The 62,230-nt window shown below is 39.3% G+C and overlaps 1 protein-coding gene and 1 long non-coding RNA gene across 2 annotated transcripts; one reads left to right on the top strand and one right to left on the bottom strand.

The window, feature by feature from the left end:
• Positions 1-12,192: 12,192 nt before the first annotated feature.
• LOC121985390 lies at positions 12,193-51,431 on the bottom strand. Its single transcript, XR_006113153.1, has 5 exons — positions 51,299-51,431; positions 50,624-51,223; positions 49,687-49,749; positions 25,647-25,828; positions 12,193-12,380 (listed from the first exon to the last, which is right to left on the bottom strand). It is a non-coding gene; the product is annotated as an uncharacterized LOC121985390 (long non-coding RNA).
• Positions 51,432-52,812: 1,381 nt separating this feature from the next.
• On the top strand, positions 52,813-56,859 carry LOC121985389 (probable LRR receptor-like serine/threonine-protein kinase IRK). Its single transcript, XM_042538816.1, has 2 exons — positions 52,813-54,594; positions 55,109-56,859. The coding sequence occupies exons 1-2, from the start codon at positions 53,216-53,218 to the stop codon at positions 56,568-56,570; spliced, it is 2,841 nt and encodes a 946-aa protein (XP_042394750.1). The 5' UTR covers positions 52,813-53,215; the 3' UTR covers positions 56,571-56,859.
• Positions 56,860-62,230: the final 5,371 nt, after the last annotated feature.

The following is a 62,230-nucleotide window of genomic DNA, read 5'->3' as shown; positions in this document are numbered from 1 at the left end:
AATATTACATTACATTTACAAACAATAATAGATCATATCAATCTCAATTATTTATCTAGATCAAATCAAGTAGTTTCTAGATGTTATATCAGCTACTGTCTAAATAATTAGAAGCAGATACATGTTATAACAACTATTATTGCACGTTGTAGCAGCTAGTCCTATAACATGTAGTAGCTTCTCAAGTGTAGCTACTACAATGTATAGCAACTACTGCCAATTAACTGTTACACATTGTTGCAGCTACTCCAGAGAAGTGAGCTGACAATGTGTAGCAGCTAACAAGCCCTAATCTCTATTAATAATTCAATGATCACTTATATAATTTGAAATTAATGAATTTATTGAGGCTCATCAATTAATTAATGGCGACCTACTAAATCTGGTTCATTGATTTGTGACGTCCATAGAATGACCACTCATAGTTGTCATAAACCATATGACTAGTCATACATATCATAAATCATAACCCATGAATACTTTTAAAATCCTGCTTTGTCAAAAGGACAACTGTGAGTTCGTGAATATCACTATTCCTAGATTGAATAGTATAACGTTTCTATTTTCCTATATAATAGAGAGAGGCTCCTTTCATAACATCCAAAGGTAAACGAGTAACTTATTAATGGATTGGTGTCATTTTTTCGACACTACCTTCGCCATTTCTTTCATGTCATCCACTATAAATCTTGAAGTGTTTCTTGCTCCCAAAGCGGGAATGATAAAGCGATCATGTTGCCTTCCACGGTCTAGTGTAAGCTTCCATATTCATAAAGAAATATCTTTAATGTGAACACCAGTGTCTAGCCCCGATCAATGTATGTTAATATGGTTAGGCCGCTCATGGAGTAGTCTAACTTTGCCCAAACATCATTTGGCTGAAACAAAAATGTTAGTACCCCGTGGTAGTTTTGATGTGATCAATCAAGTCAAGTTAGGTTCTATTATGTTTTGATATCCTTGTGTCTAAGTGTGCAGGAACTTAGGAGCCCAAGAGGTCGAGCAAAAAATGCACCTAGTGAGAAGGACATCACGGGAGAGAGTCGACGGGCTCGGTGCGTCCGAGGGACAAGGGTCTGCAGAAGAGTACGCTGGCAGACGAGAAGGAAGGGCATGACCATTCCAAGGGACAGGAAGCCAGAGAGTAAGGACACTCATGAAAGCAAAATAATGGGTTCGGGTGAGTCCTATTTCGGATGGCCGAAATCACCCAATCGAGTGGAGCTGGAGCGGAAGACCTAGAGGAAAAGTCAATCGGAGGTTGACTGTGATTTGGGCACTCGAAGCTATTTCAGGCACCGGACCGCTCAGACCCAGGGCGACCCAGGGCACCGCAGGCTCACGCCCTGGTCGAGCCGGTTCAGCCCAGTCTAGGCACCCAGACCAGAAACTTTATCGAAATGCCAGCTGTTGCGATCCGTTCGGATGGAGATAAAATTTTATCCCCCTCCAGGTGCCTAGAACCCTTGTAGGTGCGCCGATCAGGGCTATAAATACAGTCATGATCCCAAAAGCCAAAAACAACATCGGTAAACGATTTCATTTGAGTTTAACTTTGTAATTGTGAGCTTTGACTGCTGTAAGAGGCTTCTCTGCCTAAAGGATACTTTAGTGGGCTTTTTAACGTCATGAATTAGCAATCCCCTAATTGCAAATCAAGTACAATCTCTGTGCCTCTTTATTTTTTTAATTAGTTTCTTAATTCATTTTATACAAGTATTTATTTTAATCTAGCTGTAAAGTTCGAGAAATGTTTTGTTTGTTTTATTTTGTATAGGACAATTCATCTCCCTCTTATCGGCTGCAAGGGATCAATAATTAGTATCAAAGCCAAGATACTTTAAGATGACTAACCGTCGATCGAAGCACAAGAGATGACCAAACCGAGCATCTACCCACCGAAGTTTGAGGGGGAATTTGCGAACTGGAAGAAAAAGATGGAGGTATTCTTTAAGATAGATTTTTATTTATTACTAATTATGAAATTTGATTTTATAGCACCAGAGGATAAAGAAGAATACTAATGACGAAAAAGGAGCAAGCTGATTTCGTGGTAAACGACAAAGCAGAATTTCATCTGCTTAGCATTTTACCACCTCAAGAAGTCAACCAGATCGGAGCCGATAAGTCAGCTAAGGAGCTCTAGGAGAAATTCCTGAAACTACATGAAAAGACCTCGGAGGTAAAACTAGTGAGACGAGATCTGCTCCGGAACCAGATCGGCAACCTCTGATTAAAAGAAGATGAAACCGTTGCACACCTTGACTCAAGGATCAAGGAACTCATCACCAAACTCACGAATCTCGAAGAAAAGGTAACCAACCGAGATTCGCTAAGGTACACACTTAACGCATTTCCTAGGATTTTTGAATGGGTATCCTTAGTAGATTTTTATTACATCTTTAAGGATCTAGAGGTAAGTACTTTAGAAGAGTTATTTTCTACATTTGAAGTTCATGAAACTATATGTGCAAATCTAAAGAAGAATCCCAAACATAACATTGTCTTAAAGGCAAAAAATGAATGAACCAGAATTTGAAACGCCCTCGACGATGACGAAACTACATTAATGGTAAGAAAATTTAAAAAGTTATTTAAAACTAATAAGTTTAATCAAGTGCAGGGTAAAAGAAGGAAAAGAAGAGTAAAATGCTACCACTGCAGTGAAGAAGGGCACGTGAAAGACAACTACCCAAAACTAAAGAACAAAGACACAAGCCAAGACAAGAGATCAATCCAGAAAACCACAAGAATCTAAAGGCGACATGGGATGAAACTTCATCAGAATAAGAAATCAAAGCCTACACCGAACTTGCACTGATGGCAAGCCACCAAGAAGAAGAAGAAGAGAAAGTAAGCTCTTCCGCGATGAGCATCGAGAGCATCGATGAACAAGGAGCAACGTCAGAACTAAGGGGGAGTCTCAGATGATGAGATCGACAAGGTAAGTCAAGTAAGATCTCTGCCTCCTGATAAGTTATTTAAGTTTATAAAAATTTTGTCTAAAACTTCCTGTAAATTAGAAATTGAGAATAAAAAAATATTAAAAGAAAATGATAATTTGAAAGGAACCCTAGAAACATCTTGTCGATTAGAAGATTTCAACAAACTGAAAATAGAAAATAAAAATTTAAAAGAATAAATATAAAAATTAAAAAATTCTGCATGCTTGAATTCTACTTTTTCAAATTTTAAAAATTTTCAAGGGCTAAATTGGCGTTTTAGATACCATAAGGAAAAAATTAGAAAATTAGAAAATTAGAAAATTATTATGTAAATATGTTCCTAGAAAATTTTTTGATCAATCTGATAGGTAGGAACATGTATTGGGCTCCAAAATTATACTTAGATTAAATGCATGTCTTATTTTTAAATTGAATTAATTTTTTTGTCAAATATTTTCAAATAAACGGCTTTGCATTATTTCTATTAGAAATTAATTAGAATTTAATTTTTTTGAGAAATAGGATTTCATTACTCATATGTAGAATTTTTTTTTTATAATTTTCTGAACACTATAGTATTTTTTATGATTTTTCTAACAAAAATTACATTCTTCAATTTAAAATCCCTTTGTAGAGTTATTTTTTACAAAATTTATTTTTCTGAAAACTTTTATTATGTTATCGATTAAAGGAGAAATTTTTAAATTTTTTTGGCCATTGCATTATTTTTCTATGATTTTTCTTACAAAAATCATATTTTAAATATTAAAAATTCTATTTTTATTCGATTTTTAAAAATATTCCCCAAATTTTGAGCCTGAAAAGTATTTTTAAACATTTTTAAAAATGTAGTTTTTTAGGAAATAATTTATTCCTAATTAAACCAATTTCATAATTTTGTGAAGGTTTTTTACTGCTTTTGATATTTCTACTTCACTGTTGTAAAAACTTTTCAAAATTTTTTGAACAATTAAACATAATTCTAATTTTTTTATGAAAATTGTCTATAAATTTTCAGATTTTTAAAATTTATACTTGATGATTTTTCTAGATAATAGTCACTAACTTTTTAACTCAGACTTTGTTTTCAAATTTATTTCTAAGTCATTTTATGCTTATCCCTATTTTTAATATGATCAAAGGAAGAGAATTAGAGATTAAGTCTAGGGGGAGGGTACAACTTGCTTTTTGCATATTTTTTTTCTGTACTTGCTAGTTTTTCTACTATTTATTTTGGTTTATCCTAACTTAACTTGGGGTTGCTTACATCAAAAAGGGTGAGATTATTAGTACCCCATGGTAGTTTTGATGTGATCAACCAAGTCAAGTTAGAACTTGTTATGTTTTAATATCCTCGTGTCTAAGTGTGCAGGAACTTAGGAGCATAGTAGGTCGAACAAAAGACGTAACTAGCGAGAAGGACGACACGGAAGAGTACCGATGGACTCGATGTGTCCGAGGGATGAGGCGTTGCGGAAGAGTACGCTGGACGAGAAGTCAGAGCGGAAGGATGGTTGAGAAGTCAGGAAAATGGGTTTAGGTGAGTCCTATTCCGGATGGCTGAAATCACCCAATCGAGCAGAGATAGAGCGAAAGATCCAGAGGAAAAGTCAACTGGTGGTTGACTGTGCTCCTGGCTCCCGGAGCTATTCCGGGTGCTTGAACTGCCCGGACCCAGGGCGCCCTAGGCTCCCGCCTTGGTCGAGCTGGTTCAGCCCGATCCAGGCTCCCGGAGAGGGTCCAAGCACCCGGACTAGAAATTTATCAAAATGCCAGTTGTCATGATCCGTTGTAACGGGGATAAAATTGTATCCCCCTCTAAGCACCTGAAACCCTTCCAGGCACCTCGATCAGGGCTATAAACATAACCCTGATCCCAGAAACTAAAAATAACACCTGTAAACGATTTCATTTGAGTTTAGCTTTATAATTGTGAGTTTTGACTGCTGTAAGAGGCTTCTCTGCCTGAAGGAGACTTTAGTGGACTTTTCAACGTCTTGGATTAGCAATCCCTTGATTGTAAACCAAGTAAAATCTCTATACCTCTTTCTCTTTTTAATTAGTTTCTTAATTCATTTTATATAAGTATTTATTTTAATCAAGTTATAAAGTTCAAGAAAAGTTTTGTTTGTTTTATTTTATGCAAGGCAAGTCACCCTTTCTTGTCGGTCGCAAGGGACCAACAAAAAAATCTCTGGAATGCCTTGAAGAATGATCATGGAGTAGCCGAAGGATGATCCCTTCTACAAACTTGGACCATCCCTGACCCAAGTACATGAGGGAGATGAAAAATAATAGATGTTGTTTGAGGTTCAAAATATTGTGTGTATTGATCAAGGATGATCACTCTTGGAGAATACTACGGATGTGAATCAACCATTATGAAACTGACGTTGTACAATATGTGAATAATGTGATCACTTATAGGGGTTCAGAACACTGTGAACACTATGTACAATATTGAACTGATGTTAAATAAAAATGTATTGTAATCAAAATGCAATTTTATTGATAATATTTTATCAAGTTGGATTAAATGTATTGTATAACTGATGTAAAAATTGATTAAATCTATTGTATACCATATGTAAATGTATTATCAAGCTGGCTAGTGCATGTTGTAGTTGCTAGTTGGCATTAGCTGCTACACCGTGTTTTCCTACTCCCGAGTAGCTGCTACATCATGAAGTAGCTACTGGCAGCTAGCTCTTGTAATTATTCTATGGGGTAGATGTTAAACATCATGCTTGAATTTGTTCTCCAATATTTTAAATCATCCAATAAAATTATTTTGGTATATATTATTCCTATTTTATTCTTAAGTATGTTCTCCTATCATGATGTGGTAAATTAAAGTGGACTCATGAATCATAATCAAGTTCATGAACAACGAACTTGAGGTCCATGTTATAGCAGCTAGTGTGGGGTAGCTGCTACACCATTATAGCAACTGAAAAACATCATTTCTAGATAACACATTAAATGTAGTGGGAGAAGTTGGTGAAATTTAATTTTAATCAAGTTGATGTCGTAGTAGTTATGGGTTCATAACTGCTACAACACAATTTCATGTTGCAGTAGCTACCTATCTGTAGCTACTGTAGGATTGTTGGGCCGGCTAGAAGGGGGGTCAAATAGCCCTGTAAAAAAAAATAAAAGCAACCCTTCTCGAACTCTTAAACTAACACTTGTATAAAATTAGCTAAGCAGAAATACAAGAAAGAAACAAGGCACCGTGTTTGACTTGGTTACTGTTGGTGCAACCTTAGGTCAAGGTTGACCTGGTTGACCCGACTCGAGTTGACTTGACTCGAGTTGTATTTTGATGTTTGACTTGGGAAGATTGTTGATGCAACCTTAGGTCAAGATTGACCTAGTTGAGTTGCATGTTGATGTTTGACACTCGTGAGAGAGTTCTATTCTTGATATGGGACAAGAATAGATGTTTGGGAGATTATTGGTGCAACCGTAGGTCAAGGTTGACCTGGTTGACCTGATTCGGGAAAAAGTCCAAGTATGGAGACTTGTCAACGGTGGACCTGATTGCGAAAAAGTCCAAGTATGGAGACTTGGCTGGAAAAGTCAGCGGGAGCTTGGCACGGAGAAGCCAGCGGGGAGCTTGGCCGATGAGAAAGTCCTAGCGGGATGTTGGCGGTGTGGAAAGTCACAGTGAGTGAAGCCGAGCGGTGGGAAAGTCCTAACTGGGATGTTAGGCGGTTGGAAAGTCTGGTGAGTGAAACCAGGCAGGAAAATCCGGATGGATCGGGGATGATCGGACCGGTGTTGGAAAATCCGGATGGATCGGGGATGATCGGACCGGTGTTGGAAAATCCAGATGGATCGGGGATGATCGGACTTACGGTGTTGGAAAGTCCAAGTAGGTCGAAAGGATTGGACAATTGGTGGGAAGTCTTAGGTTTGGAGGTGACCGGATGCTAAGCATGATGAACCAATAGGTCGAGGTTGACCGGATATTGGTTTGGACTTGGTTTGGGCAAAAACCAAGCTTGGATCGGTCTCAGACCGATCGATCCGATGTTCTGATCGGTCTTGTGACCGATCGATTCCACGATAGCATCTTGTGGAGTACTGATCGGTCCGCGGGCCGATCGAGCAACGATCGAGCGGAGAAAAGCTCTGATCGGTCCGAGGACCGATCGGTGTCTGATCGGTCTCCACGATCGATCAAGAGGCAGTCGATTCTGCATGCAGAGAGAGGCGGGATCGATGCGGGGACCGATCGAGAATGAGCTGATCGGTCCGCGAGGCCGTCGATCGATCGCGACATCGATCGGTGCGGGACCGATCGGTGTCGAACAGAGGGTTCATACGCCTAGGCTGATCGGTCTGGTGACCGATCAGAGTTCTTGCCGTTGCGACGCAACGGCTAGTTTCTTCGCTGTTTCTTCTTCGCAGGTATAAAGGGGCTGAGGGCTTCTACAGGGCTTCTTCTTCTTCTCCTGCTTCTAGCTTGCTGCTGCTTGCGATCTGAGCTTTGTTGAGCTCTCCCCAGTAAGCTTCGTGTGAGCTTCCTGTCGACGGTCAGCTGCTGCTGTTGTCCGAGAAGTTGTTGCTTCCCAGGCAGTCGACGAGAAGGCGAGTTAGTGTTTGTACATTGTTCTTGTCTTTTTACTTGTATTCCTTGTATTCTAGTTTGTTGTTGCAAACGTTTGTGGCGAGGTTTCTCCACCCACAAGGAGTATATTGTATTAGCCGGTTTTCCGGGGGCTCATCCACCGACGGATTGATAGGGCTCGTCCACCTCACGGACACGCCGAGGAGTAGGAGTTCATCTCCGAACCTCGTTACATCCTTGCGTTTGAGGTTTGCTTTCTTCTCCTTAGTTTCTTCCTTGTATTTCCGCTGCGACTAACCTAATCGTAGGAAGAAACGCGAAAGATTGGGGTCGGCTATTCACACCCCCCTCTCTAGCCGTACAAAGGATCCCAACAGTTACAACCGGGGAGGTTGTTAATCCAAGGAAAGTGATCGCACTAAAAACTCCTTCGGACGGAGAAGCCTCTTACACCGGTGAAAGCACAAAAACAGAAGCTAAACTAGAACAGTGAGCGCACAAGTGTTTGGAATGCTAATTACTCAGTTGATTGAAAGCTTCTGGACCAAGGCTATATTTATAGCCTTGGTTGGGGCGCTTGGAAGGGTTCCGGGCGCCCTGGGGGGATAAAACTTTATCCCCCAACGTTCAGATCGCGTAAATCGTGATCCTGGTCAAAATCAAGGTCCGGGCGCCCCGGAGCCCAAAGTCAACAGGCGTTGACTTTTTTGTCCGGGACCTCTTCTCTAGTTCAGTCCCACCTCGGTCCGGTTCTTCTCCTCCGGATCCGCTCGCTTGGGTGATCTCTGCCATCCGGAAAAGGGCTCACCCGAACCCAACTTCCGGTCTTCTCGAGCGGGCTTCCCTCCGGCTTCTCGTCCCTTGGAATCGCCACGTGTTTCCTTCTCGTCCACCAGCGTACTCATCCGCAGTCTTCGTCCCTCGGTCGCACCGCGTGCTGACCTTCTCGCTAGCTGCGTCTCTTGCTCCCCGAGCAATCTTCTGCTCCGGCTTTCGACCCTCGAAACCACCGCACGCTTCCTTCTCGTCCGCCGGGGTACTCTTCCGCAGCACCTCATCCCTCGGACTGCCGTCCTTCTCGCTAGCTGCGTCTTCCGCTCGACTACCTGTGTTCCTAAGCTCCTGCACACTTAGACACAATGTTAGAAACAAACATGACCTAACTTAACTTGTTGATCACACCAAAACAACCTTGGAGTTCCAACAATCTCCCCCTTTTTGGTGTGATCAACCCAAGTTAAGCTAGAGTTAAAATAGACATTAAATAATATTAAGTAAATTAACTTAATTTTTAATTTAAGTGCAAAAAGATAGAAAAGATAAAATCAAATTAAATCTATCTACCTCCCCCTAGACTTATACTTTCCCTTCTTCCCCTTTGATCACAAAAAAATGGGGTTCCAAAAGAAACAATCTAAGGGTTAAAGATTTAGTAAATTTGAAAAAATATTTAAAAGAAATTCATAAAAACAATTTTAAGTTTTTGCAAGAATTATTTTGAGAAATATTTCTAAAAAAAATTTCTGAGTAAAGTTTAAAAAAAATCTGACTTAGGAAAAAAATTTCTAACTAATTTGAGCATAAATTTCTAATTTCAAAAAATCTTTTAACTTAAGAAATAATGATTTTTGAGAATTTTTTAAGCACATTTTTAAAACAAATGAATTAGCCAAAAAAAATTCTAAGTAAGTAGATTTTTAAATTGAAATAAAATGTTTTGAATAACCTTTTTTAAAGCACTAATTAATTCTTGTATTAATACTTCATTAGTAAGTTAATTAAACATTTATTTCAATTATTTTGGCTTCCAGGTCGTGGCGAGGCACTAGACCTTCTTGGTTATTGGAGCAACAACCACTTCCTTAGACAACGCCTCATAAAGAAATTCTTTATTTAATTTTCTCACTTAAAGCGCTAATTTTAATTTTAAAATTAATTTAAGCATGACTTCGGAACCCAATATAGGTTCCAGCCTACTGGATTAACCAAAAAATGTTTAGGGACATATTTTCTTGAAATGTTCTTAATTTGTCCCGAGTGATATTTAAAGTACCAATTTAAATTATTAAATCTTCTAAAATTGGTTTTAGATGAACATGCATAGTTTTTCAAGTTATCTACTTGAATTTTCAAATCATCATTTTCAAGTCTCAATTTTTCATTTGCTAGTTTTAATTTATCTAATTCTTCTAAGGGACAAGACTTAGCTAGAATTACTTTTAAATTTTTATTTTCACTTTCTAATTTGCAGCAATCTTTTGTTAAAAGTTTAACGAATTTAAACATTTTATCGGGAGGAAGAGATCGTACCTGACTTACCTTGTCGATTTCGTTGTCCGTTTCTTCTCCTGAGCTGCTGCTTTCTTCTGACGTGTCTCCCCCTTCATCGATGCTCTCGATGCTCATTTCGGAAGAGCTTGAATCGCAGTCGTCGTCTTGATGACTCGCCATTAGTGCAAGTCCGGAGAATGCTTCAACTTCCGATTCGGACGGCGTATCGTCCCACGTCGCCTTCAAGACCTTTCGTTTCTTGATAGGCTTCTTACCCTTATCCTTGTTTTTGTTCTTCAGCTTGGGGCAGTTGTCCTTGACATGCCCTTCTTCATCGCAGTGGTAGCAGCGGATTGTCCTTTTCTTTTTCCCCTCCAGATGGTTAGTAGATCTAGATTTACAAAGTTTCTTGAATCTTCTTACCATCATTACCATTTCCTCGTCGTCGAGAGAGGATTCCGATTCTGGTTCATCTCTCGAGGCTTTGAGGGCGACGTTGTTTTTAGGCTCCTTCATTCCTGCACATCTTGACTCATGCACTTCAAATGTTGAAAAGAATTCTTCTAATGAAATCTTTTCTAAATCTTTAGAAATGTAAAATGCATCTACTAATGATGCTCATTTGGTATTTCTAGGAAAGGAATTTAAAGCGTACCTGAGCGAATCTCGATTACTTACCTTTTCTCCGAGATTCGAAAGTTCGATGATGATTTCTTTTATTCTCGAGTGCAGATGCGCGACTGACTCGTCTTCCCCAAGTCACAGGCTGGTGAGCTGATTGCGAAGCAGATCTCTTCTGGCGAGCTTGGCTTCGGACGTTCCTTCGTGCAGCTCGAGGAACTTCTCCCAAAGTTCCTTTGCAGAGTAGTATTTACCGATCCTATTGACTTCTTGAGATGGAAGAACACTTAGCAGATGGTACTCTGCTTTGTCGTTCGCCACGAAGTCAACCTGCTCCTTTTTTGTCCATTTATCTATTTCCTTGTCCTCTGGAGCTTGAAAGCCAAGTTTCATTGTTAAAAATAATTCAATATCTGTTGTAAGAAATATCTGCATATGTTTTTTCCAAGTGGTAAAATCCCCTTCGAATTTCGGCGGGTGAATGCTTGGTCCGGCCATCTCGTTGCTTCGTTCGGCGGTTAGTCCTCCTGAAGCGCCTCGGCTCTGATACCACTTGTAGGACTGTTGGGCCGGCTAAAAGGGGGGTTGAATAGCCCTGTAAAAAAAACAAAAGCAACCCTTCTCGAACTCTTAAACTAACACTTATATAAAATTAGCTAAGCAGAAATACAAGAAAGAAACGAGGCACCATGTTTGACTTGGTTACAACCGGGGAGGTTGTTAATCCAAGGAAAGTGATCGCACTAAAAACTCCTTCGGGCGGAGAAGCCTCTTACACTGGTGAAAGCACAAATACAGAAGCTAAACTAGAACAGTGAGCGCACAAGTGTTTGGAATGCTAATTACTCAGTTGATTGAAAGCTTCTGGACCAAGGCTATATTTATAGCCTTGGTCGGGGTGCCTGGAAGGGTTCCGAGCACCCTAGGGGGATAAAACTTTATCCCCCAATGTTCAGATCACGTAAATTGCGATCCTGGTCAAAATCAGGGTCCGGGCGCCCGGAAGGGTTCCGAGCACCCCGGACTGCTCCGGGCACCCCGGAGCCCAAAGTCAACAAGCGTTGACTTTTTCGTCCGGGACCTCTTCTCTGGTTCAGTCCCACCTCAGTCCGGTTCTTCTCCTCCGGATCTGCTCGCTTGGGTGATCTCTGCCATCCGGAAAAGGGCTCACCCAAACCCAACTTCCGGTCTTCTCGAGCGGGCTTTCCTCCGGCTTCTCGTCCCTCGGAATCACAACGTGTTTCCTTCTCGTCCACCAGCGTACTTATCCGCAGTCTTCGTCCCTCGGTCGCACCGCGTGCCGACCTTCTCGCTAGTTGCGTCTCTTGCTCCCCGAGCAATCTTCCGCTTCGGCTTTCGACCCTCGGAACCACCGCACGCTTCCTTCTCGTCTGCCGGGGTACTCTTCCGCAGCACCTCGTCCCTTGGACTGCCGTCCTTCTCGCTAGCTGCGTCTTTCGCTCGACTACCTGTGTTCCTAAGCTCCTGCACACTTAGACACAAGGTTAGAAACAAACAGGACCTAACTTAACTTGTTGATCACACCAAAACAACCTTGGGGTTCCAACAGCTACTACAACAGAGAGGAATGCTTTATGTAATACATCTCAGATTATTAATAGAATAACATCGTAAGAATTGGAGTAGAAGGAAAAAGTCTTCCAATCTTGGTTATTTTAGGGAAAATGTGATAGTGTGAAAAAATCTTACCTTGTGTAAAAGATCAAAAGAGGAAGGCTTAAAAATAGAAAGGGAACGAAAACATTTGTGATTTCTCTATTATAAAAGATAATCTCTCATTATCACCAAGGGAGAATATACATACGCCGCTCTACATATAAAATATCACAATAGCTATTATCGACAGTATCACAGAAGTTTGTCAAATCCATCTATAACAACTAATAATCGCTCGCCGAGAGTTCAGTAAACCTAGTTTCATAACTCAAAGGGCATGTTGTTAGAACCTGCAACAATAAAGATAATTACAAGTTAAAATTTATCAAGATCTAGTAATAAAGTGAAATAAAACTTTGATAGTACTAGCTATAGATGTCAAATCTTCTTCATATGAATAATCATCGTTGGTAGGATGATTCTCTGTAGTAGTCAATCTGGCAATTAACACATCATTATATTTACTATTAATTAATAAAAATTACTGATTCAGGAACAAAATTATACTATAAATGCATAATTAATGAACACATACCCTTGCTGCAAAATTGGATAGTTGTGCTTGCTGTGTGAGACACCTCGATGATCGTATCCATAACATAGCCTGGACTTTGAGGTTGAAGTCTCTTTTGATGATTTCAATCTCTTCCCACAACCCTTTGCCCTTACCAAAGAAGGTTGATTTCTTCCTTTGACTTTCATTGTCACATATTCTACTAATGTTCATCTCTTGAATCTTACTGTATATATAATCAAATTGTTCATCTAAGAAGTTTGTCTCCTCATCAGTCAAAGATGCATCATCAATCACAACTGAAGCTTTATAGGATAACTTGAATGTCTTGACATCAAATTTCCACCTAGATTATCGATGAAAGTTTGCTCACCCAAACCATATATTGCTCCAACCTTTGCATTTCTTATCCATCGTTTGAGTATATATTTATCAGGCAGTAGAAACACTTGATTGATATGGAAAAAACCTAACATATGCCTACATAGAATGCCTTTGAACTCAAATTTTCTACAGCTACAGGATATGTACTCCATTGTTTGTCATGCATGAGCACCCTTGGTTTTACAGAAGACCACTTTGAAAATTCATGACATGATAAATCACTATTTCACCACCAATAGATGCTTGTTGCACATAATAACTATGACTCACACTCATTTCACTTTAAAAATCTAACCATTTTTTTTATATATAACTTAACCATTTGAGTTTCCATGGGTCAGTTTGTCTTAATCTTGGGATGTTCGTTCATATCAATATAGTCGGCAACTAACACATTGTATCTTTGGTGTCGCAATACCCTATGGAAACACATGATAAAATCTATCAATGAGTTCTTATTTTAGACATACTTATTGAAAAATGAATGTGAGCTTTTAGATCATTGACTATTTGACATTCCAGTAGAAAATACATGGCTAAAATATAATGGGATCCACCTTTGTCATAATTCATACATCAATGACAACTAATCATTTTTCTCCAAGCTAGAACACTTGATAACTTCTTCCCATGACTTCTCAAATTCATCGGGTGTTGAGGAATTGACAATAACATCCTTTATGGTTTATAGTAGTTGTGAAAAGTCAAAGGGGGTAATTTATCTAGAAATTTATTGAGTATATGCTACAAACAATATTGATGCACTGTTTAAAAGAATACTTGTACAATGACCTTCATCAACGCTAGATCTTGATCAATGATGATCACAGTTAGTAGACCTTTAGGCATCACTTCTATGAACTTCTTAAGCAATCAAACAAAAGACTCAGTTTTCTCATTACTTAGAAAGTCACAACCAAATACAATAGTCTGATGATGATGATGATTAACTCTTACAAAGGGTGCAAAATCAACCCATATTTGTTGGTGTTATATGTTGTATCGAATATAACTATATCACCAAAGACATTATATGACCTCCTTGATACATGATCCGCTCAAAAACACCTAGTGAATCTGTTAGTTGAATCAGTCTCATAATCAAAGAAAAAGTTGAATTCTTCTCTTTCTCAGTTATAAATAACTCAATCAGTGTTTGAACATCAATACTTTTTTGTTCATCCCTTATCTCTTTCTCAAAGTTTCTAATATCTCTTCCTATGAAATCTAGATGCTTAGACCCTCCATAATCTATCTCTAATAATCGAATTTGTTGACAAGTTGACACATTAGCCTTCGAAAAGTATTGAGTTAATACTTTCTTGGTTGTAGAAATATGATGATGTGAGTGTAGCAAATGCACCTTTGAAGAAGTGGAGAGTGGATGATTATGACTTTCCATGAAGTTTGTGGCAACCCAATTTTGCCTGTTCTATTCTTTAACAAGTGAAAATTTTGACTTACATCCAGTTCTAATTTCTCTATATACTCCTTCCTTTTTTTACTTTTACTGTTTCTTGTTGTCGTTTATCATCTGTATATCGTTCTTTAAAGCATATAAATTATTTTCATTCAACTTCATTTGCCCTGTTATTTTTCTTAATGTTGCCTATTCTGACACTAAGTTCGGATTTTCGTATATATTGGTTATAGAACGAAAATGTCTCCTCCACTAATGCAAATTCCATCCTAATTGTTGGTTTTCGATCTTCAGCAACTTGGGGAATGTATAGTTGATTATCAAAGTAGGTTTCTTTTATTGCTAGTGTAACGCCCGAAAATTCTCAAACTTGCATTAGAATTATTCTATGATTTTTCTGAAATTTTTAGATATTTTTCCGGAATTTTCCGAGTAGCGGAAGCAACAAAAATAATTAGAACCGCAAAATAGCTTAGGCGGGAATCGAACCCGTGACCTTGGACTGAACCGGACCTTAAGTGAACCCGGCTAGCCAGGAGGCCCCAACAGGGGTGTGCTGAAAGGAAAGAGAATTAGTTAAATTTATATTCGAATTGAGTAAATAAACCAATTAATATAAATAGGGAGTTTAAGTTGGGTTTGGTTTTTCTTGGTTTGGAGTTGGTTCGGCAACTTTTCACCACAGAAACCTCACGCCTCTCTTCCTCTCGGTTCCTCTCTTCTCTCGGCGCCCCCAAGCACAAGCAAAAAGGAACCTAGGGTTCCTTCCCTAAGGGTCACGAGAGCACCTTCCGGCGAGATCTTCGATACAAGGACGTTCCCCTCCGCGAGAGGAACGCGTAGACGCGAGCAGCTCGTCGAGAAGGTCTTCGTCTCCGGAAACCTAACGCTTAGATTTGTAAGAATCTTTGCACACGAGGTAAGAAACCCCTCACCTGCAGTATAATAGCTACCGTTTGATTTTCTATGCATTAGTTTAGTTATATGCGTATGTTTTCGACACATAAGGTGTATTTAACCCTCCTCGCAGGTTTAGGGATTTAGTGAGTACCTTTAGATGGGCCGGACACATCTTTTCTCCTTCAGTTGGAGGTTTAGATGTTGTTGGGTGCCTAAAGGTAGTCTCCCTAATAGAGAAGGGAGTTAAAGCACACTAGGTGTTCGATTAAATAACCAGCTTAGAAAAGAATGCAACCTAGGCATTTTTATTAGCACAGTTGAATGCATTAGAAGCATCTAAATCAGTAAATCAGTTTATTCTAGCTTATATGGGACTACGGTCCAATGGGTGGGCTCCCACAGTCGCCTCTAGGTTCAGACAACCTAGCTCTAGGTTCAGATAACCTAAACGACTATTTAGAACAGTTTAACTATACTCGATATTTACTTTTCGATTAGCCGTCTTGGATTAGATATTCATTGGGCTAGGCTCCCATAGTGGTCCCTAGGTTTAGATAACCTAGTAGCTCTACTAAATTCGGATTTGCAACCCGGGTCTAGTTAGAGATGTGAGCACAAGTACAATTGTCGGGCCCAAACAACATGATTACTATTTTCACTTATTATGATATTAGCTTTCAAACTCTTAATCTAATCGGTGAATATAGTTTAAGATCGGTTTTAGCTTAGTTCAGTCAGTATCATGCTCCACTTAGTTTTTCCGTGTGAATATGCATGATAACTTTATATGCATTGTTATACATGTTTATATGTTCACTTTAGATATGCCATGATTGTATGCTTATATGCTATGTCATGCTTAGTTATGTTTTAAACAGCATGATTTAAAATCATATTTGCATCGTTGCATGTTTTTGTGAGGTAGATGGTTTCTTACTAAGCTTTTTAGCTTATAGATACTACTTTTCTTATACTGCAGATAAAGGTAAAGGAAAAGTGGACCAGTAGCGGAGGCTGGAGGTCAATGCAGATCAAGATGTGTGTGGAAGGAACTGGAATAAAAGATCCTCAGGGGTTTTAGCAAGCTTAAATAGTAGAAGTCTTAGTATTTCTTCTTTTATGCAATTTTGAACCTTAGAGTGTTTAAATCATGGGAGATTTATTTAGTTTGTTAGTAATTATGTTAGAATGCTGGTTAATAGTTGTTAGAATGTATTTCCATTGATTTTAGAATTGTTGTGTGAGATTTTGGCACGCCAAAGTGCTGAAATCAGAGTTCCCGGGCGAAATCAGAACTCTGATCGGTCTCCAGACCGATCAGCCGACCGATCCAGACAGATACAGTATGCTACTGTATCCTCCTGGATCGGTCAGCCGACCGATCCAGCACGATACAGTAGCGAGTTCCAGGTGTTTCAGGTGCCTGGATCGATCAGCCGACCGATCCAGACATACCTGGATCGGTCTGCCGATCGATCCAGCCACACCTGGGTCGGTCTGCCGACCGATCTAGCCACACCTGGGTCGTTCTGCCGACCGATCCAGTTGGGAACAGAATGTTCCCCAACTTCGATCGATCTGCGGATCGATCGGCAGGTCAGTAGGTAGTTGGGAAGTTCAGTTTCTAGTTCCTAGCTCAGTTGAGATGTTCAGTTTCCCCTCCTTAGCATATGTATACCAGCAAAGAAGGTCTTTAGACCTTTCTTATCAGTTGTATCCGTCATTAGTAGAGTAAAATTTTAATTAGCCCAGCTTTCCGCACAGTATAGTTCAGCATAACTGTAGCGGCCGGCCTTACAGCCAGTACCCAGAAGGTGGGTCGTTACAGAGTGGTATCAGAGCAGTGTTCCATAATTCCTACACACACATCAGCATTGAACCTACAGCTTCCAAGTAAGAATACCTCTACTCTCTTTATTGTTCTTGCTTTCTAGTTACATTTCATGTTTATATGCCTGCTGCTTGTTGGCATGTGATAGTTTTAAACATGATATCAGTAGTTATATAACTGTAATTACCTTAGTTATGTTATGTTCTCTATGTCTTTAGAAATGGCACGAGGACGCCCAGCTAGAAGGGCACTAGCCAGCAAGAGGCAGGCGGTTCGGTGCCTCCTCCGGACCTTACATGATTAGTGGCTCAGCTGAACAGCAACAGAAATAGCCACCTTAAAGGCTAATCGCAGAACCCCACAGTCACCCCGGAACCGATTTGGCGACTCGGTAGTCTTAGAGGTTCCACCACTCCAGCCTATCCAGCACCTGAGCTAAGAAAGGAAGCCTATCGATCCAGGCGAGTCAAGTCAGAGAACTTCTCGGACACTAGTGAACCATGGGATGCCTGAAGCTTGGTTGGCTCTGGAAACACGATGGAGCTTGGGTCGAGAAGGTGAAGTGTCGTCCTTACGCTCGACGGAGGCCGCGTGTGGTGGGAAAGGATCGAGCAGGCGCCCGATGAATCGGATGTCATGGGTGACTTTGAAAAGAATTCTTGAGGAGTTCTTTCACATACGGGTTACAAACCGCCACTCTGACGAGTTCACCGAGTTTCGCCAGGGCAACCTTTCGGTTGAGGAAGCCGTGAAGAAATTCAACAGTTGGCTCGTCATGCCCGAGCTAGTCAGCACTGAGAAGGAACGAATCCGGTTGATGCTCAAGATGCTGAGGCCAGAGATAGCAGTGAACGTGGCTGGTGGCATACATAGGCCACAAACCACGGAGGAGTTAGTGAGCGGTGCCTTGACCACGGAACATTACCAGAACAGCATAAAGCAGTAGAAGGAGTCCAAGGGCCAAGGAAACTCTCACACTCAAAAACAACAAGGCCACAACTCTAAATGGAAAGCGCAAATCGGGAGTGACCCCAAAGGAGGACCATCTAGCAAGCGACCCATTATCCAAAGTGTGCTACTTGTGGGAAATTTCACCGGGGTTTGTCGCGAGGGCACACGAGGATGTTGAATGTGGACAAGAAGGGCACATGGCCAGGCAGGGCCGAACAAGACCGGTCTTCCTCGGCCACAGCAGATTCAGCAGCCAGCCGGCTCAGTTATATCGGATGCAGGCCGCTTTAGAAGGTCCACTTATCGGCCAGGCAGATTAGAAGCGCCTCCAGCTATAGCGAATGCGAGGATCTACTCACTCACGAGAGGACGTAGCAATGCCTCGGCGGTTGTCACAGTCGATTAGCATTTTACGATTATAGTGCTCTTTATTTGATCTTGGGGCAACCTATTCATATATAGCCAAGGTGTTCTCCGAAAATTAGAAATACCCTCGAGGTACTCGGTGGCGATTCGGCGGCACTACCTTGATGAGATCATGGCATCCACGCTCGGGCGGTGTCGGTCATTATAATAGAGAACTCTTTTGTGATCGATAGTGCTATAAATGACCGACTATGAGCGTTATCTTGAATAGACTTTTTGATCGAGGGTGCTACCATAGAGTCTGTAAGGTCATCTTCGACTGAGGCGGTGCAATTTGAATACGTGGGAACCAAAGAGAAAGGCCAAGAAGTTTCTCTCATCTATGAAAGCACGAAGCTACTGGATTCGGGATGTACAGGGTTCCTAGCACACGTAGTCAACGCCAGCCAGGACAAGAACCAACAGCTAGCAGAGGTTCGAGTCGTATGTGACTACCCAGCAGCCTTCCCCGAAGAGTTACCAGACAGGGAGATTGACTTTGAGATAGAGTTCATTCCCGGTACAAATCCTATCTCCAAAGCGCCTTATCGCATGGCTCAAGCAGAACTGAAGGAACTTCATACAGGAGCTGCTTGACAAGGGTTTCATACGCCCGAGTCACTCACCGTGGGGAGCGCTTGTATTGTTCGTGAAGAAAAAGGATGGAAGCATGCGCCTATGCAGATCACTGAACCAAGTCACAATCAAGAACAGGTATCCCTTCCCGAATCGATGACTGTTCGACCAGGAAGGGAGCAGCGGTGTTCTCCAAGATAGATCTCGGATCGAGGTTATCATCGGTCGAGGTTAAAGAAGGATATACCCAAGACGGCATTGAGACCGGATCGGACACTACGAGTTCGTAGTCATGCCCTTTAGGCGTGACGATGCTCCAACTATATTCATGGATCTCATGAACAGTATTCAGGAGTATTTAGATAAGTTTGTTATTGTGTTTATCGATGACATCCTTATCTACTCGGGAACTCAGGAAGAACATCAGAGCACCTGAAGACGAGTATTACAGACACTTGAACCAGTTATACGCCAAGTTCACGAAATGTGAATTTTGGTTAGATCAGGTGTCCTTCCTGGGTCACATCATCTCAAAGGATGGTATTAGTGTAGATCCCAGCAAGGAGTACATAAATGTGGAAGAGACCTAAGAACGCCAAAGAAATCGGAGCTTTCGGGATTAGGATATTACAGGAAGTTTGTAGAGGACTTCTCCAGATAGCCTCCCCATGACTCTTACCGGAAAAGAGGAAATTTCGGTGGACAAAGATCTGAGAATAGCTTGAAGAAAAGGAGATTGAGCAGTGCTCCCATTTTGGCTCTACCAGACAACACCCAGAACTTTGACATCTATAGTGATGCCTCTAAGTTGGGACTAGGAGCGATCCTGATGAAAACGGTAAGGTGATCGCCTATGCCTCCAAACAACTCAAGGATTATGAGAAGAATTACCCTACTCATGACCTTGAGCTTGCAGCAGTAGTGTTCGCTCTCAAAATTTGGAGACATTACTTATATGGAGCTCAGTGCAGAGTGTATACAGATCATCAGAGTTTGAAGTACTTCTTCACTCAGAAGGATCTGAACATGCGACAGCGCAGATGACTTGAGCTGGTCAAAGACTACGATATAGACATCCTCTACCATCCAGGGAAAACCAATATGGTAGCTGACGCACTTAGCAGAAAATCCAGTGCTACCTTATTATCTCTTACAGCCATGTCACCGCCCCTACAGAAGGAGATCGTGGATTTCGGTCTCGAACTCATCGTTGGACAGCTCTCACCTATGACCTTAGAGTCTACCTTGCTTGGTGATGTTCAGTCAGCTCAGGAGTAGGACCCTGGAATTCAGAAAATCAAGCAAGGGCTAGCAGAATCAGAAAGTAGAGAATTCAGAGTGTCCGATAGCGGGGTGTTGTACTTTGGCGACAGACTCTGTGTTCCAGATCAGGAGGAGCTACGAAGACAGATTTTAGATGAGGCTCACAAGACTCTCTATGCGATGCATCCAGGTTCCACCAAAATGTATCAAGACCTGAAGAACCATTTTTGGTGACCCGGGATGAAGCGAGACATCGCCAGATATGTTAGCATCTGCCTCACCTGTCAGAGGGTCAAGGCAGAACATCAGCGACCAGGAGGAGTTCTACAGCCTATACAGATTCCAGAGTGGAAGTGGGAGGATATCTCCATGGATTTCATAGTGGGACTGCCCAGAACCACGAATGGTTTTGACGCCATCTGGGTAATAGTCGACAGGTTGACCAAATCAGCCCACTTCTTAGCTATCAAGATATCCTATTCCATGGAGAAGCTAACTCAGTTGTATCTTCAGGAGATCGTCAGACTTCATGGAGTCCCACGGACCATTATTTGAGACAGAGACAGGATTTACATCACACTTCGGAGTGTATACGGTCGGCATTGGGCACTAAGTTAAAGTTCGACCTGACATTCCATCCTCAGACGGATGGTCGACGGAGCGAGTAAATCGGTACTCGAAGATATGCTCCGCCCTAGACTTCTGAGGAAGTTGGTGCAAATATCGAGCTTAGCAGAATTCAACAACAACTATCGAGCCACCATCGGCATGGCACCTTACGAGGCTCTCATGGGCGGAGGTGTAGATCTCCAATCTGCTGTATGAGAGTGGTGAGCAGAAGAGCTTGAGACAGATCTAGTCGCAGATACCACAGCCCATACAACAGATCCGCCAGAGGATAGAGGCATTTCAGAGCCGCCGAAGAGCTATGTCGCGGCGCAGACCCTTAGAGTTTTCGGTTGGGGATTCATGTTCCTCGAGTGGCTCCCATGAAGGAGTAATGCGTTTTGGGAAAAGGGCAAACTAAGTCCCGGATATGTGGGACCATACCTTATCATCGAAGAGTGGGCAAGGTAGCGTATGAGCTAGAGCTACCCCAGGATGTCAACCGTCCACAACGTATTTCATGTCTCTCTCTGAAGAAGCATACCCCAGATCACCGGTGATTGAGCCCCGGTCAGTACAGATCCGCGAGGACCTCGGCTATGATAGTCGCCTATTCGGATAATAGAACGAGCGGTTAAGAAATTACGGAACAAGGAAGTACCATTAGTCAAAGTCACTTGGGAGACAGAAGCCAACATGAGACAGAAGTACCCAGAATTATTCTAAGTTCGAGGACGAACTTTTTATAAGGTATGGGGGATTGTAACGCCCGAAAATTCTCAAACTTGCATTAGAATTATTCTATGATTTTTCTAGAATTTTTAGATATTTTTTCGGAATTTTTCGAGTAGCGGAAGCAGCAAAAATAATTAGAACCGCAAAATAGCTTAGGCGGGAATCGAACCCGTGACCTTGGACTGAACCGGACCTTAAGCGAACCCGGCTAGCCAGGAGGCCCCAGCAGGGGTGTGCTGAAAGGAAAGAGAATTAGTTAAATTTATATTCGAATTGGGTAAATAAACCAATTAATATAAATAGGGAGTTTAAGTTGGGTTTGGTTTTTCTTGGTTTGGAGTTGGTTCGGCAACTTTTCACCACAGAAACCTCACGCCTCTCTTCCTCTCGGTTCCTCTCTTCTCTCGGGACCCCCAAGCACAAGCAAAAAGGAACCTAGGGTTCCTTCCCTAAGGGTCACGAGAGCACCTTCCGGCGAGATCTTCGATACAAGGACGTTCCCCTCCGCGAGAGGAACGCATAGACGCGAGCAGCTCGTCGAGAAGGTCTTCGTCTCCGGAAACCTAACGCTTAGATTTATAAGAATCTTTGCACACGAGGTAAGAAACCCCTTACCTGCAGTATAATAGCTACCGTTTGATTTTCTGTGCATTAGTTTAGTTATATGCGTATGTTTTCGACACATAAGGTGTATTTAACCCTCCTCGCAGGTTTAGGGATTTAGTGAGTACCTTTAGATGGGCCAGACACGTCTTTTCTCCTTCAGTTGGAGGTTTAGATGTTGTTGGGTGCCTAAAGGTAGTCTCCCTAATAGAGAAGGGAGTTAAAGCACACTAGGTGTTCGATTAAATAACCAGCTTAGAAAAGAATGCAACCTAGGCATTTTTATTAGCACAGTTGAATGCATTAGAAGCATCTAAATCAGTAAATCAGTTTATTCTAGCTTATATGGGACTACGGTCCAATGGGTGGGCTCCCACAGTCGCCTCTAGGTTCAGACAACCTAGCTCTAGGTTCAGATAACCTAGAAACAGCTATTTAGAACAGTTTAACTATACTCAGTATTTTACTTTTCAGTTAGCACTGTACTGGATTAGATATTCATTGGGCTAGGCTCCCATAGTCGGTCCCTAGGTTTAGATAACCTAGTAGCTCTACTAAATTCGGGATTTGCAACCCCGGGTCTAGTTAGAGATGCGCGCATAGCAAGTACAGTTGCCGGGCCCAAACAACAGCATGATTACTATTTTCACTTATTATGATATTAGCTTTCAAACTCTTAATCTAATCAGTGAATATAGTTTAAGATCAGTTTTAGCTTAGTTCAGTTTCAGTTTCAGTATCATGCTCCAGCTTAGTTTTTCCGTGTGAATATGCATGATAACTTTATGTGCAGTTGTTATACATGTTTATATGTTCAGCTTTAGATATGCCATGATTGTATGCTTATATGCTATGCCATGCTTAGTCTATTCAGCTTATGTTTTAAACAGCATGATTTAAAATCATATTTGCATCGTTGCATGTTTTTGTGAGGTAGATGGTTTCTTACTAAGCTTTTTAGCTTATAGATACTACTTTTCTTATACTGCAGATAAAGGTAAAGGAAAAGTGGACTAGCAGTGGAGGCTGGAGGTCAATGCAGATCAAGATGTGTGTGGAAGGAACTGGAATAAAAGATCCTCAGGGGTTTTAGCAAGCTTAAATAGTAGAAGTCTTAGTATTTCTTCTTTTATGCAATTTTGAACCTTAGAGTGTTTAAATCATGGGAGATTTATTTAGTTTGTTAGTAATTATGTTAGAATGCTGGTTAATAGTTGTTAGAATGTATTTCCATTGATTTTAGAATTGTTGTGTGAGATTTTGGCACGCCAAAGTGCTGAAATCAGAGTTCCCGGACGAAATCAGAACTCTGATCGGTCTCCAGACCGATCAGGGTCTGGGCAGTGAAAAAGACGGTTCTTTACTATACAAGACAAACAAGATTAGTATTCACCATACAAGTCTAACATAAAAGTACTTGAAGTAGTTTCATAAACTCATCAGGTTCTTTAGCTAATCTCATTGTGCGTCCCCAGGGTGTAACGCAGACGGTGGGCGCATGGTATCTCTGGCGTAATGGCCAGGGGTCGATTCTCAGGAACTGACGACCTGAGGTTTACCCCGCCATGTGCCTATGACCTGTGTACCTGCATGAACCTCCCTCCATATCCTTGGGGCCGGCACTAGGGGAACCGCTAAGATAGCGGATCTACCTTTTTTTTTTTTAAGTCAAAGTAGGGAGAGAAAGAAGAGATTTAGGTGACATTTGGTTTAAAGGTTTGAGAATGAGGGAATGGATTCATTCCCAAACCTTGTGTTTGGTTGATGGGAATGGAATCAAGATTTTGGAATGAAACCTAAAAATTTGAGTATGGATGAAACCCACCCCCTCCCTTATGTTTTGATGGAATGAGAATAAAAATTAAATTTTGGACGAAAATACCCTTAGTATATTTGTTCAATTTTCTTTCATTTCACTCTCTCTCCTTGTTCTCTCTCATCATACTTTCTTTTTCCTCATTCTATCATCACATTTTCTCTCACAACATACTTTCTCTCTCCTTATTCTCTCTCATCACACATTCTCTATCATTTTCTCTCTGTATTCTCTCTCATCGTACACACTCTCTCATATTTTCTCTCTCTTCATTATCTCCTCATTTTTCATCATACTTTCTCTCTCATCATTCTTTCTCTCTCTTCAATCTCTCTTACCATACTCTCTCTCCATATTTTATCTCATCATACTTTCTCTCTCTTCATTCTCTTTCATCACACTCTCTCTCCTCATTCTCTCTCATCACACATTCTCTACCATTTTCTCTCTCATCACACACACACTCTCTCATTATTTTCTCTTCATTTTTTCATCATACTTTCTCTCTCCTCAATCTCTCTTACCATACTCTTTCTCTCCATATTGTCCCTCATCACACTTTCTCTCTCTTCATTCTCTTCCATCACACTCTCTCTCCTCATTTTCTCTCATCACACTTTCCCTAAACCCTAAACCCTAAACACTTTCCCTCTCTTCATTTTTTCTCATCACACTTTCTCTCTCATCACATTTTCTCATCATACTTTCTCTTCTCAATTTCTCATTTTCTCTCATCATACTTTCTCTCTCTATTTTTTCCCATCACTCTTTCTCTCTCAACACACTTTCTCTCTCATCATACTTTTTCTCTTCTCAATCTCTCCTATCATGCTTTCTCTCCTCATTTTCTCTCATTACACTTTCCCTCTCTTCATTTTTTCCCATTACACAATCTCTCTCATCACATTTTCTCTCTCATCATTTTCTCTCATTATATGGTTCTCTCACATTCAACTTATTTTTTCTCTTATTTTTTCTCTAAGGGTAAAAAAGGAAATTTAAGTTCATTCCGATTGAAAATATTCAACTAACCAAACATTATTTTTAGGAATGATACCCAAGCTCATACCCATTCTCATTACACAATACTATGATACTCATTTCTATTCCGATTCCTAAAAGAGAACCAAACACCACCTTAGTAAAATACCCTCAAAAGCCAAAAGCCAAGTTAATTTCAAGATGGAAAAATTTTGAATTCAGAAGAAAATTTTCTAAATCTAGAAGTGAGTGCTTTAGTTGCATAAAGAAAAGAAACAATGCATGTGGACATCAAAGAAACTAGATCAGACTAAATTAACAAAAACTAAAATCATGGATTGTATGACTAAACAAATGTAAAACTACATATTTTGTAGTATTAAACACTTTAACTCTATCTCAAGAAAGAAAAAAAGTACTTTGATCATCACAAGAAAACCAATTTCATGCGAAAGCTTCATAACCTCCTCTGTTGACTAAATTGTAAAAAATAGCAATTAGGGATCAAATCATTTAAAACAGCAATAATCACATTGAAGATACAAAACTGATGTCTTAGAAGTTCTTTTACCTGCACGAGTCCATCAGTTCTTGGTATAGTAGGAACGCCAATTTTTTTTTTCATTATTTCTCTAGCTGTAGTTTTGTCACTTGATCCTGTCTGAAATTTGTGAGATGGTGCGCTAGCTTTGGTGAATGACGATTTCTGATGAAGATGAACTCCTGAAGATCTGGAAGAACTCCTCAACGATCCTACGCACAATTAGATGAGCCAACAAAGCATTAGCGACTTAAGATCGGGGTGGGAATCTCTAGCTAGGTCTTCCAATGCTTAAGTCAGTTCTTCTCTCAAAGGTTGAAGAAGAAGAAGAAGAAGAAGAAGAAGAAGAAGTGTAACTAAAGTACTTGGAAACAAAGTTTTGGATGCTAGAACTTTTTTACCTTGCTAACGGAGAGGATCCCCCTTTTTATACTACCTCATGTAACCTCCGTAGTCATGAAGTGATCCCCAGTTTGTTAGAAGATGAAGTCATCTTCTAACTTTCGTGCAATAATCCTTTAAGGAATCTTTTTTGTGTAGGAATGGAAAGCACTAGAGGGGTGAATAGCGCTCGTGACTTTCACTTTCATTTTGAGTAAACACGCAGCGGAATAAACATAAATCAATCAAGAACACCAAGGATTTACTTGGTTCGGAGCCTGTGGCGACTCCTACTCCAAAGCCCGCACGTAAGAGCGCTTTCGATGGATAATCACTATAGCTTTGGAAAATTACAACTTTGAATTACAATATTAATGCACTAAAAATTATACCGACAAATAAGGTAGGAGAAATTAAGGCTTTCGGTTGTCGGAGTTGAGTTACGGCTTTATTCGATCGTCCTTTGAGTAGCACACAGAAGAAGGATTACAAGTTTATGTTGTCTTTTGGCTGCTGCTCGAACCGGACTTAAATAGCCCATGGAGGGCGCCTCTAACCTCCATAGGAGGTGCCTCCAATCAAGGGTTATCTCCTTCACATCGGTGTTGATAAGCTCTGCTTCCTGCGCTGCTTATCTGTCTGAAGGCGCCGCTTATCTGTCCGAAGGCGCCTTCAAGTTCCATGGAAGGAGCCTTCCATCTAGCGTCCAAGGTGCCTTTAAGCCCCTTTGAAGGTGCCTTCAACCTTGCTTTCTGTGCAGCCACATCTAAGGTGCCCGAGGTACCTCCAACAGCCCGGAGGCGCCTTGGACACTGTTCATCTGAGAGTTCTCTTATGTAACTTCATTCCTGCAAAGCATATTAGTCTACAAACAAAGTATACCCTGTAAAACTAAGTCAGCATAATAATATAAGATAAATATAAGTACTCAATAGTCATTAGACTGTCTGGTTCAAACTTTGTATTTCTTAAAAACTCTAGGTCGAACCGACACCTATTGTTCCCTCGCCGGAGAACGCATCCTCACTTACTCCTCTTAGGAGAGTTTACATGTTGCCAGATCGGTCCTCTAGACCGGCTGGACTTTCTGCCTAGGGTTATCACCCTCTAGGATTTTCCACCTGCCTAACTGCAGTTAGGACTTTCCACCACCTAGAGTTACCACCCCCTAGGACTTAGGGTTACCACCCCTAGGGGGTTTCACCTGCCTAGAATCCACTAGGACTTTTGCCTAAGACAACTTAGGACTTTCCTGCAAGCTCAATAAACCTTGTTAGATAACAAGACAACTTAACTTTGGACTCTTTGACATAATCAAAATACAGGTTCGATCGTCGGATGTTTCCCGCACCAACAATCTCCTCCTTTTTTATTATGCCAACTCGATTCAAAGTTAAGTGAAACACAACAAGATAATAAAGGAATTTAAGCATGAGCATAAATAAAATAATTCAAAAAACACTACAAGAAAAACGTCATTCAACAACACTCAAATGACAACAGTTTTATACCAAATAGTTGTCTTTTTGCCTTTTAACAACGATTTTAACAAAAACCGTTGTCTTTTAGCAATTTTTTTGGCCTATGACAACGATTTTTAAAAACCGTTGTCTATTTATATTTTTTTTGGGCTATGACAACGGTTTTTAAAGGCTACGACAACAGTTTTTAAAACTGTTGTCTATGTGCACTTTTTTTGGGATTACGACAACGGTTTTTAAAAACTGTTATCTATTAAGTGTTGTTGAATACCGTTGTTTTTTCTTTCGCCACTTTTCCTCCTTCGTCATTTTTTATCGCGGCATTTTTTCTTTCCCTCTCTCCAAAATTTTTTGTCGCCGTATTCCATCCCTTTACCTTCTCGATCCAACCTACGATCTCTTCACACTGGCAAACCACCGAAAATAGGTCGCCTGACCTCCCTTCAGCTAACCCACGTACAGACCTTAGCGACAAGCCCACTCGCCGCCCCTTCTCCTTTCCTCTCCAAGCCCTAAACCAGTCGCCCCTTCTTTGCCCCGCCTCCTCCCTTCTGCCTCCCGCTTCCATCGCTCTGTTTCCACTACCACTCTACACCTCTGCCTGCACACTCGTAGGTCCTCCCTCTTCCCCTGCCTCTTCGCCTCTTCCGCCTCCGCCCCTGCCGTCGCAACCACCATCTCCGTCGGAGACAATCTTCCTGACGCCAACCTCTCCTACTTCGGCTCCGATGGGTAGCTCCGATGGGTGTGAGCAGGGTAATGGGTACAATAGAGCCTTTGGGGTCCCGCATTAGCAGAAGTTTCTTGAACCGCCTGCCCTTTTTATGGTTTATAGGTGTGGAAGCTGGCTATTATAGTCTCTCAAATCTATTTGATTGATTACACATCTGTTACTTTTAACCATGAATTCATCCTACTTGGTTCCTTTTTTACTGTGGTAATTTGGTTGCGTGCTCTATTCATTGTGTTGCTTATTTCAATTATGAGACCAGAAATTACTTTCCCTCTCGTAGTTTCAGTGCTGCAAATGCTATCAGTAGTTTTGGTTAGTCTCTTTTTTTCTTGCAGAATATTTATTTGTAATTAGTACTTATGTGACGCATGGCGATACTGATATAAGCGACTATATCCCTTGGAAGCATGGTAGTCATATTGTTGTTTGTTATAATTTTATATTATTCTTTGATCTTGTCTGATCCTGAGAAGTCTTCTTATCTGTTGACTATTATGTTTCAGGTGTGTTTCATAAGTTATTTCTGGCAGATGTTATTTTCTTGTGCTTCTTTCCTTTCTAAGGTAATCCTGTCTATCGCAGAAATTTTTAGACAGTTCAAAGTTAAAGAGGCATTATCTTATTCATACAGGGGAGAGGGATTTCATATGCCCTCGTGAAGGTTGTGGCAAGGTGATTGCCCTACACTCAATCTCTAGCACATCCAAGTAGTATTGATTATGTTAAGTTTGACCTCTAAAACTGTATAGTCTTGTAATATTTTTCCATCTTATTTCATTCAGAATATTTTCTTTGTAATGCTTTACTATTTTCAAGGATTCTAACATGTTCTAATGATTTGAATGCAGGCCTTCTCATTGGATTTTAACTTAAGAGCACATATGAAAACACATTTAGTGGAGAACTATCATGTTTGTCCCAACCTAGAATGTGGAAAGCGATATATAAACGAAGGCAAGCTAAGAACCCACATGAAAATGCATAATGACAAGGTAGGCATTTCTATTTTAGTATAAATTTGATGTCAATCTGATGGGCCTAGGCATCCGATCCCGGCGCTATGCGTTGCTGGCAGAAGATGGGGTTGTCAAAGTGCTCAACTTGGTGGATGGAGGTGCCTTTACCTTCAGCGTCACCGAGGACTTGCTGAAAGTCCCCTAACAACCCTTCAACGTCATCCCTGTTTCAGGTCCATGCTTTTTTTTTCCTTGTCTGTTTCAGTTATCTATTTTTATGATCTCTAAAACTATTGAATTTGGATAAACGAATCATGGTTATGCTTTTTGAAGAATGAAATATTTAGTATTTCCTAACTTTCTGGAGAACCAACTCAGGCAGTTTAATTGACTGATGATGATTGTTGTGTGTAGACCAATTGTTTGCCCAAATGCTTAAGAGAACGAAATTCAATATCTGTCATTCATAATCTAGGTGTCTGCTAAAATCTATCATGACCTCTCTACTGATTTTCAAATTAGTCACAATATCTCCAATCTGTCGAGTAAGGTAATGAACACGACATTATTGATTCTTCTTGTATATGATACTAAATGAAAAGCATGCAAAGCTAGATTCCCACAAAGAAATAATTTATACAATTGTAATAACTCATTTTTTATATGGTGGTATTCTTTAAACAATTGTCAACCTATTTTGAAATTTTAAAAGGTACAACAAAATCTCTAAATAGAAAATTTTTAATACTATCTACATGATCTATCTGGAATCTTCAACAGACGATAAAAATGTGAGTGATTTCTATTTCCTATCTCTGTTTCAAGTCTTGCTAGTTCTGTTGAGTACATTCCAAATGCAAGAGTTCCTCTGCTTAAATACATTAACAGGCAGCATAATATTTCTTTTGATGTCTCTGTTAATAATCATCTTGGTGTAATGAAGTCCAACGCTCTTAAATGACTATCTGAAATAGATGACCGTTTCCGTGACATGGTTTTAGTGGTCAGCATTTGTTGTAAGCATTTTTTAAAAGTGTTATTAGATTCCTTTGTGATGTTATTCGATTCCTTTTCTCAGCTGAAGGAGTGGGCTAAAGCACAAGATATTAATGATCCAAAGTCTGGGAGTTTAAGTTCCTATGCCCTTTGTTTGTTGGTTATCTTCCATTTTCAAGCAAAGTTGTGAGTTTGTGATTCTTTTCTGCTCATTTCTTGATGCAATATCAACTATCAAATTCTTTTCTAGAATCCTTCGTGTTGTTTTACTTTTTCTTTAGCAGACCTGCGAACCACCAATTTTCCCACCACTACGAGCAATAATTAATGAAGAAAGAATTTCTGATCGAGGTATATATCTTCTAGGGCCTTGAAACATCTTTATTTCTTACGTCTTTTTTGCATGCCTGCATGTCTATAATTATGATATAGGCCTTTCCTTAGTGTATGTGTATTTTCTACTGTTTGTTGCTGCAGGATGGAGTAACTTCTCTAGGAGTCCTTTTGAGGATGTGTGTTCCACAAATATACAGAGGTTCAGATCTAGCAGAATCATAAACCAAAGCTCTCTTGCTCAACTTTTGCTGTCCTTTTTCGACAAGGTGCGATCTTTTAGATTCATAGCTAGTTACCTAATTGTACAACATTTAGCGTTTTAGACTGAGCAAGTCTCGATTTTCATGAATAGGTTGGGTGGAGCTAATTAGAGTTTTCTAATTAGATTAAGATTAGGTTTTGTTAGGTCTCTAAATCATTTTATGCATTTTTTAACTTACTTTTGGACAACGAGTTAGTTCTTTTGATGGAATTATACATCTATGATGCTTAATTTGGGATTGTAGCATACTTTTTGACTAAAGAAGTCTAGATCAATGATAGATTGTTCTTCAATCTACTGCTCTTTTTAACATCTTTATCCTGCTATAATGTTATTCTTTAAGATTATGTTGCATTGATTTTTGTTACTCTTTCTGGATTCATTTTTATTTAAGGCATTCTTTCCTTTAATGGTCCCTTTTAGAATTTAATGTATGACTTACTCCTTAGCATCATATGGAGTGTGTGGGAACGTTTGCATTAGATTGTACCTTTTAGAATTAATGCTGCTTGATCACTGGGAAAAATAATGTTTGCATGGTTTATAATAGAAGCTTTGTATACAGTGACATAGAATGAAAATTCTGCTTAATAAGAAATTTAAGAGCCACCATATTGTTTCAAAAGGTTACCATTTATGTTACATAGATAACGCTTTTTGCACTTCTGTTAGATGACTATATCAAATGGTTTTTATGGTTATGTAACATTTATGCAGTGTAATTAGAATCACACGTACAGTTTAGTTTCTAATTTGTAATATATATCTTTATTCGAATAGGTGTCCTCAAGAGTATTGGGAAGAATGCCGACAAGCTAAAAAAATGGAGAGACTTTAACAAATTAAGGAGCACTAGGAGCTGCAATCCCTCCTCTTCACCGACATCTAAGTAGAAAATCTTGTGTTATATTGTTCTACCTTGTTTTAATAGTGTTATCATTTTGTTGGTTGCTTATGAAATTTTGTTGGTTGCTTATGAAATTTCTTCAGAATGTTATAGATATTATTTTTGAATGTTAGAAAATTGTATATTAAATTTTATTTTGAAATTTAGTATTTTGAATGATTTATAATATTGGAAAATTGTGTATTAATTTTTTTTTTATTTTTTATCTAAAAAAGACAACGATTTTTCACCATTGTCGTAGATAGTTTAAAACTGTTGTTGAAGACCCTGTTATTAAAGGTAGACGTTCAAAGACAACGGTGAAAAACTGTTGTCTTTGAAGGAAAAGACAACAGTTTTTCACTGTTGTAAAAATGTTGTCTTTGCCTTCAAAGACAACGGTTAAAAACTGTTATATTTGGGCACCCCTTTTAACAACACGACATTTAACAACAGTTCTAAATAGGCTACGACAACGGTGAAAAACCGTTGTTGTTAGGCTTTTTTCTTGTAGTGAAAAAATTTCCTTGTGCTCTCCCTTTCATAAAAATTATGTTTAAATTCTTAACTTTTTCTTAACTTTGATTTTTCTCTCCCCCTATGACATAAATCAAAAATAATAAACAGAGAGAATGTTGTTTTACATGTAAAAAAAATTATTCTATTAACTTTAAGCTCCCCCTGAAGAGTAGCACTGAAAAAAACTTAGCTAATTTTTAAGTGTTTGTAAGTGTATTAGCCTTAAAAAAAACTTAGCTAAACTTAACTTTTGAAAACAAGTGCTTTGAAACACATTTAGCTAATTGAAAATACTTAGCTTTTTCCAAAAAAAACAAGCTTTGAAAATAATTGTTTTGTCAAATACTTAGCTTTCAAAAGAAGTTCATAAGAATTTAGTTTTAATACTTAGCTTTATAAAGGTTTGAAAAAGACTTAGTTTAAAAGTGCTCAACTTAAAAAGGATTTTGATTAAAGCTTAGTTTTAAATAATTGATAAAAACTAAGTTAAGTACTTAGATTTTTTTTTTCAAAAATAGTTTTAAAATTAAACTTCCTCTTGCACTCCCCCTTAATTAATGTCAAAAAATATAATTAAGTTTTAAAGTCCTAGAGTCCAATCATGAGTAACAATATATTTTCAAACAAATATCTAATCGTTAGCTACTAGCTATTTACCATAAGGTAGTAGCTTTCACTTGGATAGTCAAATTAAGTAAGTGTTCTATTTAGTTTGACTAAACATGGATAAATTAATTTGATTAATTTGAATTTGATATTTATTGGCCAGACTTTTGTTGATGCACAAATATAAGCATTCTGAAGTCTAGGCAGTACCCTATGCATCTCACACCATTCTAAGTATTTTTCATACACAAGCAAGGTAATCCTAGTGTGCTTGTGAGATGCTCTGGCTGAGACCTAGGGGAACATGCTTTCTAGGGGTGGATTGTTGGAGTGTATACTGAAAGCCTAAGCTTTGTAAACATTCATTATGAATAAAGAATCACATTTGGTCAAATTGTCTACATTTGTTTGTAGTTGTTCATATAATTTATATTGTAGATAACATAGTATGTGGTGTCACATGCAGAAGATGATGTTATCAGTACCTTATAAATTATAAACAGTAGCTCACGACTAAAATGAAAAGGAACAAACCATTAGAAGGTCGTAGTGTAATTAGGTATTAGTTTATCTTAACTATATAATTACACTAGTACACTCAGAGTGTATTGAGTAGGACCATTAGAGGTCGTTTCTTTTATACTGATTTTGTAAAGGAACAAAGACCTCAGTTATTATGGAAGTGTGTGCTCTTAATCCTAATATAATAACAAGCACATATGTTTGATATTTATTTCTTTAATTTATCAATGGGTGAGATTTAGTTCGATGAATCAATAAACCCGATAAGTTGGGAAATGATATCACTTATAGTGTGTGTTGTTGATTATAGAAGGAAACTGTGTCCTAGAGATACTAGGTTGATAATGTCCTCAAGAGGAGCTCATAAAAATTGTCATGTTAAACCCTGCAGGTGGACTTAGTCCGACATGATAATAAGGTTGAGTGGTACTACTCTTGGACTTAGATATTAATTAAATGAGTTGTCAATAACTCACTTAATTAGTGGACATTCGATATCTTAAACACAGGGAGACTAACACACCATAAGAAGGAGCCCAAAATGTAATTGGGATTGGTGCGTAGTTCAATGATAGTTCTCTAGTGGAATGATTATCATCGATAAAATTAAGTTGTGTGTTGGGCGAACACGGATGCTTAATTTTATCGGAGACCAAAACCAATTCCTCCTCTCGGTCTCTATCGTAGCCTCTTATTTATGAGTATTATACCAATGGGGCCGGCCAAGCTAGCTTGGGAACAAGCTAGGGCCGGCCTAGGTATATTATTGGGTGGCCGGCCCTAGCTTGAACCCAAGCTAGTGGGGGCCGGTCAAATTAAATTAAAAAGGAATTTTAATTTTTATTTTTATTATGTGGAAGAAATAATTTATTAAAGAGAATTTAAATTAAAATATCTCTCTTATAAAAGATCTACAAAAGATTAAAGAAAGAGATTAGATCTCTTTCCTTATTTGTAGATTGGTGAGATATTTTATTTTCTCTTTAAAATTATTCACATGTTAATAAAATTAAAATTGTAGAAATTTCCTTTTATTAACCATGAAGAGATTTTTAAAGAGAAATTTTATTTTTTAAAATTTCCGGAAACAAATTAGGAAGTTTTAATTTGTTGATTGAAACTCTCCTAATTTGCTCTTTTGATTGTGGCCGGCCATCACAAGTTGATTGGGAAATTTTATTTTATTTTTCTCAATTAATTCATGTCAAGGAAAATTAAGAAAATTTTATTGTAATTAAATTTCCTAATTTGCCTAGGCCAAGGAATATAAAAGAAGGGGTGAGGGTGCCTTCATGAGACACAACATCTATTATTTCTCTCCCTCTTTTGTTCCTTGGTGTGGCCGGTCATCCTCTCCCTCTCTTCCTCTTGTGGTGGCCGAATTTCCTTCTTCCATTGGAGCTCTTGTGGTGGCCGGATACTACTCGGAGAAGAAGAAGAAGAAGGAGAGAAAGCTAGCATCTCTTGGAGCTTGGTTAGTATTTTGGTTTTTTCTCCTTGGTGAAGTTTTCCTTTGTGGCCGAACCTTGCTTGGAGGAGAAGAAGGTGGTTGGTGGTTTCTCATCTCGGTAGATCGTTGCCCACACAACGTCCGAGGTTAGAAGAGGAATACGGTAGAAGATCAAGAGGTTTTTCTACAAGGTATAACTAGTAATTTTTCTTTCCGCATCATGCTAGTTATTTATGGAAATAATACCAAATACAAGAGGCTTACGTTCTAGAATTTCGAATATGTTTTTCGAAGTTGTGTTCTTTTGTTTTTTCTTTTCCTTGTGATTTGATTGTTCTCTTTGGTTAACCTAAAGTTATTTTAGGAAATTAAATATTAGCTTTCTATAAGAGGTTTTGTCTAGTCGGTGGTGGTTGCTCCCATATCCAAGAAGGCCATGTGCCTCGCCACGTCAGTACTGGGAACCAATTATGGAAATTAATATTTAATGGAATTAATAACTTAAGGAGACTTGGGTCGAACGTGTTAAGTTCCGCAGGAGATCCAAGTCAAAACCTAAAAGAACAAATAGATTAAGTTTTGTATCAAACGTGTTAAGTTCCGCAGGCGATCCAAAATTTAATTTAAAAGAACACATGGTAGCTAGGAAAAGGTTCAGACCTTTGTACAAAATTTTTGTACAGTGGAACCTATAGGTTTTCCGAGTAGCAACCAAACCTAGGCTAAATTTAAATTTTGAAAAACTAATAAAATTGGAATTTATAAAATATTTTTCCTAGAATTTTAAAACTAAGTTGTTAAAAAATATAAAGAGGAATAAAAATAAGCTCTATTCTACTAAGCACATTCCTATTTGTCTTCTAAGTGCACTGAACTCAAGTTCAGGTAAGGGTTTTGTGAAAATGTCAATCAGGTTTGACTTAAAACTCAACATAGTTATGTACAATGTCACCCTTAGCTACATGATCCCTTATAAAGTGATGTTTTATTTCTGTGTGTTTAGTCCTTGAGTGTTGGATAGGATTTTTGGTTAAGTTAATAGAACTTACATTATCAATTGAAATTTTTATATTTTTATATTCTAATTGATAGTCCTTTAAGGTATGCATCATCCATAAAAGTTGAGATGCACGTTCACCCATGGCTATGCACTCTGCTTCAGTAGTGGATAAGGAAATACATTGTTGCTTTCTGCTTGACCAACTTACTAGGCACTGCCCTAGAAATTGATAGCTTCCACTTGTGCTTTTTCTATCTAGTTTGCACCTGGCATAGTCTGAGTCAGAATAGCCAATTAGGTCAAGGGTGCTAGTCCTAGGGTACCAAGGTCCTACATTTAAGGTTCCCTTAATGTATCTAAGTATTCTTTTAACATTTGTTAGGTGTGATTCTTTTGCACAAGATTGGTACCTAACACACAACCTACTGTTAACAAAATATTAGGTCGACTTGCAGTTAGGTATAGTAGACTTCCTATAGCACTTCAGTAATATTTTAAATCTACTGATTTTCCTTCTAAGTCAGAATCAATTTTAACATTAGTTGACATTGGGATATTTATATTTTTAGAATTTTTCATGCCAAATTTTCTAATTAGTTCCTTAACATATTTTGTTTGAAAAATATATGTATTCCTTCTTTGGTTTGTTTGATTTATAGGCCTAAGAAAAAATTAAGTTCCCCAACTAAGCTCATTTCAAATTCACTTTCCATTAATTTAGTAAATTCTTTTAGAAATTTAGTATTGGTTGAGCCAAAAATTATATCATCTACGTAAATTTGGGCTATAAAGATATCTTTTTCTAAAGTTTTTACAAATCAAGTTTGATCTATTTGACTTTGTTTAAACCCTTTAGATATTAAATAAGTTGATAGGTGTTCATACCAAGCCCTAGGTGCTTGTTTTAGTCCATATAGGACTTTCTTTAACCTAAAGACATGGTCTGGATGGTCCAAATATTCAAATCCTGGGGGTTGACTTACATACACCTCTTCCTTGATGAACCCATTTAAAAAATGTAGATTTTACATCCATTTGGTATAACTTGAATCCTTTATGTGCTGCATAGGCTATCAACATCCTTATGGATTCAAGTCTGGCTACGAGTTCATATGTTTCATCATAGTCTAATCCTTCTACTTGGCTGAACGTTTTTGCTACTAGTCTAGCTTTATTTCTTACTATTTCACCCTTATCATCCAATTTATTTCTAAATACCCATTTAGTGTCAACTATGATTTTACTTATGGGTTTAGGTACAAGTTCCCAGACTTAGTTTTTTTCAAATTGGGCTAACTCCTCTTGCATTGCTAGGATCCAGTCTAGATCAGGTAGGGCTTCTTCTATAGTCTTGGGTTCAATTTTAGAAATAAGGGCTATTTGACTTAGGTTTCTATAGGATGATCTAGTTCGAACTCCTAGGGTTGGGTCACCCAAAATTGGGTCAGATGGGTGATTGGTACTTTTTTATTGATGGTCTTATATTAGTGTTACTAATTGGTTCTTGTGATTTACTAGATTTAATTTGAAAACTTTCATCATCATCTATGTTTCTTATATTAATCTTTTCTGTATTTTGATTGATATTTTCATTTGTTAAATTAGTTAAGTTATTTTCTTCATCAAAAATCACATTGGTTGTTTCTTCAACTTTTAGGGTATTTTTGTTACAGACTCTATAAGCCCTACTCGATGTGGAGTACCCTAAAAAGATTCTTGAGGTTGATTTTGATGTAAATTTTCCTAAGTAGTCCTTAGTGTTTAGAATGTGGACTTTACATCCAAACACTTTTAAATAATTTAAGTTGGGGATTCTATTATAATATAATTCATATGGAGTTTTATTATGAAATTTATTGATTAAAATTCTATTTTGAATGTAACAAGCCGTATTTATTGCCTCAGCCCAGAATTGATTATTTAGGCTATATTCATCTAACATGATTCTAGCTGCTTCTTGTAGGGTTCTATTTTTTTGTTCTACTAGACTATTTTGTTGGGGAGTTCTAGGGCATGAGTACTCATGTTTGTATCCATTAATTTCACAAAATTAAATAAATTTATGATTTTTCAAATTCCCCTCCATGATCGCTTCTAATTCTTTTAATTTTAGTATCTTTTTCATTTTCTATCAACTTGCAAAAGGTTTTAAATATTTCATAAGTTTCATCTTTAGTTTTTAGAAATTTTACCCAAGTAAATCTTGAGTAATCATCAATTATAACTAAGCAATATTGATTTTTACTTAGTGACTTGGCTTAATGTGAATCAAACAGGTCTAAGTGAAGGAGCTCAAGTATTGAGTTAGTTCTATTTAAGTTGGTTAACTTGTGGGTTGACTTGATTTATTTACCCTGTTGGCAAACATTACAGATTGTATTTTCCATAATTCTTAATTTGAGTAAACCTCTAACTAAGCCATTTTGACTCATTTTTTAAATGAGTCTGGTATGAGTGTGACCCAGTCTTCTGTGCCACAACTTAGTTTCCTCTTGTTGTGTCAGGAGACACTTTAGTGAGGAGATTGATAAGTCAATTGTGTAGATGTTTTATTTCCTAATTCCCTCAAGTATAATTTTAGAATTTTTAACATTTTTAATTAAACACTTAGATTTTGAAAATGTGACTAAGTAGCCAGAGTCACATAACTGACTAATACTAAGTAAGTTAAAATTTAATTTATCAACCAATAGTACTTTTCGAATAATAAAATCAGAACTCAGTTCAATATTATCTGTTCCGATTACCTTAAGTTTTCCATCATTGTCAAACGTAACTGACCCTAAGTTCTTGAGTTGTAGCTTAGTAAATTTTAATCTGTCTCCAGTCATGTGTCTAAAGCATCCACTATCTAACATCCATTGATCCAAATCTTTATGTTCCTACACATAAAGTATTTGATTTGGTTCAATTTGATGGATCAAAAGATAGTTTGATTGAAATTAGCTCCTCACTATTCCATCTCACCCAGTCTAGATTGTCAAACATATTATTCCTATGGGTGTCTGTGAGATAGTTTTGTGTTTAATTTTATTAAGTTATGAATTAGTTAGACTTAATAAATGAATAAAAATTAATTAAGATTTATTAAAATTTATTAATTGAGTTTAAATAAGATTTATTAATATTAACATTTATTAGTTAGAATTAATTAAGATTTATTAAGATTTATTAATTAGGATTAAATAAGATTTATTAATATTAAGATTTATTAGTTAGGATTATTAAGATTTATTAAGATTAAGATTTATTAATTAGGATTAAATAAGATTTATTAATATTAAGATTTATTAAATAGGATTAAATAAGATTTATTAATTAGGATTAAATAAGATTTATTAAATGATTAATTAATACTAAATTCTACCAAAGCTCATCTCACCATTTTCTAAATTATCAATCAGGGACCTTATATGTTTTGGTGAGATGATTAATTTTATGTTTGATTGAGATTATCATCTAAGGATTGATTTACATTTGAGTTAGACTTAAGTTTTACAATTAGTCAATTAAATATTCATTTCAAAGATTGACTCCAGGCTGTGGCGAGCCACTAGGCCTTCTCAGGTATGGGATCATCCACCACTTCTAGACAAAGCCTTTCAAAGAAATTAGATATTTAATTTCCTTTTTGAAACCCCTAGGTCTAACTAGTCAAGTGTAAATCACACCTAGGTGCTTATCTAGCCTAGTCTAAGCATGTATAATAAAAGCAGTAAAAACAAGCATCAAACAAATTTATTTATCGATAAAGATGATCTTTCTATTGGATCCTCCTGGATCATAGCCTCGATAGGGTCTATCAAGGTAATGAATTTGGTCCTTGGGGATCCAATATTTACCAAGTCCAACTTGATTAACCAAGTTTGACTTGGGGACCCATGCTTGGACTATTTTTCTTTTAGTTCTATTTACAAGTGATAAGTGTAACGACCCAATTTTCCTCATTAGGAGTCCTAAAAGTGCTTTAAAATATTTAGAAATACTTTAGAAAAATTCTAGAGATTTTTAGGAATTTATAGAGTATTTTTATGTAATTTTTGGAGTTCATTTGATATTTTTACCAAGAGGAAGAAGTTTAAAAAAAAATAAAAATTTGTTGAAGCCGGGTTTTGAACCCAAGACCTCGGACCCGAATCCGAACTTAGCCAACCGACTGGTCTGGAAACATTTTGTTAATCATATATGGAACAAATAGTATTTAAAGAATAGTTGGTAACAGAAAATAATTAGAAGTAAAAAAAAAGGGGTTTCGGCTGAGGTTCGAACCCGCAAACCCCCAACCCGGTCCAAGTCTTAAGCAAAACGAGCTAGCCAAAAGACCAAGCAAGTATTTCGTAAACAAATTTATAAGGAATTGGTCTTAAGCCATAACAGAATATTGGATTATAAAGGGAGAACTTAATTACCCCGTGACCTATCTTTTCCCCTTTCCTCTTCTCCCTCACGCGCGCGACAAATCTGTGCAGGCGGAAAACGCCGCACGAAGGCGAGCTAGGGCTCGTCTCCGGCGCCCGGCGAGCACCCTTCTCCGCGGGTTCTTCACAGATCCGAGCTCCCCTCGGCGAGGAGAGCGTGTAGACGTGAGGAATCACCGAATTTGGAGTGTTGCCGAAGCCCTAGAAGCTTCTTCTCCGATGTGAGTCCAAGAACGCGAAGGTAAGTCGCTACTCACCTGCAGTAGGATAGTTCCGGGTTCTTTTCCTTTTGTTTCGAATTTTTTTTGTGAAGTTTGTGGCTTAGGGCTTACTGCCGTGAGTTGTTAAGGAAGAGGGAAATGATTTTTGATTGGATTAGATTCTGAACTCTGCTTATTCTTGTGTTCCGAATTTGTTCTGTTTTGTTCCGAAGTTTGCTGCCATGTTGTTCCCTTTTTGGATTAGGGTTCTGTTTTATTGAAGTTTAGTAGCATGCGTTCTTAGTTTCCTTCCTTTTAAGTTCTGTAGTAGCAAGAATTAGTATCCTGTTGCTAGATATGGGATTTGATTTTGAAACGAAATAAGCTTTATATAGGTTCTAAGTTTCCAATAGGTTTAGTTTGGTTTGCGTTAGGAAAGGGGCACCAGCAGTCCCATTTCCCTGTGGTATTTGCAGTAGATAAGGAATAGCTCCAATTGTAGCAGAGAACAGCCTCCTTCTTTGTGCATTTCTGCAGACAAGAACAGTTCCATTTGGAGCTTAGAACATCCCCCTTTGGAGCTTATTCCAGTCCAAGTTTTCTTTATGTTCACTGCAGAAACGTACATCTCTATTAGAGCATAGGACAACCTTCTTTTTGATAATTCAGAAACTTTAATTTTTAAAGTTTCAATTCAGCAAGTTGATTTCTTAAGGTTCAATTCAGCAAAATTGATTCCTTTTGTTACAAATTCAGCAGGTTAGTTAATCTAGTCTTGTTCCAACAAGTTTACATAGATTTTAAGCTTCAGCAGGTTTTAGTTTTGGTTGTGCTATGTTTTTGACATGAACAACCTAGTCTTAAGAGAATTCGGCAGATTTTTCTAAGCTAGTATGCAGATTTTAGATAAGCTCAGTATGCAGATTTTAGATAAGCTTAATATGCAGATTTTAGTTAAGCTTAATATGCAGATTTCTATTTAAACTTGTATGCAGATTTTGTTTAAGCATTGCAGTGTTAGAATTTGTTTAAACATTTCAGTTTTGTAAGAAGCATTCTTTTATAAGAAAAGTATAAGAAAGATAAAGAAAAGAAAGAAAAGGCCGAGGCCTTAAGTAGATCCCAAAAGTCAAGACTTTAGGGATTTTGGCACACAATGTGCCTATTAAAATGCCAAGGCATTAAAAGAAGAAGTAATTAAGATTATAAGTATTTTACTTTTAAGAAGAGGCTAGTACCCGACTTCCGAGGTTGTCGTTAAACAAATCCAGGTGTCCAATTCTGAGGTCTTGGCCCTGGTAGACCGAGGTCTGCTCTTTTAGGATTGGTGGCTCGCTACCCCAACCTATTAGGGAACGCGCATAAGATAGTACTACGCCTGGGTCCAAGAAGAAGTTGATTATTATTTTGAAGTATTATAAGTATAAGTTTTTGAACAAAAGAAATAAGCTTCACATAAGTATAAAAGTATAAAAGAATAAGCTTAGAACAAATGAATTAAGTTTCACTTTGTTTTAGAATCAGCAAGTTTAGTTCCCTTTTATGCTAGCATGTTATTTAGATTAGCTTACTGTTCCTTGCTATTGGAAGAACATGAGTAGCTTTACATGTTTAGCACTTCAGTATGTTTGTTTATTCACTAGTAGATGAGCATGAGTAGATTTCCTTTTGAGCATTCAGTTTTGGATTTCATTATATTCTCATGCATATCGAGATTTTGTGAGTCAGATAGCGCTTACTAAGCAAATTTTGCTTATAGATTGCACTTCCTCTTACTGCAGATATAGGAAAGGAAAAGATATAGAAAGGAAGGCGACAAGGAGGTGGTCGAAGGATGTGTGATGCCAGGACTATGGAAGCCTTGGGACTAGGAAGGAGTTTTCTTTTTCTTTTGCTATGTTAGAAGTATTTGAGACAGTATATGTTATTTTGATGTGATTAGGACATAGTAGATGAATTGTGTTCTTGTGTGATGATTTGTGGTATTGTTTTCTTTTGGTTTTGACACTTATATAATTGCGTGAGAGTTTGTTATCTGTTCCAGCCGCCTGTGGCTGTGTATATAGTGTTTGTATACCAGTTTAAGGTCACCGGTACAGGGGAGACTCTACCGAAATTTTTCGGTAAGGGTTTCCATGTGGTTTTTAATCATACCAGTTAAGTAGAGTTAGTAGTTAAGTAACGGTCATCCTTAGAGTGTAGTAGTAGTAAGAAGGGTGGTCTTTACAATAAGTAAGATTTGTATTTTTATTTAGCTTTAAATCCAAGTCTGAATATATTGTATACGATTCTTTGTTTTCCAAGAATCAGATCAAGATTCTTGGAACCCAAGGTGAACCGTTCCAATGTATTCTTTAGTTCCTTAACTTGAGTTTTCAAATTGAAATTTTCTTCCTCAAGTTGTTAGACTTGAGTTGAACTTCCATTTTGAACTGGCTCAGTCAAAGGACTTAGTTTTGTCTTCTCCTTAAGGAGTGTTACCTCCTTTTGGAGTGACTTGACCCAGGCGTTGGATTTGGCTAACTTACGCATAAGATAATTAACCAAATTATGTAGTTTAGTTATCTGAGAAGTACTTACAGTGGGATTAGGTCATTCGAAAATGGATACGGATCCATGATTTCTCTTAGATTTTGTTTCTGATTCGCTCTGGGTTTCTAATTCGTCGATTTGTTCTTGGGCTGTAAGCGCAAGGAAGCTCGTCTGTTCGAGTTCTTCGTCAGAATCTTTCGAGGAAAACTCATCCCATGTCGCCTACAGTGCTTTCTTCTTCTTTTGCTTCTTCGCTTCTTTTTGGTTCGGACAGTTGACTTTGATGTGTCCTTTTTTGTTGCATCCGTAGTAGGTTACCTCGAACTTTACTTTTGGACTTGATTGTACCATCTTGGACTGAATCACCTTCTTGATGTCCTTCTTGGTGAATCCTTTCTTCTTCTTATAGAGTCTGCATACAAGGTTGACGAGTTTGGCTGCTATCTCGTCGTCGTCATCTTCTAAGTCCAGTACTTCTTCGGACTTGGGTTCAATTTTGCACCTTGTTTTTTCTTCCTGTGTTCTTCTTATACCTGCAATTAAGGCAATACCTTTCTCGGCCAGAGTAGTATTAGTCTGCTCATGTAACTCAAATTCAGAAAATAATTCATCTAATTTAATTAAGGACAAATCCTTATACACTTTGTAGGCATCTACCATGGATGCCCACAAGGTGTTCCTCGGAAATGTATTTAATGCATACCTGATAACGTCGTGATTTTCCACCTTTTGTCAGATTGCGTGGAGTCTGTTCAGTAGATCTTGTATGCGAGCATGAAGCTGACTCGCTGACTCACCTTCCTACATTTGTATATTATATAATTTATTCAAAATTAAATCACGTTTACTTACTTTCATATTAGAAGTTCTCTCGTGCAGCTCGATCAGCTTCTCCCATAGTTCTTTCGCACTTGAGAATAGGCTGACTCGGTTTAGCTATTCTTTGGTCAAACCGCATTGAAGGGTGCAGGTTGCTTAGGTGTCGACCTCGATTTTCTTCATCAAGCTGGTGTCCCAGTTCACGCATGATACTAGCTTTCCAACACCGTCGAGTGGAAGTTCGAGACCCGTTTGGATGATTATCCATATCTTGACTTGCGTCTTGAGGTGATACTCCATTCGACTCTTCCAGTAGCCAAAATCCTCACCAGAGAAGAGGGGAGGGCGTGCAGTGCTATTCCCTTCTTGGTGGATTATTTAAACATTTAGCATGACAGAAAAATAAGAAAACTTGTTCCAAGACTTGGTCTTGGATTAATAGTGTGGGAATAAGAGAATATAATAAAAACTCTAGTGGTGTTTGCACCAACTTCAAGAAATGAAAGAACTCGATCGATAAAACAGAACGGAAGGCGGCAATTTTATCGATTCTGATTGACTCCGAAAAATTTAAAAATTACCATGAAAACAATTGCTTGAATGGTGGTTTCACCGATTCGAAGTGACCCCGCTCTGATACCAATTATAGGATCAAAACGCGTTAGAGGGGGGGTGAATAGTGCTCGTAGCTTTCACTTTTGTTTTGAGCAAACACATAGCGGAATAAACATAAATCAATCAAGAACACCAAGGATTTACTTGGTTCGGAGCCTGTGGTGACACCTACTCCAAAGGCTGTACATAAGAGTGCTTTCGATGGACAATCACTATAGCTTTGGAAAATTACAACTTTGAATTACAATATTAATGCACTAAAAATTATACCGACAAATAAGGTAGGAGAAATTAAGGCTTTCGGTTGTCGGAGTTGAGTTACGGCTTTGTCGGATCGTTCTTTGAGTAGCATACAGAAAAAGGATTACAAGTTTGTGTTGTCTTTTAGCTGCTGCTCGAACCAGGCTTAAATAGCCCGTGGAGGGCGCCTCTAACCTCCATAGGAGGTGCTGTTGGTGCAACCTTAGGTCAAGGTTGACTTGGTTGACCTGACTCGAGTTGACCTGACTCGAGTTGTGTTTTGATGTTTGACGATGTTTGACGAGAAGAGAGTTGTATTCTTGATGTTTGACAAGAATAGATGTTTGGGAGATTGTAGGTGCAACCTAGAGCCAAGGTGAGGTGAACTGATTCGGAAAAGTCCAAGCAGGGAGGGCACGCGAAAAGTCCAAGTATGGAGACTTGGCACGGAAAAGTCCAAGCACGGAGACTTGCACGCGGAAAAGTCCAAGCACGGAGACTTGGCACGCAAAGGTGGAGCTTGGCACAGAAAAGTCCAAGTATGGAAACTTCAGAAAAGTCCAAGCACCGAGACTTGGCACGGAAAAGTCCAAGTATGGAGACTTGACCGGAAAAGTCCAAGTATGGAGACTTAGCACGGAGAAGTGCAGGGAGCTTGGCACGAGGAAAGTCCTAACTGGATGTTAGGCGGTGGAAAGTCCTGTGAGTGAAGCCAGACAGGGGAAAGTCCTAACTGGATGTTAGGCGTGTGGAAAGTCCCGTGAGTGAAGCCAGGGGAAAGTCCTAACTGGATGTTAGGCATTGGAAAGTCCCGATGAGTGAAGCCAGAGAAAGTCCTAACGGGATGTTAGGCAGTGGAAATCCTGGTGAGTGAAGCCGTCCTGGTAAGTGAAGCCGGCAAGGGAAAATCCAGATGGATCAAGGGTGATCGGACATCCGGTGATGGGAAGTCCAAGTAGGTCATGGAGTGACCGGATACTTGGTGAGGAAAAGTCTAAGTGGGTCAAAGGGATTGACCGGACACTTAACGGGGAGTCCTAGCAGGTCAAGGGAGTGACCGGATGCTAGGCAATGTACCAACAGTCGAGATTGACCGGATGTTGGTTTGGACTCGGGACTTGGTGTGCGATCGGATCGATCCGTGATCGATCCAGGATATCATGAATATTCTCGATCGGCCCGTGACCGATCAAGAATACATCGAGATATCAGGATAACCGATCGGTCCGGTGACCGATCGTGAGTCGATCGGGTTAACAGAGCGAGGCGAGGGGCCGATCGGTCGTGGACCGATCGATAAAGCCCGATCGGTCCCCTGCATCGATCAGAGTTCCTCGACGGCCTCGTGGACCGATCGAGACGAATGTAAGCGGTTAGGGAATATGATCGGCCCGTGGACCGATCCACATGAGCCCGATCGGTCCACGCATCGATTCAGTACCAGCCGCGCCGCAACGCCAGATTTCTTCCGTGTTTCTTCGCTTTCTTCGTAGAGGGCTGCTGCTGCGAGCCAAAAAGTCTTCTTTGACTACTCCTTCTTCTAGCTTGCTGCTGCTTGCGATATGAGCTTTGTTGAGCTCTCCCCAGTAAGCTTCGTGTGAGCTTCCAGTCGACGGTCAGCTGCTGCTGTTGTCCGAGAAGTTGTTGCTTCACAGGCAGTCGACGAGAAGGCGAGTTAGTGTTTGTACATTGTTCTTGTCTTTCTATTTGTATTTCTTGTACTCCTTCTTGTTGTTGCAAGTTTTGTGGCGAGGTTTCTCCACCCAGAAGGAGTTCATATTAGTCGATTTTCCGGGGACTCATCTATCGACGGATTGACTGGAGTCGTCCACCTTACGGACACGCCGAGGAGTAGGAACCCTAATCTCCGAACCTCGTTACATCGGTTTGTTTGAGGTTTGTCTTCTTTTCCTTCGTTTCTACGTGTTATTTTCCGCTGCGCTAACCCTAGTTTGTAGAAACGCGACGATTTGGGGTCGGCTATTCACACCCCCCTCTCTAGCCTCCGTACGAGAGATCCTAACAGGTGCCTCCAACCAAGGGTTATCTCCTCCGCGTCGGTGCTGATAAGCTCTGCTTCCTGTTCTGCTTATCTGCCCGAAGGCGCCTTTAAGCTCCATGGAAGGAGCCTTCCATCCAGCATCCAAGATGCCTTTAATCCCCTTTGAAGGCGCATTCAACCTTGCTTTCTGTGCAGCCACAACCAAGGTGCCTGAGGCGCCTCCAATAGCTCAGAGGCACCTTCAATAGCCCGGAGACACCTTGGACACTGTTCATCTGAGAGTTCTCTTGTGTAACTTCATTCCTGCAAAGCATATTAGTCTATAAACAAAGTATACCCTGCAAAACTAAGTTAGCATAATAATATAAGATAAATATAAGTACTCAACAATCATTGGATTGTCCGGTTCTGATTTCATATTTCTTGAAAATCCTAGGTCGAATCGACGCCTATTGTTCTCTTGTCAGGGAATGCGTCCTCACTTACTCCTCTCAAGAGAGTTTACATGTTGTCAGGTCGGTCCTCTAGACCGACTGGACTTTCTGCTTAGGGTTACCATCACCTAGGATTTTCCACCTGTCTAACCGCAGTTAGGACTTTCCACCACCTAGGGTTACCGCCCCCTAGGACCTAGGGTTACCACCCCTAGGGGTTTTCACCTGCCTAGAATCCACTAGGACTTTTACCTAATATAACTTAGGACTTTCCTGCAAGCTCAATAAACTTTGTTAGATAACAAGACAACTTAACTTTGGACTCTTTGACATAATCAAAACATAGGGTCGATCGTCGGATGCTTCCCGCACTAACATTTTGTATACCAGATGTACCTTTTTTTGTCATTTGTGACTCATATTCATGATGAAGTATGCATAAAAATACGTCACTATAACTGAAGAAGCTTCTAAAAGATATTTCCCACCAAATTTGCCAGGCTGCCATACTTATATACTTCTGTTAAGCATGTTTCACCGGTCATTTAAGCCGGTGGTATATATATATTGAGAATCCCTTGAGAATATGTTCTGTTAAGCGTGTCTCGGTCGGTCATTCAAACCGGTCGTATATATATTGAGAATCCCTTGAAATACCTTCTGTTAAGCGTGTTTCAACTAGGAATGTGTAATAAACTTTATGAGGCTGAGCACCTTTACGCCCGATCAAGCTTTGTCAAGCCAAACGCCTATAAGCATATTGGTTCTCGCTCGGCCTTCACTTGGCTGGTAACTAAAAGCTGTATAAGGCTAAATGTCTTTACGCTGGGTCGGGTTTTGCCCGACCGAGCGTGTGTAAGCACATGGGTGTTCACTCGGTCTTCACTCGGCCGGTAATATATTAAAAGTTGTATAAGGCTAAATGCCTTTATGCTCGGTCGGACTTTGTCCGACTGAGCGCGTGTAAGCACATGCGTGCTTGCTCGGCCTTCACTCGCTGGTAATATACTAAAAGCTGTATAAGGCTAAATACCTTTACGCTCGGTCGGGCTTTGCTTGATCGAGCGCGTGTAAGCACATTGGTGCTTGCTCGACCCTCACTCAGCCGATAATATACTAAAAGCTTCTGTGAGGCTAAATACCTTTACGCTTGGTCGGGCTTTGCCTGACCGAGTGCGTGTAAGCACATTGGTGCTCGCTCGACCTTCACTCGGTCGGTAATATATTAAAAGATGTATAAGGCTAAATACCTTTACGTTCGGTCGGACTTTGCCTGACCGAGCACGTGTAAGCACATTGGTGCTCGCTCGACCTTCACTCGACCGGTAATATACTAAAAGTTTCTATAAGGCTAAATACCTTTACGCTCGGTTGGACTTTTTCTAACCGAGCGCATGTAAGCACATGGGTGCTCACTCAGCTTTCACTCGGCCGGTAATATACTAAAAGCTGTATAAGGCTAAATGCCTTTATGCTCGGTCGAGCTTTGTCTGACCGAGCGCGTGTAAGCACATGGGTGCTTGCTCGACCTTCACTCGGCCGGTAATATATTAAAAGTTGTCTAAGGCTAAACGCCTTTACGCTCGATCGAGCTTTGTCCGACTGAGCGCCTGTAAACACATTGGTACTCGCTCGATCTTCACTCAGCTGGTAATATACTAAAAGCTTCTATGAGGCTAAATACCTTTATGCTCGATTGAGCTTCTCCTGATCGAGCGCATGTAAGCACATGAGTGCTCACTTGTCCTTCACTCGGCCGGTAATATACTAAAAGTTGTATAAGGCTAAATGCCTTTAAGCTAAGTCGGGCTTTGTCCGATCAAGTGTGTGTAAGCACATGGATGCTTGCTCGGCTTTCACTCGGCCGACAATATACTAAAAACTGTATAAGGCTAAATGCCTTTACGCTTGGTCGGACTTTACCTGACTAAGCGCGTGTAAGCACATTGTTGCTCGCTCGGCCTTCACTCGGTTGGTAATATACTAAAAACTTCTATAAAGCTAAATACCTTTACGCTCGGTCGGGCTTTGCCTGACCGAGCACGTGTACAATGTCTTTTATTTGGTCGGTCATCATCCTATTAATCATACCTTCACCCAGCTATATACCCCTCCTATCTTTCTCGACCATGACCTCTACTTCATTTGTCAAGCCGCTCCATCATAACCCATATCATCACCCATTAGCCGAATGCTGTTTGGTTGATAAAATAATGAAAAGGTTGGTTAATTCTATTAGCAAAAATTACATTTGATGAATTATTGACGGAAAGTTCTATATCTATCAGATTAAATATTGTAAATAGGCACAAACAAGAAATGCCTATTATCAAGAAGATTTGACCTTGTGAAAGAAAATTGTTTTGCTAAATTCATTAGAATTAGTTTTGTGGTTATACACAAACTAATTAAAGTTTTTTGTGTAGATTTTCTTTGTATTTTTTCATTTCATGACATAAAAGTATTATTCTGGTAAATAGGAAAAAGAATTTAAAAGAGTTAAGCCAACAGAATTGTTATATTGATTCTAGAAATTTCTTTTCTAAATGAAATATTAATACATTGTATGTAATATTCATGTTAATAAGAGGTCTGCATATTCATAGATTACCGTATAAAATATAAACAACAAATAATAGGTGCTTCTAGGAAATTCCTAGATTATTGTACAAAAAGTTATACCTCTATGTAGTGGATGGAAGTGGCAAGGAGAGCTTAGCCAATAACCACAAAGACCAAGATTTCCTATAAAATTGTGCAAAAAGTAGAAAAAGAATTTTAATTAAAAAGTCCTAATGATCAACTTTAGAAAAAGGAACATGAGAGATTAACATGCTATCCAATGAGCAACATAAGGTGGATTCTTAATAAGGAACTAAATCATGAATAGTTTACAATTCCTCACCTTTCGGGAGAAAATCAAGAGAAGTTGTAATATGTAGAAACATCACTAACTAAATTATTCTTGGACATATTCTTGTTTGCTGAAATAGAATCAATTACAATCAAATATTTCATTCTTAAAACATAGAAAATGTGATCTTTCTAGAGTTACTTATAGGGCAATGAGACTTGGGCAGTTAGTGAGAGTTGTGATCTCACTATACAAATTGTTGTTTTTCCAAATTCCTACAAGAAAATTTAGCAATCATGAGGCAAAATAAAAAATTTCTAACCTTTCAAAGTATCTGATTTAGTGGTTTAAAAAATAAACTATAAATACTTTCAGAAAAATGTATACAATGTGACACGATTCTGAAGCAGTCCAAGTTCCTCAAGAATCGTATTGGACAAGTAGATTTTTTGACAAATCACTAAAATTACACCAAGAATAAACAAAATCAATAGAGTTACATGTATAAATAGAAATAGATATCTATAAGACCTAGCAAAATAGTAATGTATCTTACATTTCCTCAATATTCCTTAAGTTTCCGAATTCAACAAGTATATTACCATAAATCTTTTCAACAAGATAATTTAGGGATTCAAGCATTTGCTCTAGAATTTTTCTTGACTTAATGCTCAAAGATAAGTCACACAAAATTTCTAAGAAAATAAAGTTGAACAAAATTTTGAAAATTACTTGGAATCACTAAATTGAACTTGCGAGACTCACCAAATCGATGACTTTGGAGACGACCTTCTTGTACCTCGCATTGACCTTGTCCGCCAAGGTTTGCTCAAAAATCAATTCTTAGACGAAATATAAGGAAATTACATCTCTAGTTTCAAGGAATGTGGAGTGAGAAAGGATCACAAGCTCAGAAACCTAACCTCCGTGAACCTCTCGGTGGTGCCGGTCAACGAGCCAAAGAACAAGGTCACCTTCTTTTTCCCCAAATCAGCATCTTCCGTATTCCTCACCATCTTCTTGGCCTGCTTAGCTGTCGGTGCTGGCAGTGCCACCACTTGGGCTGGGTCTTTGCTACTGCCGGCGTTGGCATTTCTCTTCTCGAGCTATTGTGCTAGAGATCAATGAGCTGGTCTTTTTTGACAGGGTCAAGAAGGAAATGGACCTGAGAGGCAGAATCGAGATCAGAAACACATCTATTGATGAAATCTTCTTTGAACTTTCATTTCTTCGATTCCTCCATCGTCGCCACTCTCCTCCCCCTACTGCTCTTCATGAAGGCATATGCCTTCAAGGACTCCATGGAGAATTAGTCTTGGAACTGGATGACCACAAGACAAATGGAGAAGAAGAGGATGCAGAAAGCTACACGATAAAAGGCTCTATTTATTAACGAATAAAAGAGAGAAAGATCCTAGGCAGAGAGGGTAAGAAAAACACCGAGAGATGGGCGAAGAGTTCGTAGGTTGGACGGAGATGTGTTTTGCCACTTAGGGTTCGAGAAGGCGTTTAGGCGCTTAGGGTTTAGGAAGGAAAACACGAAGGGGGGGAAACACAAAGTCGTTTAGGCAGCATGGAGGGATTAGGCTGAGAGGGGTTCGTCGACATAACCCACTTACAGATCTAGAGGTCTTTAGGCCCATTAGTGGATTTTGGTCAAAACTCACTTACGGATCTAGAGACGACCAAAATCCACTGATGGATCTAAAGACCTCAGATTGGATCCATTTCAGGTCTTATAGATTTCTGAAATTGCAAGGAGTCTAATGGTGTTATTTATTGTGTATTTTAACGTCTCCGGAGGTGTTGAAATATTATCGAAAAAATCAATTAAAACATAAACTCATTCATATGAAGCTCATGTTGAAACATGGGCTTGATATGAAATCAGATCAGGCCCAAGGGATTATGATTTAGTTGATTCTTTCGATAAGATTTTAATACTTTCGGAGAAGTCGAAATATATAATGGACGACACCATTGGAATCCTTGCAACCATAGAAATTCACATAACCTGAAATGGGTCCAATATGAGGTCTCTATGTTCTTGTGGATTTCTGAGGTTGTAAGGAGTCCAACAATATCGTCTATTATATATTTCGACTTCTCCGGACGTATTAAAATCTTGTTGGAAGAATTAGTTAAATCATAACCCCGACATTGGCTTCATATGAATAAGTTTATGTTTTAGTTGATTTTTTTAATAATATTTCAACACCTCTGAAGATGTTGAAATACACAATGAATACCACTGTTGAACTCATTATAATCTCAGAAATCTACTAGACTCGAAATGAGTCAAATCTAAGGTCTCTAGGTCTATCAGCGAGTTTTGACTAAAATTTACTGATGAATCTAGAGATCTCAGATTGGACTCATTTCATGTCCTGTGGATTTTTGAGACTACAAGAAGTTCAACGGTGCCGTCCATTGTATATTTCAACTTCTTCGAAGATGTTAAAATATTATCTAAAGAAATACATTAAATTCTAACCCCATTATTCTTATATTCTAACCCCATTATGCTTATATGCATGCGTCTTAAAGATCGAGGAACATTCTTCGATAAATTTCCATACTATAAAAAAAATAAAGGTCTAAACCTATTGTTGCTTCCCAATTTCTATGCTGCAGATCCATGTCTCCATTCTCCATAAAGCCTGATGATATCTAAACAATTGGAAATGAGACAAAACATGTTTGACTGAAATCAATTGCAAGCAGAAATAAGAGAGAAGCTGTGCTTAGCTGAGCTGAGATTCTCTGCACTCTTCATGTGGCAATGGCAAGTAAAGAAAGATGTCATTATTCAACTAGTTGAGGTACGTGATTGCGTTACTGAAACATTATATATTAGATTAGATTAGTGAAGAAGAGCAAGATGCCATTTTAAGTACACTGCTACTCTTCTTCTTTACTGTATTCATGGCAGGCAAGTGAGATCCACCCACCGCGTCATCCACATGGAGATAAGTGCCACTAGTTTACCTTTCACGCCCTGCAACCAGGCACACTGAAGCATGCATCGTAGAGTTGTCAAGTCATCTATGATTTCAAAGGGAAATCCAGCTCTGTCGGATTTGATTATTTGATCAAAATTCTGAAAAGAATTTTTGCGTCGATGAGAAAATGGCTAGTAAAAGTAGCAGGAAAAGAAAAAGGAGCAAGTGAAGTGAGTCGCCTCGAGCTCTACTCCGAGAAAGGAACAGTTTGTTTTTTTTTCCTCCCTTTATCAGTCGGAAGGGACACTATTGTGCATTGTGTTCCCTTTCTCCGCTTTTGTTGCTCCAGAATGGAGCTTGAGAAGGAGCACGAGCAGTAGGATTCTCGCCGTTGTGGTTGTTGGTGCCGAGGAGGATGGGGAGGAGGTTTCTCGGCTTGCTGGTGCCGTTGCTGTTGCTGTGGCCTTTGCAGGCGGAGTCCAGCAGTGCGGCCTTGAACGACGACGTGCTCGGCTTGATCGTTTTTAAGGCTGGCATTATCGATCCCCTCTTCCAGCTCGCATCTTGGAACGAGGACGAGGACGACCCCTGTGGCTGGACCGGCGTCAGGTGCAGTCCGGTTAGCAGACGCGTCACGGAGCTCTCCTTGGTTGGCCTCTCTCTCTCCGGTAGGATCGGGCGCGGCCTCCTCCGGCTTGCCGCGCTGCAAAGGCTCGACCTTTCCCATAACAACTTCTCGGGGAGCCTCCATCCTAGCCTTTCCCAGCTCGAGGAGCTCCGCTTCGTCGATCTCAGCCACAACATCCTCTCCAGGACGATTCCCGATGAGTTTTTCTTGCAATGCCGGTCCTTGAGGTCGCTTTCGATGGCCAACAATGTCCTTTCTGGGGAGATCCCTCGGAGCATCGGCTCTTGCTCCTCCTTGGTTGCCCTAAATCTGTCCTCGAACAGGCTCGTAGGTGCTCTGCCGAGGAGTATGCTGTCCCTCTCTTCCCTTCGTTCCCTTGACCTCTCTAACAATGCCCTAGTTGGAGATATGCCAATGGGAGTCAGTCGGTTGTATAATCTGAGATCGATCAGATTGAGAGGAAATCGGCTCTCCGGCGGGTTGCCCGATGACCTAGGTGGGTCTTTACTTCTGAGACATCTCGATCTCAGTGCAAATTTGCTCACCGGCGAGCTTCCCAAATCCATGCGGAAGCTCTCACTGTGCCGCCATTTAAGCCTGGCTTCCAACCTCTTCACAGGGGAGATTCCACCATGGATTGGGGAAATGAAGTCTTTGGAGTTCCTTGATTTATCCGGCAATGGCTTCTCCGATAGAATCCCCGAGACGATCGCCAAGCTTCAGATGCTCACCTCTTTGGATTTGTCCCGGAATACCTTCACCGGTGGCCTTCCTGACTCAATCAATGCGCTCGGAAACCTAAAAATCTTGGATTTGAGTGACAACTCGCTTATTGGGAATCTTCCATCGTGGATTTTTGAATTGGGATTGAGTTATGTGGATTTGTCAGGGAATGCTTTTTCCGGCAGAGTTCCAGCGGTTCTCGGTAGTGTTCCTGGCTTGAAATTTTTAAACCTTTCTGGGAATTCACTTTCAGGTTCTTTGCCTGCTACTGTTCTGGCGCTCGACAGGATGAAAATCCTTGATCTTAGTACGAATATGATCAATGGAAGCATTCCACCGGAGATTGCGAGAGCAGTGTCTCTGAAAGAGCTGAGACTTGAGAAGAATTCTCTGACTGGGGAAATACCAAAACAAATAGGGAATTGTTCTTCCCTCACAACTCTGTAAGTCTGTAATTTTTTTTTTTCAGTTTTTGATTCATGTTCAAGTCATACTCGATTAACACAATTTTATAGATAATCATTCCTGCTTTTCTGAGTAGTCTGAAACTGTGCTTTTGCCTCTCATTTTGTTGTAGCAGTTGTCATTAAGGTGAACAAATAAGCTGATACATGGTTGAATGACTGATTAGGAGACTGCTTAATACTTTCAATGCCTTGCAAAGTTTGATAAATTCTTCTTTTTGGCAATAGCTTGTCGATACCAGTAAGTTATTGATTATTGGTTCAGTGGTAAAAAAATTCAGTAGTTTGATCAAGTCTATGATACAAAAAATTGTATAGTAAAAAGAAGATAATCACACTTACACAATTTTGTTTGATATAGTTCCTTCCATTTCACTGTTAGCTTTGGTATACATTGTGAAATCAGGGATGTTTTATTTATAGATCAATAACATTGTTTATTTTGACGATTTAACTTGCTGTCACGATTTGTTGTTTGGATTGCTTCTTTTAGGGTCCTGTCGCAGAATAATCTCATTGGTCCAGTGCCATCTACAATAGCTAACCTCACCAACCTTGAGGTGGTAGACCTTTCCTTCAATATGCTAAGTGGCAACCTCCCGAAGCAGCTCACCGATCTTCCCCATCTCCACTCCTTTAACATATCGCACAATCTCTTCTCCGGTGATCTCCCTGCTGGAAATTTCTTTAACACCATCCCGCCTTCCTCCCTATCTGACAACCCTGATCTCTGTGGCTCAGCAGTGAACCGTTCATGCCACACTGTTCTTCCAAAGCCGATAGTACTCAATCCTAATACCTCCGATTCATCTTCCAATACCTCATTACCATCTGAGAACATTCACCACAAGAAAATCATATTGAGCATATCTGCTCTTATTGCAATTGGAGCTGCTACTGTGATTGCTCTCGGTGTGATCACCATTACGATCCTTAATATGCATGTACAGGATCCTCCCCTTGGCTGTCATTTAGATGCTGACCCTGCCCTATCTGATGAATATTATAGTAACTCTCCAGCAAGTGATGCTAACTCTGGCAAGGTTGTAATGTTCTGTGGGGGGGATTCTGGTTTCGGTGTTGGGGCTCATGCAATCCTAAACAAGGACTGTGAGCTGGGTCGTGGTGGCTTTGGTACAGTTTACAAGACGACTCTCCAGGATGGAAGGCCTGTAGCCATCAAAAGGCTCACAGTTTCAAGCCTAGTGAAGTCACAATTAGAATTCGAAAGGGATGTTAAAATGCTTGGAAAACTTAAGCACTCCAATCTGGTGGCTCTGGAAGGATACTATTGGACACAGTCCTTGCAGCTCCTCATATATGAGTATGTCTCAGGTGGAAACCTATATAAGTTCCTCCATGATTGTTCCACCTCAAATCCCATCTCATGGCAAGAACGCTTCAATATCATTCTTGGGATTGCGAGAAGTTTGGCCTACCTACACCATATGAATGTTATTCACTATAACCTCAAGTCAAGCAACATCCTCATTGATGGCTCAGGTGAGGCCAAGGTCGCAGACTATGGGTTGGCCAAGTTGTTGTCTACGCTCGATAGGTATGTGCTAAGCAGCAAGGTTCAGAGTGCGCTTGGGTATATGGCACCCGAATTTGCATGCCGAACAGTGAAGATAACTGAAAAATGTGATGTCTATGGATTTGGAGTGTTGCTATTAGAGATTATCACAGGAAGGCAGCCTGTGGAGTACCTGGAAGATGATGTGGTGGTGTTGAGTGATGTGGTAAGGGTTGCATTGGAAGCAGGAAGAGTGGATGGACTAGTGGATGGGAGACTCAGCGGCAAATTTCCAACAGAGGAGGTTGTGCCCATTGTGAAGTTGGGATTGGTATGTACATTGCAAGTCCCCTCAACTCGGCCTAGCATGAGTGAAGTTGTGCACATTTTGGAGATGATCAGATGCCCACACGAGCACCCAGAGGAAGAACTGACTTGAGCTTTTCGATCTTTTGTTGTTGTTCTCATTGTTGTTTTCTTCGACTGCCAAGGCACGAAGCTAGTACGTAGTATGAGTGTAACGCATATATTGCCTTTCTGATAGAAGAAAGAAAAAGGGGCCTTTCTTCTTCCCTTTGGCACAAATCCTCATGATGCTCATTAGCTCTCATGATGCTTGTGCTAATGAAGAAGAATAAAAGGGTGGAGAGAAACACGACTAGTATTTTTGTTCATGTATGATTTTAGATGTGATTTCCTTCTCATTCATGATTTATGCTCTTTCTGGATATTGTGACGTTGCATGAAAATTGAAATCTATCGATATGTCATTTCCTAGTTATGCAGCATACAGTGGCAGCCATGAAGAGTACTGAAAGACCAAAAAGATGTCATCAATCATGTAGTCTCTGCCTATTCCCAGCACATGGCTTCATGAGTCATGAGCACTAGGCATGAAGAGACAGACAATTAGATGGAACATTTACAATATCTGAAAACCTAATGTGTGATAATATTCTCTTGTACAAACAAGACTAACCATGACAGTAGAATAACTATTGGAATGAATCATATCTGTTGCTTCTATGTCGGAAATTGGGTAATAAAGTTAGGTTTTGGACCACAAAAAGCAAGAACAAGCAAGCTCAAGCTCACATCATTATACAAGAGAGAGAAAGAGAGAGTGACAGAGAAAGGAGGAGCAAGCTGCACATGCACTCAATCAGCACTCGACTTGAGCAGGTGAGTAGGTGCAGTGGATGTATTGTCTAGTTATTGTTTTGCTTTATTCTCAAACTTCATCATGTAGTAGTATATTTTTTTCCTTCCAGCAATCAGAAGGCAGCTTGGATCAAGTCAAGTTGATTGGCTTTGGATAAAGGTATTCCCTTAATTAGTTTGTTTGTTTTGTCACAGCCACAAAAAGACAGATTGCTGTTGTGTTTGCTTAATTCTTTTGCTGATCGGGCTGGAAGACAGACACACTAACAATTTGTCAGTTTTTTGTTCTGAGTCGACTGAAGTGGTGGGTGGATTCCAGGTCATGAATGGAAAGTAGTGACTGTCTGCAAACACTTTACAGTGCAGCGTTTACAATGAAATAGTGAAAAAAAAAAGTTGTGGTTGAGATTGGAATAGAAATGCTGTCAAAAAGGGCTGATCGATCTAACTGCTGGGAGTAGATAAAGATGAGATACAAGGTGCTATTGAAACTCTAGAATAAATATGGAAATGAAAGATTAAAAAAGATTTAATTAGTAATAATAAAATAAAATATATTTTTTAATATCCATGATATAGTAAAGAATAGAGTGAATGATTGACTCACTTCCATTCCATTGCCAGTGTGCCCAAATTGTTCAATGTGTTGGCCTTGCTAAGATTGCCTAGTTCCATAGGCCCTCCAAATGGCTACAATATTTTACCTAATTGACACACTTGGTCAGTCGAACCAACGTACTTGTCCGGATTGATTCGACTACTCAAATTGCTTTAATTTGCTAATTTGAATAGATTGGTCGAAGTGATTATATTGCCAAAACCAACTGGCTGACCTTTAATCACGTAAATTTTGATCCTATGAGCTTGCCAAAACCAACTAGCCCACCTAGTTCGATCAACCCACCCAATCTAATTAGCTAAAAGCATGGCCCATAATTGACATTATCCAAATTGATAGATTTGTCTAGACTCTAGACCACCCTATAATTGACTAACTAGACCATTTGAACCACTTGGCTCACCTAAACTAATTGACCATTTGTGAAGACCCGATTTTGGACATGATGATGGACACTAGTGGACATACCTTTAAAGGTTAAGTTAGGTTCAATTCCTAGAAATCTTAATACCATAAAATTGAACCCAAGTTTATGATTACTTTGTGTCATGTGTAGATTTGGATTTTAAGGATTTCGAATGTTGGATCTAGTTACTCATATGTTTCTTCTATGCTCTTCATCATGAGAATTTATGAGTCACATATTACTTTTTATTGTTTTATTCTAGTTATATCTATGCTTTTCTTGATTTCTATCAAGATAACTTAGTGAGTCATATGTTAAAATTTTATGCCTATATTTCATTTGATTTTATCATGATAACATAATAAGTCATGTGTTAATCCTTTTATGTAACTTGGACTTATTCTAGCTATGCCAATGTTTCGTGTGCTAAGTTGTAATGATATGGTGACCTTTCACCTAGCCTTTTTAATGAATAGATAACCTTTCATCTAACCTTTTTAATGTGGATTTATTTGATATAAAGAAGAGAGAATTCGAATATCCATAATCATGATGATTAATGGAGAATTCGAAGAGTCATCATAATGATAATTAATAAAGAATTTGAAGAGTCATCATAATAAAAGTTATAAATAAAGAATTTATTGAGCCTATAACTCTTCATCTTCTTAATTAATGAAGATCATAAATGATGAATTAATTGAGACTTTAACTCTTCGTATTCCTTGGAGGCTATAAGTAGCCATCCTCGGAAAGATGCAAGAGGGAAATTCATTCTCTCGATTTCTCCCTCGTCAACTTCTTCTTTGTTGACCTTCCACCGGAAGAGATCGGTAGTGTTTCCAAGTCTTTGTCGATCCAAGAGGCTAGCACCTAACGGATCATATCAAGTTCATGATCTAGTGCGCGTGGATACCGCTAGAAGAGTCACACGTGGGGCTCTTATCTGTCTATCTGTCTGTGATATCGTTCACACCTATCGAGAACTCGAGTTGAAGCCAAGTTCCGATTAACAAGCGCAAGTTCAAGTTCCGTAAAGTTTCTAGCCAAAACTGAAGAAGTTTCTAGCCAAGTAACTGGTCTTTTCGTTTTGAGTATAGCTGTAGAATATGTTTACACTTCATCATTTTATATTGCAAATTCATTTATTTTTATTCCAAGATGCACCGTTATGACTCAAGTTAGATATGGTAAAGGGAATTTTCGAAAATATGATAAGATATGACAAATTATGACCCTGATGCATTGGGTAATAATAATCGATATATGACCCTGATGTGGTAGGTAATAATAACCGATATATGACCTCACCCCTTCGAGGAATTACATATAGGGGACTGATCAGTAAAAGAAAATCTTTGAAAACATGATAAGATATGACAAGTTATGACCCTGATGCGGTGGGTAATAATAACCGATATATGACCTCACCCCTTAGAGGAATTATATATAGGAGACTGATCAGTAAGACTATGGAAAACAAGATAATTAACAGTGCTATATATTTGATTAAGTGCTATGTTTTTGTCATGAATTTTGAATGTCTTGCTAAAAGTATATGTTTTCGATTAAGTTATGTTTCTGTCATGTTTCATGAAATATGTTTTCATCATGAATTCTGAATATTTTACTATATTTTATATTCTGTCATGCTATGTTCGATCAATCCTACTTACTGAGTATTTTTCCAAGCACTCACCCCCTTACTCCCATCCCCAGATAAAGACGAGGAACAAGTTGAGAAGGAGGAGCAAGAGATGTTTTGGGGCTGGTAATGAAGTCGTGTCCAAGTGATTCGTCCTTTTAGTTCATGTTATCTTTATTTGTACGCTTTCGCTTTTGGATTGTAAAGACAATATTAAGCAGTTATCTTTAAACTATCATGAATCATCGCTCATCCAATTTTAGGAAATGGCCGATAGACTCGTCTGGAACAATCGTAACCCCAACTACACCAACCACAACAACAATGAAGATGCAAACCCTCTCCTAGGAGTTAGCCTCAGCCGAGAAGATTTAATGGTCATCACTACCATCGTAACAACCACCCTCCAAGGCTTAGCAACCCCAAGTGAACAAAGGTTAAAACGACCCAACCTATCAAGTGGCCCGTCCAAAGGACCCTCTTTCACTTTGCCCTCCTAAAGCATTAAGCCATGTCCTACTTGTAACTTTAGACATCTTGAAGAATGCCGTAGGATCTCCGGTGCATGCTTCAACTGTGGGAAGATGGAGCATCAAATTACGAATTGTCCTGAACCCAAGACACAAGGGGTGGTATCAAATTCTGTTGCAGTCCTGAATAAACCAAAGGAGAATAAGCCCAATGCTCGGGTGTTCTCTATGACTTAGGAAGAGGCAGAAGACGCAAGTGATGTGGTGGTAGATACCATTCTAATCAACAAAATGACTGCCTATGTATTATTTGACTGTGGTGCCACTTATTCTTTTATATCTAAAAGATTCACTATGAAGTTAGGACTCAAAGCTAAAATACTTAGTGAACCATATAGAATAGTTATGCCCACTAATAAGGCCATCGAAACTCATAAGTTGGTTCAAAGTTGTCAGGTCAGTATTGGTAGTCATACATTCGAAGCTAATCTGATTCAACTAAACATGGTTGAGTTCGATGCCATTCTTGGAATGGATTGGTTGGCCAAGAACCACACATTAGTGGATTGCCACAGGAAGAATGTCAAACTTTGTACTTCAAGCCAAGAAAAAAAAATCATCTACCATGGCAAGGCCAAGGAAAAGAGATTACTCCTGTCCGTATCTCATACTTGGAAAGCCATGAGGAGCGGTGATGGAATCTATCTAGCTATGATAAGTGAGGTGGAAGAGAAGACCGAGGCCAGGCTAGAAGAAATTTCATTCGTTCAAGACTTCTCATATGTATTTCTTGAGGAACTACCTGGCACATTTCCAGACCGTGAAGTAGACTTGGAAATTAATTTGGCACCAGGTGCGGCGCTAATATCAAAGGCACCCTACCGAATGACCCCAGCAGAACTCAAAGAACTAAAAGAACAACTTCAAGAGTTGTTAAACAAGAAAGTAAATCAGACCGAGTGCATCTCAGTGAGGAGCCCTAGTTTTATTTGTGAAGAAGAAAGACGTGAGTATGAGATTGTGTATCGATTACTAAGAATTGAACAAAATCACAATCAAGAATAGGTACTCCCTTCCAAGGATAAACGACCTCTTCGACCAACTTAAAGGAGCTACAGTATTCTCCAAACTCGATTTAAGGTCAGGCTATAACCAACTGAAGGTTAAGGCCGAAGATATACCAAAGACAACTTTTAGAACCAGGAATGGACACTATGAGTTCATGGGAATGCCATTCGGCTTAACCAATACCCCGGCAGCATTCATGGATCTCATGAATAGAGTGTTTAGACCATATCTTGATAAATTTGTGATGGTGGTTATCGACGACATCCTTGTATATTCACATAGTGAAGAAGACCACAAAGAGCACCTTCGCCTTATCCTCTAGATACTGAGAGATAAGGAACTATATGCCAAATTCAAGAAGTGTGAATTTTGGTTAAAAAGTGTTACCTTCTTGGGTCACATAATCTCTGAAGAAGGCGTTTCTGTAGACCCCAAGAAAGTAGAAGCAATTTTAGACTGGCCAAGACCAAAGATATTAACATATATTCACAGCTTTTTGGGGCTAGCCGGCTATTATCGAAAATTCGTTGAAGGATTTTCCTCGATAGCTATACCTCTCACCAAGCTCACATAAAAGAACTCTAAATTTAACTGGAGTGACGAATGTGAGAAGAGCTTTGTAATCTTGAAGAAAAGGCTTGCATCTACACCAGTATTAGTACTACCCGCAAAGGATAAGGATTTCACTATTTACAATGATGCATCTGGGGTGTGTCCTCATGCAAGAGGG

The sequence above is a fragment of the Zingiber officinale genome, chromosome 5B (genome assembly GCF_018446385.1).
Source record: "Zingiber officinale cultivar Zhangliang chromosome 5B, Zo_v1.1, whole genome shotgun sequence".
In the NCBI taxonomy this organism is placed as follows: Eukaryota; Viridiplantae; Streptophyta; class Magnoliopsida; order Zingiberales; family Zingiberaceae; genus Zingiber; species Zingiber officinale.
The sequence above is the reverse complement of the archived record's forward strand: the minus strand, read 5'-3'. Positions and strand labels throughout refer to the sequence as shown.

Excerpts from the sequence above, each read along its gene's own strand:
- LOC121985389 (XM_042538816.1), top strand. The coding sequence starts at position 53,216 with ATGGGGAGGAGGTTTCTCGGCTTGCTGGTGCCGTTGCTGTTGCTGTGG. Across the intron at positions 54,595-55,108 it reads TGTTCTTCCCTCACAACTCT|GGTCCTGTCGCAGAATAATC; the intron begins GTAAGTCTGTAA and ends TGCTTCTTTTAG.